We start from the raw sequence: 64,255 nt of genomic DNA, 5'->3' as shown, positions 1-64,255 counted from the left end.
TGGAAAGCAATATGGTGCTTCCTCAGAAGGTTGAAAATAGAAATACCATACAATCCAGCAATTCCTTTACTTGGTATTTACCCACAAGAAGAACGAGCCACAACACGAGAAGATATATGCACACCAATGTTCATAGCAGCACTATTTACAATAGCAACAAGATGGAGACAGCCTAAGTTCCCATCAACTGAAGAATGGATAAACAAGCTGTGTTATATACACACAATGGAATATTATGCTACCTTGAAAAATAACAAGGAGGTTGTGTGCCACTACCTAACATGGATGAACCTTAAGGACATTATGTTGAGTGAAATTAGTCACAAAAGGAAAAATACTGCATAGGACCACTAACGTAAAAGACTAAGAAAAAGAACCCATACTAATCCACTGAAGTGGATTCTTAGCTGGTTGCTGGGATGTTGGGGTAGGGTTAGGGGCGGGAGGGGAAGGTGGATCAATTCAGTTGCCTGATTTCTCCATACGTTGGGACCATCCCCAGCACTGCTGGAGAAACACATGGAGCCATGCGCTGCTGGCCCAAACAACACAACATAACCCTGCCTACAGGATCTTTCCTTGGACTTAACATTTCCAAGCAGAAGTCTTGATATATCCTCCCCTTCCAATTATCATCAACCCCTGTTGTTAACTGCTGTTAAATTGACTTCAACATGGGTGACCCCATGTATCACTAAATGTATTGGTATCTGGTCCTGCCCCATCTTCATGTTTGAAGCCCAGTGTTGCAGCCATGCAGCCATCCATTACATTGAGGGCTTTCTCCAGCATCACTCACCTTCCACCTTACCAAACACGATGGTCTTTTCCCATGACCATTCCCTTCGGATGACCTGTCCAAAGTGAGTTGAAATCTCAGACACAATCCTCTGTGCCTAATTTTCAGAAGTCGATCACCAGCCCTTTCTTCCTAATCTATCTTAGCTTGGATGCTCTACTGACACCTGCCCACCCCAGCTGATCCTGCTGGTATTTGAAATAATGGTGGCATAGTTTCCAGCAGCATAGCAACATAGTTCTACAGTATACAGTGGAGAAGGACATCATGTTTGGTAAGATGGAGGGTCAGAGAAAAAGAGGATGACCCCCAACGAGATGGATGGGCCAGGTGGCAGCATCGATGGACTCAAGTGTGGCAACAGTAATGAGGTTGGCCCAGGATTGGACATTGTTTCGTTCTGCTGTGCATGGGGTCGCTATGAGTCGGTGCCGACTCCATGGCACCTAACAACAACAACAACAGTATACAAACTGACCAACTAGTGGTGACATTAATTGCTAGTCTTCTCTACTAGTTAAGTTTTAACACCATCTGTCATCAATGACTCCTTTTGTTTTTTCTTTCACACATCACATATGATTGTCAGATATACCCTTGGCAAATCTTGTTGGTTCTACCTGCAAAAACATCCTGAGTCTGATTGGCCTAATACATCAAACCAACAAACAGAAAGAGTTGTTTCTCATTCTAAGGTTTCCACACTTGTCCCTTCTAGCCCGTTCTCCACACAGCAGCAAGTGTGATCCTTTAAGAATAGGAATCTAGTCACACCTGGTCTCTAATGACCTCATCATACTAAAGATGAAAAGTGATTTCTAACATCTTAGTGCTCTGACCCCTGGTTCCCACTTCCGACCACTCTCCCTTTCTTAGCCTGAGATACCTGCTTTGTCTGGAATGCTTTCTCCCAAGATTTTTGCAAGGCTCTTTCCCTCTTGCTTTCAGATCTTTGCTCAAATGTCACTTTCCTGAGCATGGAATTCCACAGCACTCGCATCTCCCTGTTTCCTCACTCTGCCTGTTTCTTCACAGCACTTCGATTTCCCTAATATTATTTCCTTCAAGAACAGCAGGACCCAGATTAATAAAGACCACAAAATTAAATAATTTTCAATAAAGTTCCTATAGAAAATTCAGTCACAAGGGTAGGACTCAGTTTTCTTGCCCATGTCATTGAGGATTGTGAGCACCCGTACTCTTAGAGAATTAAACCCACTGTAGCATAGTGGTTATGAATTGGGCTGCGAACCACAAGGTCAGCAGTTCGAAATTACCAGCTATTCCGTGGGAGAAAGATGAGGCTTTCTGCTCCCATAAAGATGTACAACCTCGGAAACCCTGTACAGGGTTGCTATGAGTCGGAACCAACTCCACGGCACATAACAACCACCACCACCACCATCTAGTTGGTTCTAAGTCAACCACCCTATTGGACAGAGTAGAACTGCTTCTTAGGGTTTCTGAGACTATACAGCTGTATGGGAGCAGGCTGCCTCTTTTTTCTTCTGCAGAGCAGCTGCTGAATTTGAATTGTCAGTCTGTGGTTAGCAGCCCATTGCTTACCTCACTCTACCACGAAGGCAGTCATTTTACTAGATGTTGTCAGAACTCAGGAAGAACATCTGTGCACACTGCCAAACCAGTAGTTCTTAATGCACATAGTAACATTTTTTGCTCCCTAGCACCCTCCATGTGCCTGATGATATTTTGCATGTTTGTTTACTGTCTGCCTATCCCAATAGCAATAAAGATTTGAGAATGTGTCAACAAATGAAAGAAGAAGACAGGTTGAATGTTGCCAACCCAGAGATTAACTTCATTACCACTCAGTAATACTCCTGCGAGACTCCCTGGTCACCTCTATCCTGCTGTCCTGTGAAACTTCGGACCTCTACTGTAGCAGGCCACAATAGGGTCTTCTACATCATAACGCAAATAGAAACCACTTGGTAGATGCAATCCTCACCAAATCTACAAGTAAGCCAGCATTGACATGTATTTTTTAGACTTCCTTCAGAACACCATGGGAAGATGACTATCTCTTGCAAGGTGATGCTCCACATGGTCCAAGATGAGTTGAATGTCCATTCAACTCATCTTGGATTTCTCTACTGTATGCTCCCCATTCATATTTAAATGTGCTCTTTGGATAAGCGCTGGACTGCCAACCACAAGGTCAATGGTTTGAGTCCATCAGTCGCTCCAAAGGAGAAAGATGAAGCTCTCTGCTCCCGCAAATATTTATAGCCTCAGAAACCCTATACATAGTCTCTAAGAGTTGAAACCGACTCTGGGCTCATAGCAACAACTTGTTTTCTCTTGACTTCACCTTCCTCTTGCATTCACCCTCCCTTGGCCTTTGCCTCCTCTTCACAGCCAAGTTTCACAGCAGCGTTTTCTATATTTGCTGTTTCTACAAACCCACTATCTCCTCCCTAGCAGCTGCTCCAAGTCTCCGGTTGCCGATGCAAAAAAGGAAGGTCGGGTTGGCTTGCTTCTCAGAATAGTTGAGAGAGGTGCAGAGCAGCCCGCGCCCAACTTTCCCCGAAAGGATCTTTCACTCTTGAAGTATGGGCAATCTCAAGGGCTGAGCCACGTCCTCTGGCGCCATCTCGTGGCTCTCTGTGTACATAGCACCCTTGCTGCGCCGAGAACATTGTCTTGGATTACGATTTTTTTTTAATCACAAGCACTTTTAATTACAAAAATGAATAAATCATTGTTATGAATTATATAGCAACATTGAATTTTTCTTCCTAGCACTAAAAAAAAATTCTTGTAACCCTGAATATCAAATACTGTATTTCTTTTGTTTGTTCATTCTTTTGTTCATCCATACTTTTGGTTTCCTTTTGTGTGCTAAGAAAGTTTAGTTACATAAGTTTACTAAGTAAGTAAGTAGTTCTGGTGGGTTTGTGGGATAAGCACTGGACCACTAACTGCAAATTTCGCAGTTCAAACCCAGCAGCCACCCTGCAGGAGAAAGATGAGGTTGTCTGCTGCCTAGGAGACCCTATAGAGAATCATTATGAGTCAAAAATCATCTTCAGGGCAGTGACTAAGGTACAGGTATAAGTAAGTAGGAAAGTAAATAAAATGTGACCAAATTTTGTTCCCCAAGTGAAGCTGGGCTTATATAGAATGATTATATATGTGGGTGTAAAATATGGATGTGAGGAGTGAATCATAGGTGTGAATATATTTACTACACTCCATTAAACCTGGCTTTCTCGTGGGAAAATCTAAGATGATATTATTTTATGCACTTTTAATAAACTTCCTGGAAAGGAGCTCTGGTGCTGCAGTAGGTTAAGCACTCGGCTGCTAATCGCAAGGCTGGCGATTCAAACCCACCAGCTTCTTCTTGGGAGACAGATGTGGCTATCTGCTCTGTGAAGATTTATATAATCTTGGAAATCCTAAGGAAACAGTTCTACTCTGTCCTATAGAGTCTCTGGGAACTGGAATCCACTGAATGGCAGTAGGAAGATATACGCAATCTGAACATGGAGCTTTACGAATTTTGAACAAACCCACGTGTCTTCGTTGCTTACTGCTACCGTAACAGAAATACCACAAGTGGATAGTTTTCAAAACAGACTTTTAAATTTTTCACAGTTTAGGAGGCTAGAAAGAGTCCTGGTGTGGCACTGCAAGATAAGCACCAGACTGCAAAGTCATTTTAAACTGCAAGGTCAGCAGTTCAAGCCCACCAGCTGCTCTCAGAAACCCTATATAGGGTCACTATGAGTTGGAATCAGCTTGATGGCACTTAACAACAACAATAGGCTAGAAGTTCAGATTCAGAGTAATGGCTCTAGGTGAAAGCTCAGAGAGAAATCCTTCTGTCAGCTTCTCTAGCCCCAGCATTCCTGGTTCCTTGGCAATACATCTCTGTGTGGCCTCTCCCTCTTCTTGCTCTTCCTCCCCTCCCCCCACTCTGCACTTGCAAAATCTTTTTATTGATCTCAAAAGTGATGAGGTTGAAGACATCCCTCAAAGAGCCTCATTTCCATAACAAAGAAAACCCTTATTCCCAAATGGGTTAGGATTCTAGCACATAGTTTTGAGGAATGCAATTAAATCAATAACATCATGTAACAAGTCCTTGTACCCCTTCAAATCATTACCTGCCCTCACCAAGGGTCCCACTATCTTGACTTCTAATGCCTTAGATTAGTTCACGCTTGCTTTTGTATGTTACTCAAACATACAATGTTATATTCGATTTCATTAGCTCATAACTATGTGAGATTGTCCTCTGTTGTTTTGTGTAGTAGTCATTTGTTCGTTCTCATTGCTGGGTATGTCAGGACTTATGTGTCCATTCTCCTGGTGACAGACACTAGCGCTATTTCAAGGTTTGGTCATTAAAGACAATGTTACTATAAACATCCCTGTGCACACTTCTGGTGAGCAAATTCATATACTTCTCTATTTGGTATATACCTAGGTGAGGAACTGATGAGACATTAGTGTGTGAGGAGGGTTAGCTTTAGCAGTTTGCCAAAAGTGGTTGTACCATTTTACATTCTTATCAGCAATGTTAAAAAGGTTTCAGTTGATCCACATGCATAATAAAATGGTTGCTTGCCGTGCTTTGGCTCTCCCTCCCGGAACCTCTCTTCCAACCTACTGGAACTTCTTCTCTCCCTACCTGCACGTTATCCCTGGTCAACCTATCACTTACCTTCACTAATCTCAACCCCGCCCTTCTCTTCGACCAGTATAAAAGTCCCTCCTTCAGCAATACCTTTCTCTCTTTCCTTTCGACCTCCAATAAAGCCTTACACTTGGGTGTTTGTGTTCTGGCTCATTCCATCTCACATTTATGGTGCTGAAACCTGGGAGGGACTTTGCCAGGACCCGCAACGATCCCCAGCTCTCAGGTTGATCCACTTCCTGGCTGTCCCTCCTGAACTTGCTGACCAAACACCCACCTAGGGGCCCTCATCCATTGCCGCTGCTGACTTTTACAGCCACACACTGGTCAACAATCTCAGGATGAGTGTTTGGGCAAGCCTCCCTCTCTCAGGTTCTCTGCGCTGTCAAGCCTAAGTCCTAACATTAGGCCAGATGGACTCTTCTTGGCCTGTGGCCCAGGATTGCTGCTCTTGGGGGGACGTTCTGTTAGCTCAATTCCTCTCTCTTCTCTCAGGGGTCTGGCAAGAGAGACGAGGACGGTCCTCTCTTTGCCCTTCTCCTCAGAGGCTTCCTGATCCTCACCTTCACTCTCCGGCCACAATTATCATGGGAACCTCACAGTCTAAATCACCTCACTCCACATCCTTGGGTTGTCTCCTGAGCAATCTTAAGGCGCTAGGGCTGCAACCTGATTATCAAGCCACAATGCTTACTCTTTCTGTAGTCAAGAAAATGGTTCCTAATGGCTAGAGAATGACACCCTCAATTTTAACATCCTTCATGACCTTGATAACTTATGTCAGCGCAGGGGCAAATGGCCTGAGGTCCCCTATGTACAGGCTTTCTTTTCTCTCTGTTCTCATCCTTCTCTCTATCTGACTTACTCCCCTTCTCAAATCCTTCTAGCCCATGAGTAAGCACTCCCCACCCAAGACCCAAGCTCCTTCCTCCCAGACGCTTCCTCTTTTGACCCATCAGACCATGCCCATCCCTTACTTACACTCTCCTCTCCATACAACCCTTCCCCCCCCTCTGCCCTGCCTACCTCCTCTTCCCACTCTCCTTCTCCCATGGGCTCTGTTTCACCACCATCTGGGGTCAAGCCTCACCCACTCAGCTGAACCCTCTCTTTCCACCACAGACTTGGTCCTGAGACCACTCTCATCAATCCCAAGGCCCGCCACTGCTGCCTGCACGCGCGAGGCAGCTGGGGCATAGAGCACTGTCTGTGTCCATGTTCCCTTTTCCGGATCTGAACTTTCACAAATTGAAAAAAAGCTAGGAAATTTCTCCTCCCATCCAGACACCTACATCAAAAGAATTCAAATACCTCACTCAATCCTATTACCTCACCTCACATGACCTCTACATCACTCTCACTTCTGACCAGGTGCATGCTATGAGCAATGAAAAGCCAGTGGGAGCTCAGGCAGTTCTCCCAAGAAGATCCCTCTTGGGATCTACCAGGCCACATCAACTGTGGACTTATAGATCATATGATTCTTTGCCTTGTGGAAGGCTTAAAGAGAACTGCTCATAAAGCAGTCAATGACAACAAGATTAAAAATATTAGAAATTCAGATGAAAATCGGGCCCAACTTCTATCACGTCTAACGGAGGCTTTACAAAAATACACCAAGCTAGATCCAACATCCCCAGTAGGCATAACAGTTATTAATACTCATTTCATCTCTCATTTGGCCCTAGACATAAAAAGGAAACTAAAAAAAAAATTTTTTTTTGAGGAGGGTCCCCAGGCAAATCAATGGGACCTCTTAAATGCAGCCTTCAAGGTCTATAATGGTAGAGAAGGACAGGAAAAACAGGGTAAGGCCCAAAGACACAAGGCGAAATACCTGTTACTGGCCAATGTTCTACAGGGTTCCAGACCAACAAAGGGGTATAACAGAATACCCTCTGGGGCACTGCTTCAAGTGTAAGCTACAAGAGGGTCATTGGGCAAAATACTGCCCCAACCTTGCAAACAGAAGGGACATTGGAAGGTTGATTGCCCCTTTCTCCAGAGAGGGAAGGGATCAATAGGCCCCCAGTCCCAACAAACGAAGGGGTTTGCTCTACCAGAGCTTCTAGGACTGGCCATAGAGGATTGAAGGTGCCTGGGATCGCCAGCTCCCACGGAAATAACTCACAGCGAACCCAGGGTAATGATCCATGTTTCAGGTAAGCCAGTCTCTTTTCTTTTAGACACCAGGGCCACTTAGCTCTACCAGAATGTTCAGGGCAGACACACCCTATCCCTAGATTAATTGTTGGGGTTGACAGGAGTCCCTCATCACAGAACCCCCAGCGAGTCCCTCATCACAGAACCCCCAGCATGCTCACTTCGTGGCACCCCATTCACACATGCCTTTCTAGTCTTACCCAAGTGTTCTACACCAATCCTAGGACAAGACATTCTAACCAAGTTCAAATCTGCCCTCATATTGTTGTTGTTGTTGTTAAGCGCCGTGGAGTCGGTTCCGACTCATAGTGACCCTGCACAGGGTTTCCGAGGCTTTAAATCTTAACAGGAGCAGAACGCCTCATCTTTCTCCCGCGGAACCGCTGGTAGTTTCGAACTGCTGACCTTGCTGTTCACAGCCCGATTCGTAACCACTACGCTACCAGAGCTCCTTGCCCTCATATTATACCCTATTAAAACTGCCACGCCTACCTCACCAGCTGACTTGTTCTTGCTGTATGCTGCACCAGATTCCAATCACTGGCTAAAGACCTCTCTAACCTCAATCTCTCACCCAGTACCCTCCAATATGTGGATGACTGACTTCTACTAGGTCTCCACAACACCTCCAACATCTACTGACCCACAAAGCAATCTCAAACCTCTCCCCTTTACGCCTTCAATTATTCCATATGACTTTCACTGAAAATCCCAACTTTAAATTAGAATCTTGCCCCTCTCTCAACCCTGCCTCCCTCCTCCCTATAATCACAAGGGAGCTCTCTCACTCATGTACGGAAGCTCTAGATCATCTCCCTCCTCTACCCCACATCTCCTCCACCCTGCTGCCCCACCTGGATCATATATGGTTCATTGATGGCAGTTCCATCACCTCACCTACAGGCCAATGCCAGGACGGCTACACCATTGTATCTTCAGATAGGGTAATTGAAGCCATGTCTCTTCCCTTTAATACAACCTCCCAAAAGGCTCCCCTATAAACAACGGTCCCCTAGTCTTACAACTACTTCAAGCAGCAAAACTCTCAATACAAACATGAGTCCTACACTGTAGGAGTCATCAATCCAACAATGACCCCATCTCACAGGGAAACAATAAGGCCAACCGCGAAGCAAAACCAGAGGCCATGTTCCCACCTCCACCCACACAAATGCTTGCTGCTCCCCCTATAACTTCCTTGAAACACAGGAATGGCTTCAACAGTGAGCCACACTCTCTGAGGACTGGCTTCTTCTTAAGGGACTGTACATTCTCCCCAGGTCACAAGCCACATGCATCCTCATGGATACCTCCCAACCACCTCACCCCCACTTGCTGACTATATTCCAACCCTAACTAAGTATGGTCCATCATTTGCTGCGAACCCATGCAGACCAATTTTTACCCAAACCCCACCCAATGGAACAACAACACTCTGGGTCCAACCTGGTGGTCAGGTGTACTTGAAAACCCTCACTCAACCCAAGCCCTCTGCAACCAAAATGGGAAGGACCCCTTGAGGTCTTGCTCCCCACCCCCACAGCAGCCAAATTAGCTGGCAGAACTTCCTAGTTCCATATGTCACACATAAAACTGGCACACACAGTTTCAATTACTCCCTAATCAGGTATTTACCCAGGTGTACCCTGCTATACTTCCTCTTTCGCAGGACTGACCAAGCTCAAACCCACCCGCATCCCAAAGGAATAAATGCATGACTCCCACCTGGTCAACCGATTTTCCTGCTTCCTCGACCAGGTGGGCCAGGACCTCCAGTGGTTCTTTTCAAAGGCTAACACTCCTGACACTATCCTATTCTGGATCAAAGACCTAGTTCTCCAGGGTGTACACTCTCTCTGACCTCTCACCAGATGAAAGCTCTCTGCTGACAGTCTTTCTCCTCTCCTGGCTAGCCCTACCTCCACATACTCCCTCAGACATACCTCCATGTCCACTTGCCACCCGGCCTTCCTCACCCTCTTCGGAGCACTATCATCCTTGCAGTTGGCCTCTTCGCTGTCTCACCCCGAGTGGCCTCGCCATTCTCAAATACTCTTTGCCTTACTCTTTCTCCTCATAGTGGGACTTATCATCATCCCAGTATGCTTTCTGTACTCTCTATCTCAACCTTGATGATCAGATTGTGTCTGAGCCAAAATGGCAAAACATGCTTGACCCCTCATACAGCCACAGACTGCTCCAGTGTCCTGACCTTTATGCACTCTGTTTGCTTTCTGGGACAAATACCTGTCATCAAGCAATTTTGTGGAATCAGAGTATGGTACCTGTCCAAACTCTCTAACTGCATGGCTTGCCAATACACAGCTTGTAAAAGGTGGTGCAACAAGCCTGTCTGCTGGACATATCAAACCTAAATAGGGATGTCAGATGGAGGTTGCGGGGGTGGCAAATGCAGCGAGGAAAACGATCAGTGTAGAAGCTGGGACTACGAACAAGGTTAGATCCTGACAGCATCCACCAACCCCATCACACGCTAATAAAATAGAAACCATATTCAATAAAACCTCATGCTGAGTTTGTTTGCCCTATAGGGCATTCATAACTACAACATCACTAAACTTTCCTCCCTCTCCCTTCCAAACTCCTGGTGCTCTGACATAACAAAGGTAAGCAACCCAATATGTGGGCCAAAAGGAATATTTTTCTTATGTGGAAGATTTTCAAATGCCTACCCACACAACACTTGTGTGGGATCACATATTTAATCTCTGCGGCCTGAATCTTAACCCCATCTGATATGGATACCATATTCCTCTCTTCTCATCACACTCGCTGAGCAATAGGGGTAGCCATAGGAATAGGAACATCCATACATCTATTACAATAAAATCAGGGACATGGAGAGGGTAGCAGACACCCTCCTTGCTTTACAAAATCAAGTTAAAACAAACCATGGTTGGACCCTAATGTCCTCCTGGTGGCCTTGGCTCCTCCCCTTCCAAGAGCCATTAACTATAATCCTCCTGATACTGTTATTTGGCCCCTGCCTGTTTTGCTGTCTTCAAAACTTTCTTAAGGAATGCATGAGGGCCTTCACAAACCAGATGGTGGGTGAATTCCTCATGGCCAGATACCAACCACTGCCAAACAACAGGACCAGCCAGCCAGAAGAAATGTCAGATACATAGTTCCCTCCTCTTTGCTCCCTTCCAGCAGGAAGCAGCTCCAAAAGAGATGACCTCCGCCCCTGTACCCATAACAACAAAAGGCTGGAATGATAGAATCCATCAGTAACATGCATAATAAAATGGCTGCTTACCGCGCTTTCACTCTCTCTCCCGGAGCCTCTCTTCCAATCTACTGGAACTTCCTCTCTTCTTATGGGCATGGCATCCCTAGTCAACCTATCACTTACCTCCACTAATCTCAACCCCGCCCCCTCTTCGACCAGTATAAAAGTCCCTCCCCCAGCCCTACCTCTCTCTCTTTCCTTCTGACTGCCAATAAAGCCTAACACGTGGGTGTTTGTGTTCCAGCTCATTCCATTTTACAGTAACAAATTAGTTGGTTAGTTTCATATGGACAAATTACTAAATATGTAGTGGATTAAAACAATAACAATTTATCAGAGAGTTATGGAGGTCAAAATCTGAGATGGGTTTCACTGGGCTTTATAAACTCAAGATGGGGGCAGGGCTTCATTTCTTTAGGAGCCTCTAGGGGAGAATTTACTTTCTTGGTTTTTTTTCTAATGTCTAGAGGCTGCCTGCATTTTTTGACTATGGCATAGTCCTCTCACTTCAAGCCAGCCGCATAACATCTTCAGATCTTTGACTTTCACCCTTCTTTCACTAATAAGGAACCTTCTGTTTACATTGGGTTCACTTTGATAATCCAGGATGATCTCTATATCTTAAAGTCCTTAATTGCAGCTGCAAAATCCCTTGTGCCATGTAAGGTAACAAGTTTACAGGTTCTGAGGATTAAGATGTGGACATTTTTGTATGATTATTACTTTGCCTGCCAGTCGCATTTCTTTTAAAAGTTCCAGCTATAAAAGCTATGAGTTCCCACATTCCACATGCCAGAAAGTGTGGCTTTTTGCTTTGGTTCCCCTTCAGGAGTGTTGACACTTGAGTCCTTAACCATTTTGTTATTTTTCCTCTTGTATATACAGACCCAAGAAAATGCAGAGGTGCCTTCTTCTAGTTAACTTCACAGTGGCTGAAGGCTGAGATACCCTCATTTCCACTAAAACATCAATAGGACCACCATGGGTACCAGGGCATTTGGCACCAGACCCCTGGTGACCAAGGCTCAGTGACTTGAAAACCCTGGACATCTCCCAGAGCTGGCTGCCTGGTCCTGTCCACTCCCTACCATGTTCAACTGTCTTCCCATTTCTACTCATTCTCCACTCCCATCCTTATTTATCCTGGTCAAATAGGCGAGTGAATCAAAGCAATGCAGCTGGAATCAAAACATTTCTTTTCAAGTGAACTCTCTGTCTTCTTTTGTATTTCTGTTCTGCACAGGATAATTTGTGCCAACCCTTTTGAAAACTCAGTGAAATGTCTTTGCTTTTTGTCCCCAGACCAACAGCATCAGTCTCTCCTGGGAAATCATTCAAAATGCAGCATGTCAGGTCCTACCTCGGGACCTGACTCAGAATCTGCATTTTAACAAGATCCCCAGGTGATGCTTGTGTGTTTTAGAGCTAACCTGTGCTAACTACCTCTCCAATGGGTTCAGCTGTGCTTCACCGAGAGCAGGGGTGACTCACCTCCTCATACCTTCACTGGAGTCCTAGTGTGGCGCTGTGAGTTAATGTGCTGGACTACAAAGTTGGTTTGAACCTCAAGGTTGACGGTTCAAACTCAACAGTCATTCCTTGGCAACCCAACCCTTGCCATTAACTTCCAGAGTTTGCAGCTCTCTCCTTCCAGAGAGAATTTTCTGTTATCTAAGTTACTGATTCCTGATTGTGCAATGCTGAAGAGCTCAGATGTTTACCTGAAATGTTGGTGGTTGAACTTACCAGCTTTATTACCCAGTCCTGTGTTAGTTTCACAATAGTAGGCATGTTTGAGCCATTGTCAAGTATGATGTCATCTCTCCTGATAATCTAGGAAGCCCGGAGGGGCAGTTCTACTCTGTCATATGAGTCAGACTCTACTTGGTGACACGTGACACGCTATTGTTCATGCAGTTGTTTGAACTTACCAGCAGCCTTGTGTGTATTCCAGGGCTGAGATGACTTTCTAGTCCTTTTGCAGGTCTAGAGGCTTGCTCTTCAAAGTGTGGTCTATAGCCCATAACATCACCCTCACCTGGAAGCTTATTAGAAATGTGGAAGCTGAGGTCTTCTCCCAGAGCTGCTGAATCAGAACCTGTGTTTTAACAAACTCCTAGTTGATGGTGATTTGATTGCACAGAAGAGTCTGAAAAATAGTGTCTCTATCACTGCTTTGTGGCTTACATTAGGATCACCTAGGGGAGATTAAAAGACAGCTCAGCACTCAAATATTACCCTAGCATTGTGATTCCCAATCTTGGCAGCACATTGCAATTACTTGGGAACTTTAAAAGTCTTGGCTGTTGAGCTCATCCCAAAGCTTCTGTTTTAATTAGTCTTGACTCTGTGTTCTTAAATGGTGGGGGCAGCTTGTTTTCCAGCAGGAGCTTCCTCATGGCTTCTTCTATGATGATGGCTTTGACTCAGGGAGTTAGGGAGCCAAGGGAGCACATTTGAGTGTTGCCTAGGGAAATCTGTGTTGCCTCTTCACTTGGGAGTAGGGGAAATGGGCCCAAGGGTCCAGATCTTTTGGGCTATCACCAGACAGACGGGTCAGAGCTTCATTAACTTTTTACCTGCAGAGTCCCCTCTCTGATCAGTTTTTATTTGTCTCTAGAAGTCATTTTTCTTATGGGCCAAACGCATAGTCTCAGGTGCCTCTGCAGAAGGAGTGGTTTACAGAACAAAGCTTGTGGAGTTCCATTGTTAGTTGCCTTCAGGGCGGCTCTGACTTAACTGCAGCCTCATCTACTAGGGAATGAAATGTTGCCTGGTTCTGCAAACATCTTCATGTCTTGAATGGGGTTGCTTGAATCCACCATTGTGGCTACAGTGGACTCTGAGTATCTTCTAATCTGTTGTGTGCTGTTAAGTCAATTCTGATTCATAGTGCCCTATGTAGGATTTCCAAGAGTGGCTGGTGAGTTTGAACTGCCGACTTGGCAGTTAGCAATCAGCAGTCCAGTGTTTATCCTACAATGCCACACCAAGGTTCTCTTCTAACCTAAGGGGCTCATTTTCCAGCATCATATTGGTGCATCATATTGTGTAATGGTCCATAGTGTTTTCATTGGCTAATTTTCAGGAGATGATTACCAGCCTCTCCTTCCTGGTCTGTCTTAGTCTGGAAGATCCGTTGCTTGTCCACCGAGGATGACCCTGCTGGGCTCAAAAATCATGATGGGATCGCTTCCAGCATGATAACAACATGCAAGCAAGCTACCACAGTCCAACGGACTGGCAGGTGGACAGCGGTGTGGCACCCAGTAGTGTGCCCCGTCTCCCTTCCTTCTGAGCATCCTGGGATGCTGAGCTCCCTTGAAAACTGCATTCCAGAGGTTATGCCAGATTTCAGGAGGAACTTTTTAGACAGCTTTCATCATTTCTGTTCCCTTAAACTTGCCATTTTATGTCCTTGGACAGTTGATTTATTACAATAAATTCCCTACAATTGAATTTCCACACTACCACAATTCAATAAACTGTCTTAGCAATGCCTGTGTAGCAAGGGATATCTTTTGAATCACCAGCGAGAGATTTGGCTAGGTTCCCTTGCTGTGTGTCTTTTAAGTCTCCCATAATCTCTAATAGTGCTCCTTCCTTTTTCCTTCAAATTTTTATATCGAAGGATAGCATGCAGGCCAGGGAAAGAGCCCCAGGCAGCACAGTGAGCTTCAGAAGCTCTATGGGGCAGTTCTGCTCTGTACTATTGGGTTGTTATGCGTTAGAACCCACTCCACAGCAATGGGCATAGCTATGTGACTTCCTTTGCCAGTGAACATGAACAGACTTGGCGTGATGAGCAGACTGTTTAAATGCACTTGCATATTTGGATTTGGCTTCTTGTGTATTTGCCATTTGTCATGAGAAGAATATGTCCCAGATAGCTGGTAGCTCAAAGAGAATATGAAGGAGTGGGGAATAGACCTGAGTCTAGAAGAGCCTAGAACCAAACCCAGGGCACGTAAGCAAAAAAAAAGAGATGCTTGCTGTGAAGTTAGGGGTGACTTGTTTTGCTTCGTTGTGGCAATACCTTAAAAGGCAATACCTTTTTCTGGGGGACCCTATCATGGATATTTCTGGGCACTGATAATACAGAGTAATGAGTCTAGAGACTGGGACCCCGTCTAGGTTACTAGGGTAGCTCTGTCCTTGCCAAAGGACTTGCTAAGAGTGGGACAAGGGAATTGGGCCCCTAGAGGATGTATTTCATGTCTTGGTCCTGATCCAGTGAGCTGGGGGGCATGCAGTGGGCATTCTTTTAATTCTGTTCTGCTGGACTAAGGGCAGATCTATCCCCACTGCCCAGTTCTCAGCCAATGAGAAAGAACTTTGTTCAGAGCTGCTTGCCGCTCTTCCTCCATCAATCTAGCATCTGAGCACAACAATGCCTTACTCTACTCTTGGACTCCCTGGGTGGTGCTAATGGTTAAGTGCTCAGCTACTATCTGAAAGGCTAGCTGTTCAAGTTTATCTAGAGGCCTCTAGGAAGAAAGACCTGGTGATCTACTTCTGAAAGATTATAAACATTGCAAACTGTATGGAGTGTAGTTCTATTCTGAAACACACTGGATTGCCATGAGTTGGAATTCACTCCACAGCAATTGTTTTGACTCTGCTCTCAAGTTTGCTTTGGATCCTAGCACTTCCTATCCCTTTCCTCTGATATATTTATTTTGGTTTTCACAATCTTACCTGCTCTATGATTTGTTTCTATTGTTTATTACCTATTACTTTTGTCTCTCAAGGAGTCCTGGTGTGGCACTGGGCTAATGCATCAGACGGCAAAGTCGTTTGAACTACAAGGTCGGTCGTTCAAGCTCACCAGCTGCTCCTTGGAAACCCTATACAGGGTCGCTATGGGTTGGAACCGACTCGACCACAATTAACAACAACAACTTTTGTCTCTCATAGAATGGAGGCAGATTTTTTTTTTTTTCTTTTTTGTGCACTGATATATCTATCTCCACCTAATGGTTGTTGGTGGTAGTGTGCCATGGAATTGGTTCCAACTCAAAAGCGACCCTGTATAGATTAGAATGTATCTTGAGTGGATCTCTTTTGGAATAGAGAAGAGATGAAAGATCCTAGGGACCTCTGTATTACCAAGGAAGAAGAGTCAGGAGCAGAGCATGTCCTTCAGACCCCAAGTCCCTGTGCTGAGAACCCCCTAGACCCACTGGGGAATACTGATGCCAAGACACATGGAGATCTCCAAAGAATACCAGGCACACAATGTTGAAAGGTGACAAGGACCTTCTCCTAGAGCTGGTGCCCTGACTTCACATGCCTATCTTCCTAAACTATGAGTGAAGAGATGTGTTTGTCAAAGCCATCCACTTGTAGTATTTCTGTTAGTACTAGATAAGCAAGACATTTGTTTTCTAGACCTGTAATACTGGGGACCAGTACATCGGCTGGTGGCAAATTAGCCAAGTGAATACTTCCCCCGTAAACCTTTTGGAGGAGCCCTGGTGGCATAACAATCAAGTGCTGAACTGCTAACTGAAAGGTCAGTGATTTGAATCCATCAGCCACTCTGTGGCAGTCTATTCTCATAGATAGTTATAACCTTGGAAACACCATGGGGCAGTTCTACTCCGATACAGTCTATGCATCAGATTCAACTCGATGGCAACCGGTGGGTTTGGAAATCTTTTGGAGTCACAACCAGCCAGTCAGATATTTCCTGGCGCCTCCCTTTCCTTTCTGTAAATCTCTTTCAAAATCCTATACACTTTCCTGGCCAATCTAGGAAGATGTCCTAGAGGCAGAGGGCTTCCAGAACAACCCTTTTATGTTAGGTTACTGGCAAGAGGAGAACTTTTAGTTTAAGATGCTTGCAGCCTAGATCATTGGATACAGGCTTGAAAAGTGTTGAATGATACAATGTAGCAGATATTGAGGGCTGTCTGCCTGTTACTTGTTCTCTGCTACTTCCTGCTGCTGGCTCATTTGATTCTGAATAACACTGTGTCCAATTTGAGGCAATGACCCCCATTGCTCTAAAAGAAATGGTTCTTTCTAAAAAGCAATATAATAAATATTTTGGGAATTGTGAGCCAAGAGATAAAATTGAGGATATTAGATAGTAAATTACATGTGTCATGAAATATTATGGCCAACACAAAAAATACCCAGGGGATGGTCATTGAATAATGCATGCATTTAACACTATTTACTGAGCAACTACTATATGCCCAGTATATGGGGCTATATCAATGAACAAAAGAGAAAAACAACTATGATATTTTCCCCCAAGTACATAAAAGTATAAGGTCTTTTATGTACTTGGGGGGAAATATCACCACCATAGGGTCTCCTGGTGGTGCGGTGGTTAAGTGCTTGGTTGCCAGCTGAAAGGTCAGGGTGAAGGTGTGGCAGCCTGCTTCTATAAAGATTTACAGTCTTGGCAACCCTAAGGGGCAGTTCTACTGTGTTATTTCTATAGGTTTGCAGAGCCAGAATTGATGAGGTGGCACACAATAAAATCAATATAAAAATGTAGCTCATGGCTGTTAGTAAGTCATGTGGTAACTTTAAAACCCGTAAGATTTGAGGATTCCTGTTCTAAACCAATCACACCATCCCGTTTCCTACTCTACCAAAGTCTCCTTTGTAGCTTGTAGTGGTCATGGGACCCAGTTCTGGTAAATACAACCTAAGAAGACAAGTGGTGCCCGAGGAGTGGTTCTGGGTAAGCTTTTGCTATCTTGCTCAGAGGAGACCAGGTGCTATAGCTCAGCTCATTATCCTTCTTTCTGCTTGCATTGTTGTTAAGTGCCATTGAGTCAATCCCGATTTAGCAACCTTGTATAGGGTTTCCAAGGAGTGGCTGGTGAGTTTGAACCCCCTGGCCTTGTGGTTCAAACCGACCTGTAGCCCATAGCACCACACCAGGACTCCTCTGCCTTGAATAAAATGATGAATTGTGGAACCATTGTGTGATGATGAGGCCACAGAGAGGACAAGAGCCAACAGACTAGAGATTATTAAGCAAAGAGAGAAGAGCTTGCGTCTCTGATTGGCAATGCCAGCAACCACCTACCTTGAAACGAATCAAGTGAGACAAATTATGTCCCATGTTTAAGCGGCTTTTGACCAGTTTCCGTGTTGCAGCTTCGTTCTTAACTATGCGCTAGAGTGCGCTGCAGCTGTAAATTATTATCTGCTCTGCTCAACCCCAATCAAAGACTTGCTCCACCCATTGATGATGCTGGTGCCCAGAGAGCTGTGTTTTGTACCACATGACTGTTCCCTCCCACCTGCTTGCCCCATCTGTTAGATCCTAACCTGAAATTAGCCAAACCATAGGCTGAACGGGAGCGGAGGCTCCTTTAGCTGCTGGCAAGACAGAAAGACACGGACGTAAATAGTGTGGTGAAGTTATGTGAATGGTGAATTCCTTGGGGGTCTCACTGAGGTCCCTAGAGTGACTCCACTGTATTCTTCCGTCCGGCACAGCCTGTTGTGGCCTCAGTTCTTGGATTTCTCCTCGATTCCAAGTGCATCTTACAATTTCCGCTGAGTTCCTCCCATAGCAGAGCAATTTTAGAAAGTAGATCACTGTTATGGTCATTCTCTGAGGGTGGGGTAGGGGAGGGGAGTGGTGTGAAACCCCTTCCCAGAAGCCCACGGGAAGCCACCTGCTCCAGCAAGGGGTGGTCCCTGGGTTCCCCAGAGTGCTCTTCTAGCAGAGGCTACCGGACTGGCTGAGCCTTTACAAGCATCTGGTTTGTGCTTCACTGGAGCAACAAGAAGGGAAAAAAAGAAAAGCAAATTCTTTCCAAGTGGACGTTGAACATGTAACCCCCTGGGGGTGTAACAGGATGGGAATAGAAACAGGGTCAGGAGGGCTCTGAGGACCAGGCTCTGACAGGTCACTGAGTGGAGAGTGTAGGGTGTGAGGCAGGACCTGTCAGCACCGGGAGCTGTAAGAGAAATGACAGGACTTGTTTGTGGTGGGGTTCTATTGGGTGGCGGGACTTCGGATGGGAGGGTGGGTGGCCTAGTGGGAGCGTAGGACAGCATTACTATAGGAATCCAGGGGACAATAGTCCTTTCATTGAGGAGGGCACTGTCTCTAGATCCTTGAGGACTGGTGCCACCAGCTGGGGCTGAAGGTCTCAAAGACAGTGGTATCAGACCAGACTCTGGTGGGCTGTGCCCCTGGGGAAGGGTCAGTGGGCCAGCCCCACAGGACCAGTATTTGCTGAGCACTCGTGTCCTACCCTGAACAGCCCTGTGCCAGTGGACCACACAGGATGCCTTGTCTATGGGTTACAAGGACTGGAGGAAACTCAGTGATTTGTTCTGAGCAAGGGGTCTATGAGGAAGGTCTTGGAACAGGGGTAAATTGGTAGATGGAATGTGGAGCATGACCTAGAAATAGGCTCAGGGGTCTCCAGAAGCCTGAAGACTTGGTACCAGTGGCACGGAATCTGAGACAGCTCTGCGGGAGGTCAGTTGGACACTGGGCTTATATTGGGGGTCAATGGGGAGGGTGGACAATATTCCGAGCTAGAGAAGGACCCTTGGGAGTCATTTATGTAAAGTGGTCAGTAAGATGATTTGAAGTGGATAGGACAGTGGAGATTTGAGAGGAGGAGGAATAAAACCCTGGAGAGTCTAAAAGGACAAAGAGAGGAGACTGTGGAGAGGCAGGGAGAGAGTGTAGCCAGCGAATCAGAAGATACCCTAAGGGGCTGGCTACACCAAGGAGAGAAACATTTCAGGAAGCCCAAGATGGCCACCTGCAGGTCGGTTTGTGGCAGAGTTGGAGGGGAAGAAACCAGGGAAATGGAAGGCCACTTGTAAAAGTAACTCTGGGGGATTCTGGGGATAGAGGTGTTTGGCAAGAGCCCAGCTCAGGAGAGAGATTAGACTGGTATTGGGGTCTGATGAGAAGAAATGAAGTTTTCTAAGGATGATGGCCTGGGGGTTTCTCTAGGCAAATGCAATGTCCTTGGAGGTTTGTTCAACTCCTGTCCCCTCTCACAATGTTGGCCCTTTCTGACTCACAGATTCCCTCAGCCTTGCTTATTCCTTTAATTCCAATTTCCATTTTCATGGACACTGAGTTTTCCTGACTCCTCCAATCACCTTGACATTTCAGAAAACTTGCTGGGGACACTGACCACAGTTTTGATGAGACAGTGCACCTCAAGGATGGTCTCTTTCATCAGATGTGTAATTGGGCTGTGGGATTGGGTTTCCAGGTAGGACTGAGGCACCTGAAGACTCAGGGAATAGTGTGATAAATTGGTGTTTTTTGTTTTTTTTTTAAATAAAATGGTGTGGCCCTTCTTCCAGGTCTTCACAGAATCACACCAGGGAAGTTTTGCTGTTCCCTCTTAGGCCATTCTCTGACTCCTGCCATATCTTGAGACCAAGGTCAGCAGCACAGGGCTTTATTGATGGTTAAAATAAGGCCCCTGGATGCCCCTGCTCTGTGCATGGCCTTTCTGGGGACTCTGCAGCTGTCCCCCCACTCCTGAAGGCTCAGTATCTGGTGTGGAGAATGGGTGGGGGGAGCAGTTGTGTGCACAGGGACGGGCTGAGGTTTGAACATTAGACACATTTTACTAGTCATTGTACCTAGAGAAAGTACTAGGCAGTCTGCCAGCCCCTCCTGCCTCCATGCCCACTGGCTGCCTGCCCCCAGTCATCCTGATGAAGGCTCTCTCCCTGCCCTTACCCCTTGTCCCTACTGTTGACTTGCTATGGATTCAACTGCCCTGGCCACCACCCATCTTGCTCAGAGGCCCTCTCAAACCCCAAGCCAGATCTGGCTCACTCCTGCCTGGGAAGTATATGTGTGTGGGATACTCAATCCTTTGACACAAAGTTTGCTCCCTAATGACTTCGGGCTCTTATCTCTGTGAGAGGACAACAAGAACCATGTCCAGTGTCCCCAGCCTTAAGGTACTCCATGTGCTTCAAAGTGGGTCCTTCTTTGAGATATGTAGCATGTTCCCAGCACCCGCTTTAAACTGCACCTTCCTATAACCTGGGGTGGTGGTGACTGGCCTGGAAGTCTAGAACCTGCTATAGATCCAAGGTGTGAGATATCTACTCCCAAGCCCTGATACTGGCTGCCTTTTTAACCTTGTAAAAAGGGCCTGCAATTATAACGTCCTTTCAGACAGACTACTTACTTATCCCCACCCCAGTACAGGATGGGAACTATTGGCTCCAAATACTGCTCTACCTCATACCTCAGTTCTTCAATTTCAGAATACCCACACCAGACATTCCAGGGTATTGTCTTTCTCGCACACTAGTTGGATGTGGTTGATACTATTCAGTTGAAGGCAGAATTGCCTGCAATCCCTCAGGACTTTTTGCATGGTTCCTAGGTTACGGTTCTGTGGCTTGACATTGTTCTGTGACCTGCCTTATTCGGTTGCGTATCTGTTCACATAAAGTTGTGTTTCACCTTTCATTGATGTCCACCTTCCTCATAGAGGCGTTCAGAGCATCACAGATACGTCTGAGGAGACTGACAAAGAAGATATTTGTGCATATGATTACTATTTGCTTCCCAAGACGAATCAGGGGAATTCTGAAAGCCAACAAAATCTCCATGTCCTTGGTAATGCTAAAAGTCCCAAAGAACAACAGCCATCAGTTAAAGAGACTGTTAAGTTGAAACTAAAAAGGCTAAAATAGACCCAATCTATCCCATCACTGGCCTTTAGTACTTGAAGGAGTTTAGGAAAAAAAAATGTAGTTCTTTATGGGTCATAGGCTAAAGAGGGACAGTTTACACAATTTGGACAAAATAGAAGTACTCTTACCAATAAATATGTCTCAAAATGACAAATAAAGCTTTCCTGACTTGGTGGCTCCAGATCCCAGAGAGACGTGACAGGCACAGGCACAATGAGCTATGTACAGAGTGTAAACAGTAAGGCCCTTGAGGGCAGGAAGGAGGACTGGACCAGGTGATGGATGTGTGTGTGTGGAGGTGCCTGGGTAAGCGGAAGTGGGCCTAGGGTTCATTCAATACACCAAGCTTGTATTCAGTACATCATTTTGCCACCAAAGCTTGTGGGTGGTTGTGGCAGTTCACAGAGTTCCTCCTGTTGGCAGTAAGAGGAAGTAAATGTATCCAGTGACGAGGCTGGACCCCACCTGCTCCCTCTCGCTGTTACGTGCTGTTGAGTAGATTCCGCCTTATAGCGACCCTCTATAGGGTTTCCAAGGAGCTGCTGGTGGCTTTGAACTGCCATACTTACAGTTCCAACTGACCTCGGGGTCCAGTTTTATGTGCAGCGCCACACCAAAACACTCCATTCCCTCTCCCTCTCAGCATTTGGGACAGCAAAGCCAGGCTTCTGTGCTCTTCCACAAGAGGAGAGGCAGGCCTGCCTGGGCCATATTTAGGACTGTCCACCCAGGGTTCAGGGCATAGTGGACGGAGCAGTGTTTCTTAAACAGGGACTGGAGTAAATGTCCCATGGAACCCACAGCGTCTCCATGCCCAGTCCCTCTGAGAGTGAGGCTATGTTCAGGAGGGAGGTGGCGGTGGTGCGGCAGGACTCCCCTACAAGGGCCCCAGTTCCACCACAGTTTCTCGGGGACAGCACAGAGCAGCCTCTCTTTCCAGTTTCCGGGTCCCTGCTCCACACGGGCCTCTTGAATCAAGCCATGTCACCCTATCCCCGACTCCCAGCACATTCCACCGCCTTGCTCAGGGGTCTTTAAATATCAGTCTCCCGGAGGTTGCTGAAGTCCGCCAAGTCGTAGACCTGACAGGCGGCTCCCTCAACAACGTCGTGGGGGACGCCCAGGGACACAGCCTCCACCTCTGTGCGCAGGGCGCACGCCGTGTCAGCACGCTGCAAAGCGCCCCCAGTGCGGATCTTGTGCGATAGGCTGGAGACCTTGGCACGCAGCTGGGTGGTCGGCCTCCGGAAGGGCCCGAACAGCCTCCACTCAAGGAAGGCGCAGGGAGGCTTCCGCCCACCCGCTGTCGGAGCCGATGTCTCGGGCATGCCCGGTGAGCTAGGGGAAGGGGGCACGGTGAGGGCTAGTGGGGCCCCGGGGGGCGCGGCGCCAGGGCTGGGGGCCAAGTCGGGGTGCAGGTCGCCTGTGGAGACCCTCCAGTGGTGGCCGTAGACGCGCCAGAGGGGGCGCCGGCGTCGGCGCCGACGGCATTGGCAGCGCAAGAGGCGGAGAAAGGCGCGCTTGAACTCGCGGCTGGAACAGGGGTAGATGAGCGGGTTCACGCAGCTGTTGAAGTAGCCGAGCCAGAAGATAACCTTGAAGACGCCCTCCGATGGCTTCAGCTGTGGGAACAGGGAGCCTGGGGGGCCAGAGAGATACAGGTTAGGTTCTCAGGGACAAAAAGGGCTCTAGAGTCTCGGAGAGGGGCACCCACTGGTACCAGGGGCTCTCAATCGGGTTCCATGGATCTCCCCTCTAGGGTACCTTATACGAGGGGCTTCAGAAAAGTCTGTGGACAAAACGACTTTATCTTTTAATTCCATTTATCCATGAACTTTTTGAAGCCCCCTAACATTAATTCTAAGGCGCTCTGGTAGCTTAGTGGTTACAAATCGGGCTGCGAATCTCAAGGTCAGCAGTTCGAAACTACCAGCTGCTCCGTGGTAGAAAGATGAGGCTTTCTGCTCCTGTAAAGCCCCGGAAACGCTGTTCAGGGTCACTATGGGTCAGAACCAACTCCACAGCACTTAACAACAACAACAACATTAATTCTGAAGGAGCTCTGGCAGCATAGTGGTTACGAATCAGGCTGCTAATCTCACGGTCAGCAGTTCGTAACTACCAGCTGTTCCATGGGAGAAAGATGAGGCTTTCTGTTCCCATAAAGATTTAGAGCCTCAGAAACCTTGTACAGGGTTGCTATGAGTCAGAACCGACCCCACAGCACATAACAACAACAATAACAACATTAATTCTGGAGTCCTGGTGTGGCGCTGTGGGATAATGCGTTAGAATACAAAGTTATTTGAGCCACACAGTCGTTGGTTCAAGCTCACCAGGGTACTTAACAACAACATTAATTCTGGAAGTCCATGAACTTGAATGAGGGGGAAAATCATCTTTTATACTCACCTCCACAGGAAACTCTGGTAGCATAGTGGATTATGAGCTGAGCTGCTAACTACAAGTTCAGCAGTTTGAATCTACCAACCACTCCACGGGAGAAAGATGAGGCCTTCTGCTCCCATAAACATTTACAGCCTTGGAAACCCTATACAGGGTTGCTCTGAGTCGGAACCGATTCCATGACACATCACCACTACCACCACCACAGGAAACTGAGCATTTCCTTTAATGATGAGGCGAGGCAACAGAATCAATTAGGCAAAGTATATGAAATGGCTATTTCTGTAGGTCAAAACAGACACACTATTGGCAGTTTGGCCTAATGTTAGCAGCTCAGCTCCTCATTATTTGTAAGGAGCTCTGGTAGTGTAGTGGTTACGAATCAGGCTGCTATCCTCAGGGTCAGCAGTTTGAAATTACCAGCTGTTCCGTGGGAGAAAGATGAGGCTTTCTGCTGCCATCGAACCAATTCCATGGCACATAACAACAACAACAGCAACTTCACTATGTGTAAATGTGACTGAAGCACATTTTGTTGTTGTTGGTGTTAAATGCCGACCCACAGAGACCCTGTATAGGGTTTCCAAGGAGCAGCTGGTGAGCTTGAACCGCCGACCTTGCAGTTCAAATGGCTTTGCAGTCTGGCGCATTAGCCCACAGCACCATGCCAGGTCTCTGTATTGCAAATTTCATTTCAAGACACTTTGAAATTTCTCTTTGGGATGATGAAGTTTTGGAAATGGATGGTGGGGATGGTCGTACATGATGAATATAATGAATGTCACTGAATTGTACACTTAAAATGATCCAAATGGCAAACTGGCAAAATAAATATTTTGACATCCATTTGCAATCATTTGCATTTTATTTTACATATATGGCTCTGAGAAGGGATCTCTAGGTTTCTCCAGATGCCTAAATAGTCCACAGTACTAAAAGGGGTAAGAACCCCTGAGTGAAATGTAGACCAGGGTTTGCCCTGGGTCAGGCACCCAGCTGGCCTTGTATTAGTTACCAGGAACCCTGGTAGCACAGTGGGTAAGTGCTTGGCTGTGAACCAAAGGGCTGGCAGTTTGATCCCACTAGCTGCTCTGTGGAAGAAAGAAGAGGCAGTCTGCTCCTGTAAAGATTACAGCCTTGGGAACCCTATGGGGCAGTTCTACTCAGTTCTATTGAGCAATTATGAGTTGGAATCAACTAGTCAGCAATGATTTTTTTTTTTTTTTTAAACATGCCTTGCTCCTTAAGAAACAAAGTGAAGAAAGTACCATGGAACTGAGGTGGGAGTGCTGATGTTACTCCCCAAGGACCTGTGGGTAATCCCTATGTACTCAGGCTCAACAAATTTCCCATGGTCTCAAAATATGGTCAGTCAGGCCCTATGGTCCTAACAGACAATGAAGCCAACCCATCAAGGACTTCTATGAATGACTTCCGGATTGAGTGTCTTGAACACAGATAACAGAGAGCCGGATAGGAACTCCATCTAGGGCTAGGCACTCTGCGGTCACATCCCTCCCAAACCTATCTCATGAGCTCCTTGGCTTGAAGGAGCTCCACACAGTTTTATCCTCTACAGGTCCAACAGCTACAATGATTTTTGTGTGTGGATATTTCCCCCCCCTTTTGTTGTTTTATTGTTTTTGTTTATTCTTTCTCCTCTTTCCACTCCCTGTAATTCCATCCTTTATAGCTCTGGCTTTTGTTTTTCCTTCTTTTCTTTGATTTTTATTTTCTCCCCCACCCCCACCCCACATTTTATCTTTCTTTACTACTCTCCTCTTTTCATCTTCCCTTTACCTGGTTTTTATAATATTAAAACATTTTACTTCCTTTTATTTCCTTTCTTATTTTTATTTTGTATAGCTTCATTTTTCTGTGTTTCTTAAGTTGTTCTTAATATGTTTTAAAAAATTTATTCCAGGAGACAGTTGGTAAGAACCTAAGAACACATCAACATATATTCATCATTTAAATACAAATACCACAACACCATAATGCCCCAGAAACAACAGACAATTTTAGCTCACATGAAGAACAAGAGAGAATGGCTTTTGTCAAACAAATGACCAAGATGCAGAGCCAGAAAACATTACTGAAGGAAGAAAAGGTAATGGAATTAACTGAAAAAGAATTCAAAAGAATGATATGTAAGTACCTCAAATGACTGACAGAAAGATGGAGGAAAGCAAGGAGAACAGAGAAAAAGCTTTAGAAGAAATAAAAAAGGACTACAAAAGAACAAACAGACAAAATAAATTCAAAATTTGGAACAATATAAAAGTTGAAATTAGAAACCCAGAAGATTAACACTAGGATTTCAGAAATGGATAACATATTGAAAGGGCAAAGGAGTAGATTTGAAGCAATGGAAGCCTGAATTAATGAGCTTGCACATAAATCTCTCAATATTAGTATACTAGAAGAACAGAAAAAAGAATGAAAAAAAATCTGAAGAAACCCTAAGAGGTATGTGGGACACCATGAAGAGGAACACCTAATGAGTGATTAGAATTCCAAAACTGGAAAAGACAATAAAAATTGCAAAGAAAAATTGTCAAAGAGTTGCTGGAAGAAAATTTCTCTTTAATGTCACAAAAGATGAGAAGACAAGCATACAAGAATCTGAATCAATCTCAAACAGGATAGACCCCAGAAGAAAATCACCAAGACATATCATAAGCATGCTTTCTAAAACCAAAGATAAGAATCCTGAGAGCAGCTTTAGAAAAACAAAAAGTCACCTACAAAGGAGAACCAATAAGAATAAGTTCTGATTTTTCAGTAGAAACCATGCAGACAAGAAAGCAATGGGATGACATATATAAAACTCTGAAAGAAAAAAATTGCCAACCACGAGTCATATACCCAGCAAAGTTGTCCCTCCAATATAATGGAGAAATTAGGACATTTGTTGGTAGGCTGAAATGAATTTTTAATGACCAGACCAACTTTACAAAAAATGCTAACACATGTTCTTTGGACTGAGAACCAACAACAGCAGACACAATTGGAGATTACCATACATGACAATGCCACCCAGAATTCAATCCAGATACAGAAATATCTGAAGTCAAACAAGACTGAAAATAGGGAACTAGAGATGTTAGTATATAGTGAAGTCAACTACAAAGTAAAAAGAGAGAATAGTGTAGATATAGAACTTCCAAATGGCAAGGAAGTCAAGTTGATTTCAAGATAAAACAGACTGTTTTAAGCAGAGAAAACATAATAAATTACAAAGAAACCTTAACAAAAAAATCAATAATAACCTGCACATCAAAATAAAAAAGAGGAAGATCAGAAAGATTTAGTAAACATTAACAGAAATGAAAATGAAAAGAAAACCCACAAACAAAATGAATTCAGCACAGAAAAATTTTGTGGAACAAAGAAAACAGTAGCACCACAGAAAAACACAGCAAAATGACAGCAATCAATTCATACCTATCAATAATTACACTGCATGTAAATGAATTAAACGCAGCAGTCAAAAGACAGAGAAAGCAGAATGGCTAAGAAAATAAGGTCTACAAGAAACACATCAAAAAGATGGCGACAGCCTAAATGTCCATCAACAGAAGAATGACTGAACAAACTTTGGTACATACACACAATGGAAAATTACAAAACAATGACTGAAATGACGAATCTGTGAAACATCTCACAACCTGGATGAACTTGGAGGACATTATGCTGAGTGAAATTAGTAATCACAAAAGGACAAATATTGTGAGAGACCACTGTTGTAAAAAGTTAATAAAAGATTTTCTTGATAAAGGAAACAATCTATGATGGTTGATAAGGGGAGAGGGAGGGAAAATTATTCATGACTAGAAGGTATACACATGTTAACATGGATGACCAGGCAAGCAATATACAAGAGGGAAGTCAGAAGAGGAAAGATGAAGATAGTGGGAGACACAGGGAGGAATGCACAAGTTAAAGTGAACAGAAGTAAATACGGTTAACTGTTGGTACATGGAGGGGCTTGCAATCATTGTAATGAAGCAAAGTAGATGATATGTTGACGTAAGACTGATGATCTGCTCCATAAACATTCATTTAGTGCACAATAAAAAGTTTTTTAAAAGATGGTCAGCCAGAATGGAGAGAAGCAGAGGGCCTTCTAAGTGGAAGAGATGGACAAGAGGACAAGTTTGGGGCCTGGGAGTATCCTGTACGATATAATCCCAGAAAACTTTATTTGGGATAGGTGAAAAAGGGTCTTAAATGCTGGGAAATTCAGTTTTAATTTTGTTAGGAGCCATGGATATTTTTAAGCAGGTGAGAGAGAGTGTCTAGAATTAAGTGCTGTCCAGTTGGTTCTGACTCATAGTGACCTTGTATAGGGTTTCTGAGGAGTGACTGGTGAATTTGAATTGCCGATTTTGTGGTTAGCAGTGCTTATCCCACAGCGCCACACCAAGATTCTAGGGTCTAGAGTAAAAAAAAAAAACCAAAAAATGAAAAGGACCTAAAATTAACTAAGCATCAATAAACACAATGCCCTGGTGTGACGCTGTGGGATAATGTACTAAACTGCAAGATCAGGTTGAATTACAAGGTTGGCGGTTCAAATTCATCAGCTTCTCCTCAGAAACCCTAAACAGGGTCGCTATGAGTCGGAACCAACGAGATGGCACTTAACAACAACAACAACAAACATGATGCCCATGGGTTGTTGGAATTTAGGATAATGGGGTTCTCCTGGTGGAAGTGATTGGAGAAGACCTCTGGGATGGCTCTGAAGGAGCAGAGTACTACTTGACTGTGGTGGGAGGTGCTAGAATCTTAGCTATGTCAAGAAGATCCTCCTGTGCATAAATGTCTCCCCTGGCACCCCCACCATGGACTGGAAGGAGGCCATGTCTCCAAAAGGCATTCAACAAAAGGCAAAGATGTGGCCCTGGAAGCACAGGACACTCTTGGCATCACTTAAAGGAAGCAGCAGCAGCAGGAAGGGTCTACCATTTGAGGTACAGGGGTCTCCAGGCCAAGCAGGCCAAGGGTAAGGCCCTTGGAAAATCCTGGGACCTCTTTTCCTTGCTCCAAAGGAAATCAGGCAGAGTCCCCTGCTGAGAGGCAAAGGCACCATACATACCCCCTTCTTCAATCTGGGGCCCTAACATATCCCTCACTGTAACCCAACCCTATACAGAGAGTTCGATGTAAGAAACACCTCAGAGGATGAGGAGGATCATGCAGCACCACACAGCCCAGACTTTTCAAGTCTTGGTCATGCAAGTTCCTTGACCATCTAAGTCTCCCTTTCCTTTTCTGTGAAACAAGAATAGTGGTATTTCTCTGGCAGGGATTTGGTGAAGATTCAGACATTTTAAAGTCCAGCTCTTGCAGGCTCTTAATACATGTTGGCTTCTCTTCATTCCTCCCTCCCTAATCATGTGGCCTTTTGAGAGCAGAGACGTTGATCTTGGGAAGGGATCCAGTTCTCAGCTCTGGAGAATGACCAGAACCAGAAACTAAAACCTGGTAGGTTTGGGGGAGAGTGGGGTATCAATCAGGGAGTGTTCAGGTGATGATAGCCCTGGGAGAGGGGCTGGGCAGTTGTTCCTGGAATGGGGGCCTACTAGATTGACCTCAGCCTCCAGGAAAATGACCCTCAAGAACAAGAGTCCATCAATGGCTACAAAGTAAGACAGACTGCTGAAAATAACTTTCTGACTCAGGCTACAATTCTTTTATATTTAGCCCAGGATGACAAATCAGTTGACTATGCTTTAAGTGGAGAGGCAAAGCCGGCCAAAGGACATTGGTACTTGTATGATTTGAAGTGGAATTGGTGGGCAATATGGTATGTGTAGCATGGCCTGGGTCTTGCTTGTAAACATGAAGTTTCTGATGCTCTACCAATGTGCTGCATTCAAACTCAGCCCTTCAGTGCAGAGATTTTCCCACTGTATCCTGTTGAGGCTTTGTGTTTCTTAGGGCTCTCCCAGCAGCAAGCCCTGAGACAAGGGTTCAAATGCAAGTTGTTAATTTGGGAGGCAGATGAAACACCAGTAGTGGAGTAAGAAGAAGAGATGGGGAGGAGAAGGAAGCCAATAAGAAGTGTGTTATCAAGGAGCCGTGAGAGCTCGATGGTTAAGCGCTTGGTTGCTAACTGAAAGGTTAGAGGTCTCAACCACCAATTCCTTTACAGGAGAAAGATGTAGCAGTTGGCTTCCGGAAAGAGTGACAGCCTGTGAAACTTGATGGGGCACTTCTACTGTCCTGTAGGGTCACTATGAGTCAGAATTGATGGTAACCGGCTTTTCAATTTTATTTTTAAAAATCTGTAGTTATTATTGTGGGTAGCTAGGGTTTAAACCCACTAGGAAGTTCTGAGTGTGAAGAATGTGTACCTCAGTGTTATCCCGCCAGGGAGGTAAGATATTTATATACCCATCCCATCAGTCAGTGATTGCACTGTTCCTGCAGGTGTTCATTTTTCTGCACTTCCTGCCAGCTGCATGAGTGAGCAATGAGGACTTTGATGGGCAGAGAAACTCCCTGGGCAGAAATGCAGACGGGCCTTCTTTGGGTCGTAGTTGGTCCATGTGCAATGGAGGTCTAAGGGAGATGGGCAGGGTGAAGATATCTTGAATGAAAAAATACACACGTCTGTGCCCTGGTTTCCAGCTCCAAGGGGCAGCAGTTTCCAAGATGCTCTTCTTGACAGATAAGCAAATCTGAGTCTCACACTCATCTCTTCCCCGACGGTTTCAGTCTACCTCGTACACCGCCCTGCGCCCTGCTTCACTCTCCCTCATTGGCCTATAGCTCTCTTGAGCAGATTGTGGTCATTTTCCTCCTCATTTACCCGAGGCCCTTGTGGATGGGCACCTGGCATATGGGCATATGGGCACCTGCTTGCATTGCTGCCTCACTGTGGGGGCATCAGTGGACAAATACCTTTTCAGCTACTCCCAGCATTCTCCTCCCTCAGCTACTGTGAGTTACAGCTGTCGTGTGTGTGTCCAGGGGGAGACTAAACTGTTCCAGAGTTAGGAGTTACAGTTCCTCTGTAGCTGTCTGGCACACATCTTTGTCAACTCCTGTCTCAATGGGGAGACTAGAGCTCAGTGTCAAGAACACTTTCTCTAGTGCCGAAGCAGTCTGCTTCTCTGCCTAGAGCTGGCTCAGTCTCCTATTATCCATGACCTTCCTTACAGTTGTCCTTGAAAACAGAGGCCTTGTAGAATGCCCTTAGCCTTCCTTTCTCTCCAGTCACCCAGCATCACCCCCTTTCTCCTTTCTTGTGACACCAGTTTCTCTCTGCCGTCTTATTTCTGCCTCCACATGCTCTAGCCAAGTGGCCACGCTGACTTCTTCCTGCCATTTAGCCCCAGACGGTTCTCCAGACTTGCCACTGGGATTCTGCCCACTGTTTCTCTGTTTCCTGGAATGTCCTTTCTCCTTTCTCCACCTGGTAGTGCCAGCTCTTGAAGCCTTCCTTCTACTACTCCTCCCGACCTAATGGTTAGTTGCACTCTCTCCTCAGAGCAAACTGCGTTCACTTTTAACTCCCAAGAACATTGGAGGCAACTACTGGTTTCCTCTTTATCTTGTCCTTAAATGCTAAGTTCCCTATCACGTCTAGCACCTAGTAAGTGCTCAATAAAACATTAATCCCTCTCTTTCTACCATACTTTCTGCTTCTTATCCATCATCAATGCCTACTGGCTCCAGGATTCAGCCCTCTTCACCTTCCTGTTATCACCCTGGTCCAAGTTACCATCACTGTCTATCTGTACTATGCTTCTTCAAGTCCTGGTATGGTACTAGATAGCTAACCACAAGGTTGCTGGTTCAAACCTACTAGCCACTTCTTGAAAGCCCTATCCAGGGTTGCTATGAGATGAAATTAACTTGACGACACTTAACAATAACAACAACAATACCCTTCTAACTGGTCTCCCTGTTCCTGCTCTTGTATCCTGTCATTGGGAAAGATGGGGGCAGGGGGGAGTCCTTTTAAACATGTTGTTAAGTGTCATCAAGTTGGTTTAAATCTTTTTTTTTTAATTTTTAACTGGAGGTCTCAGAGAATTCAGCTCTGGTAGCATAGTGGTTATGAATTGGGCTGCTAACCTCAGGGTCAGCAGTTAGAAACTACCAGCTGTTCTATGGGAGAAAGATGAGGCTTTCTGCTCTCATAAAGATTTACAGCCTCCAAAACCTTGAACAGGGTCACTATTTGTCAGAACTGACTCTACGGTACTTAACAACAACAATAACAGAAAATTCAGAGGGAAGGAGATAGTATCGGGATTGAGGGGTGGAGGACGACAGATGATCTCAACAAGCATAGAGACCCTCAGAGATATGCTGAAAGCACAGAACCTGGTGTGAAGATTTGATTAGGGGTGACAATATCAACACAAGCACAGTGGCCCCAGCCACAGCTAACATCTGTTGAATACTTCCTCTCTAACAAGCAGGATAAGCCCCAAATAAAGATTTGACCTTGACAATTTGCACAGCTAATTTGGAAGATGATTTTAGATTCAAAGCAGGAAATACAAACATTATCACCATCAATTTTATTATTATGAACATAAAAAGCATGTGATTTGCCAGTGAATGAAACTCCAAGAAAACTATATGGCATGGATTATTGAAATATGTAAGCCAAGGCAAGGGTCTGACTCCATCTTTTCCATTTTCTAAGTTCAGCCTACTGCCAGCTACCCCCGTCTCACACAGAGGCTTGGAACTAGTAGACATGGAGAATGGAGACCTTAGCTTGCACTGCTCAACGATGTGAAATGAGGTTTGAGGTAGTGGAAAGAACTCCAGGCCATCTTGGTGAGGTGGGCAGAGACCTACCAAGGCAACCAGTGTCCTAGGTTCTAGGCTTAATTCTTCCGATTTAGCTACTACAACTCATTGAGCCTTTCTTTTGACTGCTTCTTGTGCACTGAGTGAAAGTTTACAAAGCAAATCATCAGTTTTACATTCAAGAAACCATACATTTCATTTTGTCTCAATGATTGCAATCCCGGCAATGTATCCCACTTCCTCGCTGGGCTTCTTGCTTCCATTTTGAATGGCTGACCATTCCATGATGTGCATGCCTCATGTCATGAGGGTGAGCTCAGATTTAGACCTGAAGGGTGACCAAGGACTGCAGTCTTGAGTTTCTCCAGTCTCTTTATGACTGGTAAGCCCGGTGTTTTGTTTTTTTTTTTTAAATTATAATTTTGAGTTTTGTTCCACTTTTTAGACCACTTTATCCACGACCTTCTAATGAGATCCCTTTCAGAGCAGTTGGTAGTGGTAGCTGAGCACCATCTAGTCCTTCTTGTCTTAGAGTTGCGGAGACTAATATTAATGAGTTCCATTAGTCCACTGGACTAATTGATTCCAAATGTCTTCAATTTTCACCACTGTTTTTTCCTCCACACAGAGAGAGATGATATAGTTGCACCTTAGATGGCTGCTTGTGAGCTTTTATGATCCCAGTTGCTATTCACAAAACTAGGATGAAAAACATTGTCTCTGTGGACTATCCTATGCCAAGTGACCATGGTGTCTCCTGAGACTATGGTACTAAGCCTGCAGACTCCTTTCCTCAAGGTATTTGGCAATGTTTAAGAAGTTTTCATATATTTTTCCCCCTTGGATAAATCTTGAAATGTTCTTTCTTAATGATGAATGTGATGCCATTCTTCTTCAGTCTGTCATTCTGGGTATAGTAAGCCATATGACTGTTCAATTCAGAATGGCCAATACTAGTCCATTTCGGCTCACTAGTGTCTAGGTTATCAACTTTCATGCATTCCATTTTATTTTTGATGACTTCTAAATTTCCTAGATTCATACTATGTAAATTCCATGTTCTGATTGCTAATGGGTGTTTGCAGCTGTTTATTCTCATTTTGAGGTGAGTGTCATCATCAAACAGAGGTTCTGAAAGCTTCTCTCCATCCATATCATTAAGGTTTACTTACTTTGAGGAGGAAACTCTTTTCCAGTTGTTTTTTGAGCTCCTTCCAACCGAAAGGGCTCTTCTTCAAGCATGTTACCAGACAATGTTGAACCGTTTTTCAATATTTATAAGGTGTTCAATGGAATCCTGGTGTGATGCTGTAGGATAAGCACTGGGCTGCTAACTACAAGGTCAGTGGTTCAAACCCACCAGCTGTTCCTTGGAAACTCTATACAGGGTTGTTATAGAAAGAAGCTTATAGGAGTGTTGATCAGTTGTGAGTGACTGTTAGGAAGGCTAAGTGTGATTGTAAAAAGAGGGAGATCCAATAAGGGGATGGGTCTACTTTGTCATCCTGCTGGGTTTAAAATCAGTCATCACAAGCAGGGCGCGGATCTCACTATCAACAAGAAACAAGGGCCAGGAATGGAACAAATCCTTTGGACTCCTGGCATGGAGCCACCTAGATCCAGGGACAGAAATCTGTGACACCAGAGGAGCTGCCGAGGATTAGGAGCAGTAAAATCAAGAGCCAGAGTACGAGACAGGGTGGTGGACTTCCTTGTCCACAGAGCAAGTAAAGCTAAATTCCTCTAGGCAGGAGCCTTGCTTGTGGAGTAGGGTGCCTCCAGGCACTTAATCTGACAAACTAGGTTTTACAACCCATGAAGTTACAGCCAGTACCTCCGGGCTGAGGCTTATAGCAGAGTGGAGCACCCTTTGGGCATTTATCAGCAGCTCTAAAAGAGGCAAGGCTGTCCTGACTGGAAGAATTGTGCCCTGAGCATTTCTGATCCTGAATTGTAACCTGTTAACTTTCCTAATAAAACCCATACTTGTGAATATTGCTTGTGAGTTCTGTGTGGCTACTGCAATGAATCACTGAACCCAGATGAAAAATAGAGAGTGCTGTAGTAGGGATGGTTGGTGTCGGAACTGGTAAGGAAGGTTGGAGGATGGAGGCATATCAGACTTCAGTGGCATAGGAACTGGTCTTGGGCTGATGTTGAGTCAGATATTACACCCCACTGGAGAAGCAAGAGGAGGTCAAATGCTGACTGAACTCCCAAATCACTTTTACAGAACTCCTACTCACTCACACCTCCACCATTCTCAAGTTTCCACATGCACAGCCTCTGAGTTTAGGTTGCACTCACCCAACCACTGCAACACTCCTGGCCTACACTTGGAGTCTCTGACCTCAACTCTCTGTTCTGTGTTTACAGAGATCTTGTCACCATCCTCAGCTGGCTCTCTCCCCTTTCCTGCACTGGCTCTTTTGAATCTTCCCCCTTCTCTCTGAGCCTTGTAGACAACCCTTCTCCAGAGCAGATCTTACCTCTTATTTCATAGTAAAACAGAGACCAAAGAAGTTGGGCACTTGTTCAATTAGCTCCCCTCCCAGTCAGTGCCAGAGTGAGACAGAAAACCTCCTCTGCTCACTCCTTCTTGCAAGAAGAAGGGAGTCTCTTCTGTTGCCCAATGTTCTTGAGTCTCCATATGCTCCACCCACATGGCCATATTGATTTTCCCTCTAGTTCCAGTGGACTCCACATTCTATGTTTCCTGGAATGCCTTCCCTCTTTCCTCCATCTGATAATGCTCATTGCAGTGTCACCTCCTCTTGGAAGCCTTCCATGATCACACTAGCCCTTCCTGACCACTGGGACTATCTCTGTTACAACTGCTCCTTCTTGGTAGGACTCTGGCTGGGCCTCACATCTCTCCCGCTCTGCAGTACATACTACTGTCTCCTCTTCTCTACTGGCTTGCACTGTTCACTCAACTGCAGTCTAGTCCTGCCCCTAGGTCCTCAGGACCCAGCCAGCGACACTGCTCTTACCCAACCCAGACGCTCATCATCACTTCAACGTTGCCACTCTTGTGGTTTTCCCTACTCCTCAATTTCCTTTGCTACTTCTTCCTCATGTCCTATGGCTAAATTCATCCATTGTATGAATGTACCACATTTAGTTTACCCACCCATCTGCTGACTGATACTTGGATTGCATCTACCTTTTGGTTATTGTGGCTAGTGCTGCAATGAACACTGGTGCACAAGTATCTGTTAGAATCTCTGCTTTCAAGTCTTTAGGGTGCACACCTATGAGGGAAATTGCTGAGTCATGTGGCACTGCAGGATAAGCACTGGACCAAAAGGTCAGTTTCAATCACAAGGTTAATGGTTCAAACTCACCAACTGCTCCTTGGAAACCTGGTACAGGGTTGCTAAGCATTGGAACCAACTCGACAGCATTTAACAACAACAACAGTAAGGGTAAATCTGTTTCACTTTTAGGGGATACCCCCAAACTGTATTTCAGAGTGTCTATGTTATTTGATATTCCCACCATCATTTTAAATACTAACTTTAGGCTGACAATGCCACATTTCTAGCTCCACCTTAGATGGTTCTCCTGAATTCCAGACTCACAACCAGCTGCCTCCCAGACAACTCCACTTGCGTGTCTTCTGACATCTCATATTTACTCTTACCTGTCGTTAGGGAAGACTGTCAATATATAAGATAAAACAAGAACAATGTAAATGGAGTGAATGGTAACGCATGCAGAGGGGAAAAGCAAAGGGAGGGCAGGAAGATAGGAGGTATGTGGGTAGGGGTGTGTGTCTGAGACAGAGAGGTTAGGGAGAGAGAAGAGAAAGAGAGAGAAAGAGACTATGAAAGGGAGGGAGAGATGTGGCTAGGTGGTGGTATACATTTTGGATAAGGAATCTCAGGAGAAGCCTGCTGAGAAAGTGACATCTGATAAAGAGTTGAATGGAGTGAACCAGGCATGTGGACATGCAGAGGAAGAGCATATCAGGCAGAGGCAACAGCAAGTGCAAAGGCCCTGAGGTGGCCCAGGTGTGTCTGAGGAACAATAATGAGATGAGTGTGAAAAGAACAGAGTGACTGAGGGCAGAGGGCAAGGAGATGATGCTAGAACTCAATCACTCCCCACCACCCCTGCCTCTCCTCTCCCCACTCCATTCCACCTGAGTGTCTACATTAATTCAGCCACTCCTCGATGTCTATCCTCAACTTGGCAACCAGAATGTGTCTTTAAAAACATGACATAAAAAACAAAACAAAAAAAACCCCACAAAAAAACAGAGAAGCAGTGACGCCAGAGATGGAGGCAGAGATGATGACATGGAGAGATGGAGCAGCTGGGGACTTTAGACCCAGAGAGGGAGAGGGGGCTGTGTGCTGATGACTGAGGGGCAGGCTTGTGGGGTGTACACTTTGGTTGGTTGGTGATGCATGGAGGGGATTGTAACCATGGCAATGAAATGATATACGATAGGATGAATGTAAAGCTACTGTTCTCCCATGTAAACTATCACATAATTTACAATAAAACATTAAAAACAACAACAACAAAAACATGAGAGGGCTTCAAAAAGTTCGTGGCAAAACTCCATTATCCTAAGGCCCAGCAATGACCAGGCCCAGGAGAAGCTTCTGAGATACTGGTAGGACAGGAAGGGATATAGCTGCTGCTGAGCAAACTGGCCAAGCTTGGCTGGGGACAGACAGCTCTGAAGCCAAAGGACAGACTGTGATTAACAGCACTCTTTTGGCATCACCAGGAGGGAACTTATTCTTGGCCAGCTTTCAGGATTCACAGCCAGCCTTGCTCATAACTTGTAACCAACCATGACATGTCAGGCTGTACCCTAGTCCCTCACTTCTTGCTCCCTCCATCACTAGTGACTTTTCTATGCACTGTAAGCCACTCCCACTGGCCAGAAAGACCTAGAGCGCTTAGAGGTACCAGGTCCTCATTAAGATTCAGGTCTTCTCTGTCAGCAGGGCTAAGAGAGAAGGCATTTCCAGTCCCAGACTGCTCTCCTGTCTCCTAATTCTCCGTCAGCTGCTCACTTAGAAGTTCTGGCCCTGGGATTCGACAGCAACTTTTCCAAGACAGGGTGGGGCCTCTAACCCCTAGTTGACTTTGCTATATTATAAAGGACAGTCAGACAGACCTCGCTAGTAAAGTTTAATTGAATGGCGACCTGAACCCTGTAGAGAAATGAGTCATACATCTATCTGAGGAAAGAGAATTCCAAGCAGAGGGAAAAGCATAGACCCTGAGGCAGTAGCATGCTTTGCAAGTTGGAAGGACAACCAGGAAGTTAGAACGCCTGGAACAGAGAACGAGAGGGAAAGAGAGGCCATTCTTAAGTTGACACAATCATGGAAGGCTACCAGAAAGAGACGAGTTGGTCAGATAGTTCGGGCCTGGGTGGGGCCAGGTCAGATGGATTGTGAAGACATAGAAGGGTGAATTAAGGGCACCATAGAGTATCTGTGCCAAGTCAAGTCTCCTGGATTCCTTGTGCTTCTAGTTTTCTTTCCATGGTGAGAGGTTCATGGTTGAGGTTCTTTGACTTGAGAATGGATTAGGAGTAGGTCAGAAGTCTTTCTGGGCCCTTAGGACTCTTGCAATCCCAGGGGCTGGCAGGTAACTCTGGTCTGGCCCTGAACACTCTCTGTAGCTACAGGGGGTTGAGACTCCTAGAGTCTTGGAGGCTGCTTGGTAGGGTCTGAGGTGGGAGAGGTGAGTAGACATGACTTGGCTGTCTTATCTCTTTTTCCACTTTTCTTCTTCCTTCTCCGTCTTTCTCCTGTTTGTTGCAACTTATTTCCTGACCTGTGGCTTTGCACTGTTCACACCCCAGGCCCTCAGTGACCAAAGCTGCAATCCCTGCCAGATGATCTACTTGTTCAGACAAACTGGCCCCTGGTCCAAGTATGAAGCTCTCAGCCTTGGGCCACACTGACAAATGAATAGCAACAACATAGCACTGATGTTATGGGGAAAGGAGGTCCCAGGCAGGAGCCCCAACCCCAAGCTGCCTGGACACCGGCCAATGGGTCCTACACTGGATCTCAGGTTTAGAAGACCATTCTCTTGAGTTACCACCCACAAAGTGAGGGAAGGAGACCTTTTGCGTGGGCAGATAAATCAGGGTAAGTCAAGACTAGGGGGGGAATTTAGGAACTCTTGAGGTATGCCTGCGTCTGTGGGAGAATTAGGCCAGGTGGGAAGGGGTTATGACCCACAGCAATGCTTAGGATCCCCTCATGGCCTGGATTTGGAGCAGAGGGAGCATGGAGCTGAGCCTGGGGGATGTGTGCCGAGGCTGAAAGGTTCAGCGAAGGACTAAAACATGCTTGATGACTGACCGTTAACCCTAGCCCCAGCTTGACCTCGGATTTAGACAAGAAGTAGTAAGGATTCTGGAGCCATTTATGATCTAGGAACTTAGGATAAACCTTTCTGTGCCTCAGGTTCCTCATTTATAAAACAGGCTTCTAGTAGTATCGACATCACTCCTCTGTCAGATTAATACAGATTAGGAAGACAGATCTGGTGACCTATTCTCGAAAACTTGCCAGTGAAAACCCTATATCCAAGGCATGGCAGTTGGTCTCTATTTGCCTGGAGTAACAGAGGAAAAAGGAGGGTCAGAAACAAGAGCGAATATGGAATGTGTGTTTAATTCCTTCCCTGTCTCCTTTGTCATGAGACCAGAAGAACTAAATGGTGCCTGGTTACACTGTTGAGCATCTTGATAAAAGATTCTACAGAAGAATCCTGATCAAAAGGGGCAAAACATGCACAACAGAATTTCAAATTCTCATGCACTCCAGACTTTCTGGAATCAAGAGGGTTAGCCAAGGCCCTGAAACTACTGCCCTCAGATAATCCTTAAGCTTAAATCAGAAACATTCCCTGAAGTTTTAATAACTATATAAGATTAAATTGACAAGAGTAACTCAAAAGATTAGATGGGAACGTTAGGGGGCAATGAATTCATGTTAACAGAGAGGAGCAACTCAGAAAAGAAAGGTAACAATAGTTGTACAACTGGAAGAATGCACATGTAGATACTGGTTATTTTTTGGTGCATGTCTTACTATGCACAGTCTCAACTACAACAACTGAACAAATGGAAAACCAAACCCTATGGGTCACAATGGTACAATCTGCAACTGAACATGGGGATGGTGCAGGCAGCAGCAGCTGACTGTACCACAGCTAATAACTAGTTGAGGTGGGTACACGGGCCACAGTGTGGCCCTGGGAAGTGGGAGCAAGTTGGAATCACTGTAGTCTCAAGGTCAGGGTGTCGACATAGGTCAACATCAAGACAGTGGAATCATACTGGTTACCAAGGTAAGGATGAGATGCGGGGGAGGGGGAAAGCTTGTGAGCCCAATAGCCAGATCTTTAATGAATGAGGTGGAGTGATCAAGAGATCACTGGATGTTGGGACAAACATATCAGCAAGAGCTAGGCAGAGAATAAGATCCTCAAGGGAGAAGGAGTCCACACTCAAAGACATAGGGCCCTCTCATCAGTGGTGAATTTCTCTTTTATATAAATGTATTTTCTAGCTCTGTCAACTGAATTAGTGATCATGAGTGGCCAGGAGCCCAGACTCTAGTCTCTAAGTTGCCATTTTGCACTAAAAGAGATCAGCGCTTGATGGAGAAACGACTGAGACCAAGGTGAGGGCAAGAACGGTGCAAGCTGAGCCTGGAACATCTCATCAGACTAGGAAGTAATGACACACTCAATTCTTGGGGCCATGCTACGTCTCAGGGGCCAACTTGAAAGGGCATCCACTGGTCCAAGGTGGGCCCACTGAGGTCCCAAACTAAGGATGTCTAAATAGCACACTGTTAATATGGTGCCCAAAGCACCTCACTGGTCACCTTTGGAAGGATTGCTTGGGAGTTGCCACTTATTCTGATAGATTAGGAGAACATCCAACATCTTTCCTGCTTTTCCTGTCACAGCCTCTATTTCCATTAACCAAACAGCTTGTAGCATATTCTTTTTAGAATTCCAATGAATAATGTAGAAGGAATGGTAGAATTAGAATATTACCACTTTAATGTCTGAATGAAATACCGAGTCATGGCCAATGGCTGCTAAAACCAGCAGGTGAAAGACTGACAGGACAGTTTTTACAATGTCAGACTGCCAGTACCTGAACCCCCATTCCATCTTAACGCCACAAAAGGGAAGAGTTTTTGCCCAAAACACTGATCCTGAATCTCTTCAAGCCAGTTTACAGGATGGAGGAACATGTTAATGGTACTATAAGGATTTAAATTCCAGGCTGTGGGACAGGTAATTGGTTGTTGTTGTTTTTCCAATCAAACGAACTGAAAGGAAAACATAGGGGCAGGAAAACTTATCAATTAAACTGAGGAGACAAATCTACCAAGTGCAACATAGACACTGTTTTTCTATTCTGATTCAAACAAATAAAATAAAAAAATTATATGGCAATTGGCAACAGAAACGATGCTATTTAACAACTATTTTTATGTGTTGTTTGGATTATAGCAATTATGCTTAAGAATTCTTGTCTTCTAGAAGTAGATACATGGAAGCATTTGTAGATGAATTGGGATTTGCTTCAAGATCCTCCTCAGAGGTGGGTAAGTGTGTGGGATTCAGATGAACCTAGAATGGCCTTGGGTTGACAATTGTTGAAGCTGGGTCACAGGTTCACTTAATAGCCCGTCTACTTATGTCAGTATTTGAAACATCCCATGATAAAAAGGGAGCCTGGCAGCTCCATAAGATAAGCACTGGACTGTGATTATAAGGTCGGAGGTTCGAGCCAACCAGCCGTTCCCGGGGAGAAAGAGGAGGCTTTCTGATCCTGTAAAGATTCAAGAAGCAAAAGGTCTTGGAAACCCTACACGGGGTCGCTATAAATTGGAACTGACTTGATGCCATTCAGCAACAACATGATCAAAAAGTGAAACAAATAAAGAACAAAAACAAACCAACTAACCTAGCATATTGGTTATTCATAGTAACCACTCCATAAAGGTTAGTCACAGAAAATATTAGGTCACAGAAATGGAGGACCACCCATAACCCATCACTACTAAGGATGGCTGACTAACAGAGGGTTGTGCTGTGCTACCAAGGCCCTGGTAAGGCAGGATGTGCAGAGGCCATGGGTACAGCCACTTTCTCCCTCTGTGCACATTCACTGAGCACCTACGAAATGTCAGGTGCTGTGCCAGCTGCTACAAAGGCACAGCTAGGAGATGTGATGTACTAGTGAACAGCGATACCATTATTAAGGACTTGCCATCACCACACTCTTCCCGACTCTCTTTCTATGTAGGACCCTGCATGTCCTTAAGGAGCCCACGAGATGTGGCCACCACTTGGCCAGTTGTTGAATGGCAAATCCCAGCTCCCATCCTTCATGTTGGGCTGCCCATGTGTGGGTTCCCATCTGGACATCATTCCTGAGCCTAGCTCACAGCCTCTCTTCTGCCTCCTTCCACCTTCTCTCTCTGTACTTGAGGCTTTACATACATTCAACAAAGCTTATAAACTACGACCCAGACCAAGAGAGAGGACAGTTCTGGCCCTTCAGAAGGCTTCCACTCATTCTTTTCTATTGCTAATGCACGTATGAACACAAACACACACCCTAGGTCACCACTACTCTGATTTTTTAATTTTGTTTTGTCTGCTTTTGAACTTCGTATACATAGCACTATATAATATATATACTTGTAGTTATGGATTTTGCTGTGGTTGCTCATAATGTCTATGGAATTCACTCATGTTGTTGTTGTGTGTGTGCACCAGTAATTAGTCATTTTTCCTTGCTGTATAGTAGTCCCAACCGAGACCATACCACTTTCCTGTTGATGGCATTTTGCCTCATCTCTTGACCCTCTTTTCATATACTCTTCTATGCCTCCTATGTCCCCTACCTCATGCTTCATGTTGAGTATGGGACTATTGACCGTGATAGTGCACTGTGATAAAGACATGCATGTTTTGAACACAGGGGGCATCCAACTAAATCTGGGGGTGGTCAGGGAGGCACAGACTGACAGCGGAGATAGAACCTCCGGTCCCTGAAGGTGGGGCTAGGATGCTGGTTGGCCTGCTCTGGGATTTTTGATTTGAGCCTCTGGACAACTCCTATACTTGAAGGCCTATTTGGGAAGTGCCCTGGGCTCTGAACTTCAGAGACCACATTCTGAGGCTGGCTCAGAGGTTGGTGATGCTGTGTCCAGCCCAAGGACACAGACCTGGGAGTGCAAGCTGGGGGTCTTCCTGGAGTGATGAGCTGGAGCTGTCATATGTGTCATGTGTGTGCGGGTCTCAGTGAATATCCCACTTCTGAGCCTAGCTGGGGAGATCCATGAGGTGTTGCTGACATGAACAAACCCAGGAGAGGTATGACCTCTAGAGGTTTCTGGGAGAGAAAGGTCTTCCAAAAACAGGTGCTTGTCTGGGGCAGGTTCTCCCAGCCCTGCTTGTCCTTCTCTGGTCCACTGGGAGAGTGATCTATACTTCTTTATCAAACTATTGACACAGACATCTGGGCTGGGGGAATGGGACCTTTGCAGTAAGTATCTCAGGGACAGAATGCTTTAGTCAGGTGGGCATATTTACAGCTGGCCCAGACCTTCCTCTGATACAGGCCATTCTGCTACAAGTTCTCTTTCTCAGGGGTTCCTCATGAAAGCCTGCAGACAGTGGGCTCTAGCCGCTGCCTTTCCTCATACACACTCTGTAAATTTGGGCTCTTTGGGATATTCAGGCTAAAGGATCCTGAAAGGAGAGACCACATTCACAGTTTCACGTCATTTTCCATGGCACTCAGTGCTACATCAGGGGGTACATATGTGTCAACGGGGAGGTGGCCAAGCATCCTCTCCATAGGTCCCCAAAGGCTTAGCGACCATATCCTGGACCAGAATGGAAATATCCTTGAGAGTGAACCAAACCAAATCAAGCCAGATGCCCTGGAGTTGATTCCAACTCACAGGGTCAGAGTAGAACTGTGCTCCACAGGGTTTGAACATCTGTTTGGAAGTAAGTCGCCAGGCCTTTCTTCCTCTGGTGGACTTGAAAATGTCAACCTTTAGGTTAGGAGCCAAGTATTTTCATTGCTTGCTCCTTGAAGGTGTAAGGGACACACTATTAATAATCACCCAGGCAAAACCCAGGGCTGTGTGAACACACCAGGCTGCAAACCTGTTCTCTATACAGAGAGGCAGGCTCTGTGGTCACCAGACGTACTTGGGGACAGTGGGCTCCCTCTCATAGGGGTGAGGGGAGCTTCCTTTGTCCACAAGCAGCTCTGGCACCAGCTCTCTGGGAGCTGAAGACTGCAGCTGCCTTTGACCTTTCTGCCTGGAATCATGGGGTGGACTATGAAATGCCTAAGACTAGCATGGAATCTACCTCCGCTTGCCCTGGAAGGAAACTGCCCAACAGTTGCTCCTCATGGATGAGGAAGGCAGCCTAAGGTTTGAGGAATGATCTTCAGCCTCTCTCCTGGCTCCTCAGGATTTTAGGAGCTCAGTGTCTCTTCCAGCCAGTGACGGGCTCACAGAGGCCCCCGCATATCAGGACACTCCATGTGTGGCACTGTCTCTGTCTGCTCTCCTCTGGCCTGACCTACAGTGTTTCAGGTGTATATAAGGCAATGACCTCCAGGCACTCTGGGCCCCTGTCCAGGGCTTTCCATGTGCTCTGGGGTACCAGGACTGCTCACCAGCTGTGTCACTGCGGTGGTGGGGGATGCTGCCTTTTGCTTGGCATGAATGTGTGGTGACATGGATGTGTGGTGGCATGGATGTGTGGTGGCATGGATGTGTGGTGGCATGGATGTGTGGTGGCATGGATTGTGGTGGCATGGATGTGTGGTGACATAGATGTGTGGTGGCATGGATGACAGCCACCCTGAAGGGTTGATTCAGACAACCCCAGGTTGTAGATATACCGGGTACCTTCATTCCCATGACCATTGGCTCTTGTTGGCATGCAGTCCCTCCCTGGTAGAGGGAGGAGCTGTCTGGGTAGCTGTTTTGCTCCTGGCTGCCTTCTCCTCTACCACCTTCTAGTTCTTTCAAAGCGGTGCCTTCCACCCCCCTGCAGGGCTCAGCCTCTCTCTTCTCCCTTCATTCTTTTCATGGGACACTGCACCCCATGCTGTTGGTTCCTCACTCAAGTTCCCAGCATCCCTACCATACACCTGGCATCTTCCTACCAAGACCTGCCAGCTCCTTGGATTCCACATCTCATCCACTTAGAGCTGCTGCTCAGAATGCTCCCTGTTGTGGCCTAGGCCCAGTGCTGGAGGTGTCAGGAATATACCCCCACTCCCCTCTGACAGCCTTTGGGTCACCCTGCCCTCCAAGCCACAGCAAGGCAGAATGGATTATGCTGTTTCCTGCTTGGCCTGAGTCCTGCTTGCTCATTGTTGTCAGATTCCACTCAGTTCAGCTCCATTAGCACCCTGGGTTCTGCTCAGGAATCTATGAGGTGTGCTGTGAGGCTTGGCACAGCATAGGACAGCAGGAAGGAGGACACAAGGACACTACATTAGGAGTCCCCATGCCAGGTGTGAGAAGCATCAGAAATGGAGGGACTGAGAAAGCAGTGTGTGCCAGCCAGGGGTCAAAATACAAAAACAAACAAACCTCAAATCCACCCCACTAACATCAAATCAATTCGGACTCATAGTGAGCCTGTGCAGCGCTTCTGAGACTTTAAGGGAACAGAAAGTCTCATCTTTCTCCTGAGGAGTGTTTCGTAGGTTTAAACAGCTGACCTTGTGGTCAGCAGTCCAGTGCTTATCCTACAGCACCACCAGGGCTCCAAACTGGAGGCAACCCAAACACACTACCACAGAGTTGATTCCGACTCATAATGCACGACCCTGTATAGGGTTTCCGAGGCTGTGAATCTTTACAAGAGCAGAAAACCTCTTTTTCCGCCTTCGGAACTGCTGGTGGATTTGAACTACAGACCTTGTTGTTAACAGTTCAGTGCTTATCCCACAGTACCACCAGCGCTCCTTCAGCAAGGGGTAAATCACCATGGAATTTAAGGGTGACTTCCAGGAAAAGGTGGACGTATGATCAGGACCTCAAAAAATGATGGCATTATGCAAGTGCTAAAATGTGTGGCCCTGTGGGTTAATACACCAGACTGCAAGGCCGTTTGAACTGCAAGGTCGGTGGTTCAAACTCACCAGCTGCTCCTTGGAAGCATAGGGTTGCTATGGGTCAGAACCCACTCGATGGCACTTAACGACAATAACAATGTAACAGAAAAACTGGGAAAACCTACACTCGGCGATTGGATCAACACACTGTGGAATATTCTTAAATGAACCATTAAACAGCTGCTAAATGAACCAGTTTGGATCAGTCACAGGCATGGAATGTAGGAGGGGAATGACAAACTAAAGATACCATACAAAGTGTGGTGCCATTTATATACATTCTACAGACACACAAAACACGTCTGGATGTTGCTATGGATACAGACACTTGTGGTAACAACAATAGAAACAAATGCATACCCCCCAATAAACCAAACCCACTGACATCGAATTGATTCCCACTCAGAATGACCCAGTATAGGACTTCTTGTTGTTGTTAAGTGCTGTCCAGTCGGTTCCAACACAGAGTAACCCTGTATAGGACTTCCAAGGAGTGGCTGGTGGGTTTGAACCATCAATCTTATGGTTAGCAGTCCAGCACTTATCCTACAGTGCAATTTGCAAGGTTGCAAATCTTTATGAGCTCCTTCTCCCGAGAAGCAGCTGGTAGGTTTGAACTGCTGACCTTGTGGTTAGCAGTCCAGTGCTTATCCTACAGGGTCACCAGGGCCCAGAACACAATTATAGGAGTAATAAGCACCAGACATACCTCTGGAGAAGAAGGAAGAGAAAGGGACAGAGAAGGGCATCGAGTGTGGCTGTAGTCTACCTCTTTGAAAAGAGAGAGAAAAGGGGATCTGGGGCAAATATTGCAAAATGTAAACACTTTTTCCATGTAGGTGATGACAGGGACATGGTGCTCGGTACATTAGCTTCTCCTTATCTGTGCATTAAGGAGCTTTGGTGGTACAGTGTGTAAGTGCTTGGCTGCTAACCAAAGAGGCCATGGGTTCAAACCCATCAGCTGCTCCCCAGGAGAAAGGTGTGGCAATTTACTTTTGTCAAGGATTTAATGGTGGTGGTGGTTATGCACCATTGAGTCGGTTCTAACTCTGCAACCTTGTATATGGTCTCCGAGGTTGTAAATCTTTACAGGAGTAGAAAGCCTCATCTTTCTCGTACGGAGCAGCTGATGGATTCAAACTGCTGAGTTTGCAGTTAGCAGCCCAATGAGTAACATACTATGCTACTAGAAGATTTAGAAACTCTATGAGGAAGTTCTACTCTGTTCTTCAGGGTTACTTATGTATTGGGATCAACTTGACAGCTACGGTTTGGTTTATCTGTTCATTATTCTGTAACTAGAATGTTAAAGAAATGTTATGAAAAACAAAGAGGAAGGCGCATTCTTTCCATAGGTTGATCATTTCCTATAGGCGACTAGAGTGAACCAAGGGGCAGGGGGCAGAAGGGACCTGACGAGGGTCAGTGGGGATGGAGCATGCAGTGAGCAATGGGGAGGAGAGCCGGTTCTATGAGGGCTGAGAGGAGGTGGCCACCACTCGTCTGGGGTCGCCCTCACCTCAGTTCATGCCTGTAGTCCCAGCACAAAGACTCCTAGTGCTCTATTTTGGCTTGAACAATAAATGTGAAGGTCACCAACTCAGATGCCACGGTAGTTTGGATTTTGTTCCGAGAGCGATGGGAAGGCATTGAGAGGGTTCAGTAATTTATAATGTATAAAGGCCACTCAGGCTGATGTATGGAGAGGGCTGATAGGAAGCAGGAGGAAGACCATTGTCTGCTTCCTGGCATGCCCATGGCACATACAGAGTGGAAGGCACAAGGCCTGTGGGGCAGCAGAGGAGACTCTAACTTCAAGAGGGGTCAGGATGAGGTTGCAGCCACAGGCAAAGTGACTCTGATGCTGGTCTTCCTTCTCACAGAGCTGGTCCAGCCTAAGCCCCTGAGAAAAGCTACTTGGCTCCAGGACTGCAAGGCAGCTTGAGTACGAAATAGGAAAGTTCCCCAGAAGAGCTAACGGATACTGCCAATGTAAGAAATGGGTGAGGAAAAACACTCATTTTCAATTTGATAAATTTCCCTCATTTGTTTCCTTCTCAACCCCACCTACCCCTTATATCCAAGAGACAATTTCCAAGTGAGATCCAAAGGCATTCACAAAAATGCCAGGTGAGGAGGCTTTAGGGATGAGGCCAACTTCCAAGCTAAAGGTGTGCTGAGAGGCAGCAGCACCTGAGGTTGTACATATTGGTTGGTAGGGTTTGGTGAGTGAATACACATGTAGGTCCACTCAATCTGTGCCTCCACTTCCGGGTCTGGCATTGGTATCTGGGCAAAGCAAGGGGTATGGGCCTATATATGTGGACACATACAGACTGACCACATACTATGGGAAGAATTCACAGATTTCCAACAGGTCTTTGATAAGAGGGCTCAGGAAGGTAAAACATGACCAAGGCTTTGAAATGACAACGAACAGAGCAGACCAGGAACGCTGGAAACCCGTCAAACAAAGCTTTCTCTTCTCATCTTTCCCCTACACAGTCGTACCTGCATCTTGCCCCTACACAGCGGTGCTTCTGAAGAGACTAAGGAAGTTATTAGCTCTACCTTCCATACTCAGGTGGAAAGCCAATGGTCTCCCAAGTAGTGTGTCTTTGTGTATATGTGTGTGTGTGTGTGTGTGTGTGTGTGTGTGTGTGACGAAGACATAGCCACAGGCTCAGGAAGGGTGGGTAAGGGGGTCACTCACCAAGCGGCAGGACGAAGAAGAAGGGGAACCAGCAAAGTACGAAGACGCCCACGACAATGGCCAGGGTCTTGGCCGCCTTCTTCTCGCGGGAGAACTTGAGTAGGCGCACTGAGAGAGAGCTGCGGAAGTTGTGGCCCTTGGCGCTGCGTCCCCCGTGCGCCCCGTCGGTACCAGTGCCCGCTCCGCGACAGTGGATGCGCAGCACCACCTCGGAGGCCTTGCCCCGCTCACGCTTCACGCCCGCCTCGAGGCTGCGCGTGGTGCTACGCGCGACCACGTACACTCGGCAGTACATGACCACGATGACGGCCATGGGCAAGTAGAAGGAGCACACCGAGGAGAAGACTGCGTAGCCTGCTTCCTCAGTGATGCCGCAGAAGCGTTCGTCTGGGGGAACCGGCTCCTTCCAACCTAGCAGTGGCCCCACCGACACTACAAGGGCTACTACCCAAAGCAACGCCAGGATGGCGGCCGCCTTGCGCTCCGTCATGATGGCCGGGTACTTCAGCGAGTGGCGCACGCCCACATACCGGTCCACGGAGATGGTGCAGAGGCTGAGGATGGAGGCTGTGCAGCAAAGCACGTCCACGGCGGCCCATACGTCGCAGAAAGCGCGGCCGAAGGCCCAGAAGCCTAGTACCTCCATGGTAGCAGAGAAAGGCAGTACTGTGGCACTCAGCAGTAGGTCGGCCACTGCCAAGTTAACGATGAAATAGTTGGTGACCGTCTGCAGATGGCGGTTGCAGGCCACCGAGAGAATGACAAGAAGGTTGCCCGCCACGGCGGTGAGAATGAAGGCCGCCAAGAAGACGCCCACACCCAAGCCCTGCGCGCTTACCACCAGTCCCCCGACGGCCGCCGTGCAGTTCACCTCGCCGCCCGCGCCCGCGCCCGCCGGCTCCCCGGCCGAGCTGCCGTTGTCCTCGCCGCCGCCCGCACCCACCACGCTGCTGCCTCCGCCCGCGGCCCCGGGCACGCTGCCCACTGCCGGGCTCTCCGAAGTGGCAGCGCTGCCCGCGCCGCCGGAGCCGGCACCCGAGCCGGCGCCCCCAGAGCCGTTGTCAGGGCGATGTCCCTCGAAACTGACGCTCAAGAGGTCGCGGAAAGTCATTTCAACGCGCGGCCGTCGGGGGGCACCGGGCATAGCCGCGGGGCTCCTGGTACAGCCCCGCGCGCCGGTCCCGTCGGGGTTCTGCCCAAGTTCCTGGGACAGGGGGCGCGACTGCCCCGAACGAAGCGGGACCGGCCAGGACGGCGACCGGACTCCTCAAGGCCGGCCGCGGAACCGGACCGAAGAGCCTGGCTAGCGACGCGCGCCGCTTTCGGAGCGTGCCCAGGCGAGCGGGCAGAGCGGCGGCTCCCGGCCGGGCGGTGCAGGCGGCCGTCACTGCGGCTCTCCCAACTCCGCGCGGGGGGCGGGACGGAGGAGGGGCAGCGCCTGGAGGGAGGGAGGAGGGGGCGGCCGGCGCCTAGGGAGGTCGTGCCGGGTTAGCAGTCGTGCCGGGGTCCGGAGGTGCTGGAGGTCCGCTGTGCCGGCTGGAGCTCTAGCTCCGCAGTAACCGCCCCCGCCTCGCTGCGGGTGCCCACCCCCTCCCTCTCCCCTAGCGCCCCCACCCGCGCCTCTCCGTGACCCCTCCCCCTTTCCCCCAGCTGCGTCCCTCTTCCTCCCGCCCTCTCTCTGGCCTCTCGGTCACTTGCTGGTGCCCTTGGGCGCGCAGAGCGAAGGCGTGACTCCCGGATCCCCCAGCCCCTAGGCTCCCGGTTCCGACCGCCAGAGAGCAGCAAGTGTCCGGGATCTGCGGACTGCAGTCTGGACAGTGCAGTGCCGGAGTCTTCCTGGGATTGCCTGGATCTACTTTACTGCACCTAGTGTCCTCAGGCTTCTGGCTAGGGGAAGGTCCCAACCAGCGCTGCTCAGTGCAGTGGTGTGGACAGAGCCTCAGAAGGCTCAGACGTCATATCAGAAGGGTATGACGGACACACGAACCCGAGACTGTATGGCTCTAGCGCTTGAACTCTGCTCGTGACATCAGTCTACAACTGCCACTTCACTCCACATAAGGATGTCAGAATAAAACTTCCTATTTCGGCATCAAAACAAGTAGTCCTCTTGGGGGAAAGGGAAAGGGCTGTTGGTGGGACAGTTCTGAAGGTAGGGACAGTCAGGTGGGTCCAGATCCAGCCTTGACCCCATATTAGCGGTTTGCTGTTTTTATGCTTCAGTTCCTTATCAGAATAATGAAGATAATAGTAGTACCTACCTCCTGGAGTGATTGTGAGGGATAGACGAGCTAATACATGTTATGCCCTCAACTCCCAGAGCAGTGCTTGGAATTGTAAAGCTGGGCTCAGCAGGGCAGGATTTGAACAGGGAGGACAGAGGGCACAGGGGATGTGGAATTGGTATGAACTGGGGATATTGACCCGCAGGATGAGGAAGAGGGGAGGGTGTGAGAAGACTTCTGAACAGAAGAACTAGGTATAGAGAGATGAAAAACAACAACAACAACAACAACAAAAAAAAAAACAAATTTAACTAGCAATGGACTGTCTGCTGGCAGGCATCATACTGGGCACTTGGTGTAAGGGGGGCCGAGGGCCTGCAGGAATGATCATGCCATCATGTGGGCGCAGGATGAGGAAGCCTTGAATTATGCCAGGGAGATGAGGGCCTGTTTGGGGCAGTTTCCGGGATGGGGAGGAGACACCATGACTGGGGAGAAAAAGTAGAAAATGAGAAAAATATGGAAAGATGGGTACCTCCCTCCCCAAGGAAGTCTAGCCTGCTAATTGCTTAGAAAGAACTCTTCTAAAGTCCTCTACTACCTCATTAAATCTATTACTTGGGTCTTTGGGAATTTACCATAGTAAATTGAAATGAAAATAAAGTAGATCTAAAGGGTTAGCTGGCAACTGACCAAAGGCAAAACCTAGGGCTTGGGCTTCCTCCCTGAAGTGGAGGGGCAGGGGCCCTGAAAGCGGAGGCCAGGAGCTCCTCACATAGCATGGTGGCTGGCAGGTTCTGTGCCCACGAGCACCTGCTATCTCATAATGTGGATCAGGGGTAAGTTGACAGGCCCATCCAGTTCTGGGTTTGGTCAGTTTTTAAGGAAGACTGGGAGAAGGATATATTGTTAAGACCAAGACTGAGGCTGAGATGGTAAGGGACTTACCATCAGGTGTCACATAGAGATTTATGCCTGCTCTAGTCTAAAGGACCAGCAGAAGGCTGGCTGGAGGTGTCCTTGTCAACAGGGCGAGGAGGGTTGTGGGATTGGGTGCGTGGAAGACAATGGGACAGCCTCACCCTATCGTTGATCTTGGGGATTCTGAGATCTGCAAGAGGATTCCTGAGGCCTTAGAGCTCTAGGGAAAGAACATGGAGGTCAGTAGAAGGGCAGGAGTTGTAAGATTGTCTTTAAAGGTTTGTCAGATGCTCAAATCAGAAGGGGTTGGGAGTATGTACTGCTGGTATGGACAAAGGGAAATAGCTGTCTTTCTCTGAAGGGAGGTCTCAGCCATGATGGAAGGGCCTGGAGTAAAGAAAACCACTCCAAGCACACCACATACAACTACATCTTTGCACGGATGCCTCATGAGTACTTGAAATTAAACATATTCGGAATTAAACTCACAATCGCTGATACTCAAATCCTCCGAAAAAAATGGAACCACCATCCAATTTCTGAAGCTAGAAAACTGAACTCCAACTTCCACTTTACTTTCCACCCCAAATCTAGCCAGTTTCTACATTTTGTTGATTATTTTTGCATACATCACTTTTGTGAATCTAACCACTTCTCTCCAGTATTGCCTTCTCCCAGTCTACGGCCGTATGAACCTTTCTAAAAATGTGCATCTGATCATTTCACTCATTTAAAAGCATTTGTTTGCTAGCTCACAATGCTTAACATTTATGACACAGTTGATCTTGTGGAGATGGACTTGCATATTTAAATTTTTTTTTTTTGGTGTTGGTGGTGGTGATCCCAGGATATATGATATTGTGGAGTGACTAAGCAACATGAAATCCTGATTTAGTTGGATCACAAATTAATCAATGCAATTCAGAAATGATTGTCACATGAAATTGATGTCTAAGAATTTCCTTCATGAATAGAACCTTGTCCAGAGGGATATCCTCTCCCCAAATGGCTAGAACTTTTCTTCCTATCTTGCTGGGTTCTTGTCCCTGAGGCACTCCCATTGCATTATGGATGTCAGGAGCCTGGTGGGCAAATTGCTAGATCAGTGAGTCCAGGAGACCTGAGACTAAACATGTATGTCTCTCTTCTCTCTCCCTTATGAGATCCATTGAGAATGGTATCAAAGAAAGGCTCATCCCACAGTTTAGAAATTAATTCTTAGGCTGACTTATTATATGAACTCTAGATTCTAGACTTGAAAGGACCCTAGAACAGGCCATCAGGGGATTGAGGAGGTTGGAACCCACTTTTCTCATGTGAAGATGGTGCATGGTGGTTGGTAGAGTCAGAGTCAGAGAGCTGAATGGGAGAAAATGTTGATAGAGAAGGCATTTCTGATAGCCAGTTTGTTTCCAGGGATCAGCTGGTCAATCCCTAGTCCTCCCCCACCCACCAAGCCTAAGAGACCTTCGTTCATTCATTCAACATATGTTAACTAAGCACCAGCTCTATGCCAGGGACTATTTCGTCACTGGGTAAATAATACTGAATAAAGCAAAGTGCTACCATTCTAGGACTCCCATTCAATTGGCAGAAAGTTCTACCAGGAGTTAGGAGAGTCTTCCCATTGCCATGGATAAGAGTTTTCTCTGCATTTGACCTCTGGGAGGCTGAATGTCTTTAAGACCAGATGTCGCTTTTCAGGAAGGCTATTTTCAGTGAAATCTTCAAAGAAAAGATAAATCCAAAGGAACTCTTTTGCAATGCCTCTCCATCCTAGAATAGCAGTGGGGAGCTGAGTGTGGAACCTGAAAGGGTAAAAATCCAGGCATATCATTGGAAGACTTGGCTAAAGCTGCCACTTTGTGGGATCAGTTCCTGTAAAAGAACACAGAAATACATCCTAGTCTTCAACTTCAAACGGATCTCTAGTTCTTGTCACTGCCTTTACCATATCCTGATCACAACCCTGACTACAACCTAAACCATGACCTTGTCTGGCCTACAACCTAAGCCTGCCTGTCTCCTGATTGTTCCATTCTTTCTCAGGTACATATTGTGATTAGCACTAGACGAAGGGAGGAGGACATAGGACAGCCCTTCCTCACTATCAGGACAGCAAAGTTTGATGCTCAAGGCCAGTCATCTCTCAATGGCCAGGGGTTAGGGAATATTTGGGTGAAGGATATTATTTCTATAGGAACGAGCTACTGAGATATGCAGCCCCATCCCTTTGTCAACAGAAGCTGCAGGGGACTTGAGGCCTGTTACAATCTATTTATGATAATATTTGCCTAAAATGAACGGAGTTGGAAATTAGTGGCCATGTTTGCCAGCATAGTAGAAGTGATACAAGCCAAGGAGAGCAGTGGAGTGATGTTCCCATTTGGAGTTTGGCAAACAGCCCACTGCTCTGGGGGCCCTTGGGAGTGGCTGTTTGCTTCATACCCTTGCAGCTGTATTTGTTTCTGGAATCTTTGAGTTTCTACTCCTAAAACAAGAGAAGTTATTCCTTTGTTTCTTTTTGTTTCTCTTTCAGGAGAGAAAATAGCTGAGAAGCAGGATATTGGAAAAAGCTGAAAGACCTACTAGGGTGGAAAGCTCTCAGAATGGTGCAGACTTTTTAATTAGCGTGGACTAAAAACTGTAAAGAACACTGTTAAATTTCAATGATTTAATACAATGAAACTTTATTTTTTATTGATTCAAAGTCCAATGTGAATGGATTTAGTTAGGCAACTTTCCAGGGCAGATCACCTTCATAGGGTCACTCAGGGATCCAGGTTTCTACCCATGTATGACTCCACTGTTTCTTAGAGCTTTGGAAACTTGACTCTTCTGGATTCTCTACATTTAGTTGCTCAAAGCACATAGGGATAATGTAGAGAATTACATGGATATTTAGTTATGTTTAATTAATACAACACTTGTATCCAAGCCCCATAGTCCCATGGCCCCACTTAACTGTAAGGGAGCTGGGAAATATGGTTGAATCAAATGCCCAAGAAGAGGGAATGGGTTTGATGACTACTCAGTTTCTCTCTATTGTAAAACACCAAAAGTCTCAGGAAGATACAATTTCTTTACATATATATATATTTGAGATTGACCAACCAGGTACAATGCTATTTATTGGAGTAATAGTGAAATGGATGCTGACTAGTTGATACAGAAAAACACATGATCTTCTTCACTGAATTCATAACCCAAGTCAATTTAAAGTAAAAGAAGGCAGCATGTCACAGATCAGAGAAGTAATACATGCTAATACGTAATGGAAATATTAACATTAAAGTTATTACGATGAAATGTGAAATTTGGAACTGGACTGGACAACCAGTTTTTCCGTGTCTTGTCAGTTTCCCACCTTTGACAGGGTGCAGTCTTACCACTTTTTCTAAAAAAAATTTGTGTCCTTAAATTATTTGTTTAAACTTCTAATTGCTATTTGGGTGAACATTTACAGAGCAAATTGACTTTCTTTTTCCTTAAAGTTTTTATTGTGAACTGAGTGATAGTTTACATGGGAGAATATTGATTTTACACTCATCATTTCATTGCAATGATTACAATCTCTTCTGTGCATCATCATTCAATAGTATTTATTGTTGTTGTTTTTTGGGGGGATGTATACAAAAATACTCAGGAATATATAATAATTTAAACAACTAAAGGGCACAATCTGCAAGCCTGCCTTCTTTTATTAAAGTTTTTATTGTGAATTGAGTGATAGTTTACATGGGAGAACATTGGTTTTACACTCATCATTTCATTGCAATCATTACAGTCTCCTCTGTGCATCATAATTCAACAGTATTTGCTTCTGTTAACTCTGTTTTTTGGGGGGAGATGTACATAAAAACACTCAGGAATATATAATGATTCAAACAACCAAAGGGCACAATCTGCAAGCCTGCCTTCTGCCAGCCAGCACTCAATCTTTCTCTTTCCAAGTAAATTGACTTTCCATTGAAAAAGTCAGACACATTGTAATTTGTGACATTGATGGCAATCCCTGAAATGTAACAGCATTTGCCTTGACTTCCTCCTTGTGTTTCCTTTTTCTTTTGGAATACCTACTTTAGATATCCAACCTCTCATCTGTCAGTTTGTCGTACTATGGTGGCTGGCATGTTGCTGTGATTCTGGAAGCTATGCCAAGATATTTCAAATACCAGCGGGGTCACCCATGGTGGACAGGTTTCAGATGAGCTTCCAGACAAAGACAGAATAGGAAGAAGGAGAGATGGATTACTTCTAAATCTTTAGTCATTGAAAATCCTATTAATAGCAGCAGAACACTGTCAGCACCAGAATATTGATTACTGAAACATGATGAACAGCAGCAGAATATTCTCAGATACAGTGCCAGAACATGATCCCCTCAGGTTGGAAGGCACTCAAAATATGATTAGGGAAGAGCTACCTCTTCAAAGTAGATTTGACTGTGATGACGCAAATGAAGTAAAGCTTTAGGGACCTTCATTTGCTGATAGGGAATAACTCAAAAAGAAGAGAAACAGCTGTAAACATCACTTAATAAATGAAACATGGAATGTATAAAGTACGAATCTAGGAAAATTAGAAATTTAAAAAAATGAAATGGAATGCATAAACATCGATAATCTAGGCATTTTTTTTAGTGAGCTGAAATAGACTGGTATTGGCCATTTTGAATCTGACAATCACATGGTTTACTATGCCAGGAATTACAAATTGAAGAGGAATGGTGTTGCAATCATCATCAAAAGGAACATATCAAGATTTGTTTTGAAGTACAACACTGTCTATGATAGAATAATATCCATATGCCTATAAGGAAGACCAGTTAATACCACTATTATTCAAATTTACATACCAATCACTAAAGCCAGTGATGATGAAATTGAAGAATTCTACCAACTTCTTCTATCTGAAGTTTATCAAACATGTAATCAAGATGTGTTGATAATTACTGGTGATTGGAATGCAAAGTCGGAAACAAAGAGGAAGGATTAATAGTTGGAAAATAGGGCTTTGGTGATAGAAATGGTGCTAGAGATCAATCACATGATAGACTTTTGTAAGACCAATAATTTATTCATTGCAAATACCATTTGAAAACATCATAAAAAACAATTATACACATGGACCTCACCAGATGGAATACACAGAAATCAAATTGACTACATCTGTGGAAAAGCTCCATATCATCAGGCAAAACAAAGCTACAGGAAGACTGTGGAACAGAACATCAATTGCTTATATGCAAGTTCAGGCTGAAGCTGAGGAAAATAAAAACAAGTCTATGAGAGTCAACATATGACCTTGAACATATCCCACCCTAATTTAGAGATCAGCTCAAGAACAGATTTGGTGCATTAGACATCAAAGACCAAAGACCAGAACAACTGTGGGATGACATCAAGAATATCATACAGGAAGAAAGTAAAAGCTCATTAAGAAGACAAAAAAGAAGGAAAAGACCAAAATGGTCAGAAGAGACTCTTGAATTTGCTTTTCAGCTAAAGCAAATGAAAGAAATGAAGAGATAAAAGAGTTGAACAGAAAATTTCAAAGGTCAACTTGAGAAGACAAAGCCAAATACTATAACAAAATGTGCAAAAACCTGGAGTTAAAAAACCAAAAGGGAAGAACATGCTCGTCATCTCTCAAGCTGAGGGAGCTGAAGAAAAAAATTCAAGCCTTGACTTGCAATATTGAAGGATTCTATGGGCAAAATATTAAATGATGCAGAAAGTGTCAAAAGAAGATGGAAGGAATACACAGAGTTACTGTACCAATGAGAAATGGCCAATGTTATCTATTTCAAGAGGTAGCATATGATGAAGACACAATGATACTGAAAGAAAAAGTACAAGTTGCATTGATTGAAGGCATTGGCAAAAAACAAGGCACCAGGAAATGATTGAGTAGAAATTGAAAAATTTCAACAAACCATTGCAGCACTAGAGGTAACCACTCATCTATGTCAAGAAGTTTGGAAGACAACTACCTGGCCAATTAACTGGAAGAGATCCATATTTGTGCCCATTCCAAAGAAAAATGGCCCAACAGAGTGTGGAAACCATTGGACAATATAATTAATATCGCATACAAGTAAAAAAATTTTAAAGATAATGCAGAACAGCTGCAACCGTACATTGCCAGAGAACTTCCAGAGGTTAAAGTTGGATTTAGAAGAGGACGAGGGATATCACTGCTGACATCAGATGAATCTTGACTGAAAGCAGAGAGTACCAGAAAGATGTTTACCTGCACCTTATTGATTACACAAAGGCTTTTGATTGTGTGGATCATGACAAGCTATGGACAGCATTGCCGAGAATTAGTATTCTGGAACACTTCATTATGCTCACGAGGAACCTGTGTATAGACCAAGAGACATTTGTCCGAACAGAACAAAGGAACACCAAATGGTTTAAAATTAGGAACGTGTACTCCAGGGTTGTGTTCTTTCCCCATACTTATTCAACCTGTATGTTGAGCAAACAATCCGAGAAGCTGGATTATATTAAGAAAAGTGTGGAAGAATTAGAGGAAGACTTATTAACAACCTGAGATAAGCAGATAATACAACCTTGCTTGCTGAAAGTGAAGAGGGCTTAAAATATTTACTGATGAAGACCAAAGACCACAGCCTTCAGTATGGCTTGTACCTCAATGTAAAGAAAACAAATCCTCACCACTGGGCCAATAAACAGCATTCATATAAATGGAGAAAAGACTATCATTGTCAAAGACTTAATTTTGCTCTGATCAACCATCAACATGCATGGAAGCAACAGTTAAGAAATCAAAGGATGTATTGCATTAGGCAAATCTGCTGCACAAGCCCTCTTTAAAGTGTTGAAGAACAAAAATGTCAGTTTGAGGACTAAAGTGGAGCTGACCCAAGCTATGGTATTTTCAGTAACCTCATATACATGTGAAAGTTGGAGTGTGAATTAGAAAGACCATAGAAGAATTGATGTATTTTAGTTATGGTGTTGGAGGAGATTATTAATAGTACTATGAATTGCCAAAAGAACAAACAAATCTATGTTGGAAGAAATACAGCCAGAATGCTCCTTGGAGGCCAGGATAACCAGACTTAGTTTCTCATACACAGGACATATTATCAGGAAGAACCAGTCCCTGGAGAAGCTTATCATGTTTGGTAAAGTGGAGGGTCGGTTTCAAAGAGGAAGACACCCAACAAGAAGGATTGGCACAGTGGCAGCAGCAGTGGGTTCAAACAGCAACGATTGTGAAGTTGCTGTAGGACTTGTCAGTGTTTTGTTCTGTTGTTTGTGAGGTCATTACATTGTGAGTCGGTACCGGCTAACAACAACAACAATTTCTATATCAACCAGGTGCAATGGTTGATGGATGGATTGTCAAAGAGCAGATAGATTGACTGCTCTGAATTTCCAACTGATACTACCCAGGCCTAGTGGACACTTTTGTGACCATTCATTTTGGTTATTCCTTTCAGATCTGACCCAACAAGCACATATCTAGTTTGCTAAGATAGGACTAGGGGTATTTTATTGACATTTGGGAATGTGCTAGGAACTGTGACAATTTGAACTTATTCAGCTTTGAAAATGCAAAGGGAGAATTAGGGTGGGAATTGGGAACTTGGCTACCATTGTTTAAATCTTCATGGAGAGTAAGCATTTCCTTTTTGGTTGTTGTTGTTAAGTGCCGTCGAGTCGATTCTGACCCATAGTGACCCTGTATAGATTTTCCAAGGAGCAGCTGGTGAGCTTGAACCACCGACCTTGCAGTTCAAACGACTTTGCAGTCGGATGCACTAGTCCACAGGGCCACACCAGGACTCCTTCTTCTTTGGTAGCATCCATTTACTACCTTTGGGAATCTCTCACCTTCTTCAAATTTTACCCTTTATGATCTGAGTCTTCTTAACTCTAAAAACTGTAATCTAGGTCTTCTAACACCAAGAACCAGTGTGTTTTTCTTTACATCACAATTTCATCATACCTTCTAACAACTGACATACCAGGTAACTATCTCCTTCAGCCCCTGAGATCTGATGATCCAGTGTGGAAAGGGGACCTGGAAAGGGTGAAAATGATGTTCCATGGGTGGACAATTTGTAGTGATGACAAGAAAGGTGAGAAGGTTCTAGGGATAAACTTTGCCAATTTGACAAATTCTCTGGACCCCAAAATAGACAAATGTTAATGAGGGGGAGTTTCCTAACCTAGAACTAAAATCATCCAGTCCACTCAGAGAACATGACCTATAATCAACTTGAGAGGCCATGCAGGGTTGTGTGACTCCAGTCCCAATTAGAGAGGCTAAAACAGCTCCTGCGGGGGATATTAACCTTCCAGCTCACAACTAAGATGGCCCAAAGCCATTTTCCATTTCCTTTCTCCATGGCCAGGATTTCAGTCTCTGAAGTCAGTGAAGAAAGGAGGACTTCCCTTGCTAATGATTCCCTGGAGGAATGAAGGAATAGAGGAAGCAAAATTCCCAACTGTCTCAGGGAAAAAATTAGGAAATGAAGCTTGCCGGTCCCCACTTTGTGTTCTCTTTGCCTTATCACGTGGGCTTCTTACAATTCTCTTTCCCTCTCCTTTATTTGTGCATTAATCAAAGTCTCTCTGCTACTCTATTTCCCCACTTGTAAAATGATGATGATAATCCTGCCCCATGTGAAACTTTCTACCACTGATCTGTCAGTTTGTGGTACTGTGGTGACTTGAATGTTGCTGTGATGGTAGGAGCTATGCCACTGGTATTTTAAATACTAGTTGGTATTTTATTATCAGTAGGGTATTTTAAATGCCAGTAGGGAGTGCTGGTGGGGCCCTGTGGGTTAATGCACTGGACTGCAAAGTTGGTTTGAACCACAAGGTCGGTGGCTCAAGCTCACCAGCTGCTCCCCAGAAACCCTATACAGGGTCGCTGTGGGTCAGAACTGACTTACTGACATTTTATAACAACAAGAGGGTCATCCATGGTGGACAGGTTAAAGGCAAACTTCCAGACTAAGAAACACTATGAAGAAGAAGAGGCAGACTACTTCTGAATGGCTTGCCACTGAAAACCATAATAATAGCAACAGAACATTGTCAGATATAGTTCTGGAAGATGATCCCCTCAAGTTGGAAGGCACTCAAAATACAACTGGGCAAGAGCTGCCTCCTCAAAGTAGAGTTGACCATAATGACCTATAATGGAGCAAAGCTTTCAGGACCTTCATTTGCTGATGGGGTACAACTCAAAATGTGGAGAAACAGCTATAAGCACTAATTAATGATTAGAACATGGACTGTATGAAGTATGACTCTAGGAAAATTGGAAGTTGTCAAAAATGAAATGGAATGCATAAAGATTTGTATCCTAGGCATTGGTGAGTTGCAATGTATTGGTATTGGCCATTTTGAATTTGACAATCATATGGTTTACTATGCTGAGAATGACAAATACAAGAGGAATTCATTGTCAAAAGAACATTTCAAGATCTATCTTGAAGTACAATATTGTCTGTGATGGAATATCCATATACTTCTAAGGAAGACAGTTAGTACAACCATTATTCAAATTTACACATCAACCACTAGATGAAACTGAAGAATTCTACTTTCAGTAGTCTCATATGCATGCAAAAGTTGGACAGTGAGTAAGGAAGACTGTAGAAATGTTGATGCATTTGAGTTATGGTGTTAGAGAAGAATATTATAAGTACCATAGACTGCCAGAAGAACAAACAAAATTGTGTTGGAAGAAGTACAACCAGAATACTTCTTAGAAGCCAAGACAACCAACTTTGTTTTCATAGTTAGGATGTATAATCAGGAGGGACCAGTCCCTGCAGAAGGACATCATGTTTGGTAAAGTGGAGGGTCAGTGAAAAAGAGGGAGACCCTAGATAAGATGGATTGGCACAGTGCAGTAGCAATTGTGAGGATGGTACAGGACTGGGCAATGTTTTGTTCTGTTGTACATAGGGTCACTATGGGTCAGAACTAATTCGACGGCACTTAATAATGCAGCAACAACCAACTTCCTCAGTCTGAAATTTATGGAACCGACTATCAACATGCAGTCAAGATGCAATGATAATTAGTGGTGACTAGAATGCGAGTATTGGAAACAAAGAAGGATCAGTAGTTGGAAAATATAACTGGAGAGCACATGATAGAATTTTGCAAAACCAGTAACTTATTCAGTGCAAATACCTCTTTTCAGCATCACAAATGGTGACTATATACATGGACCTTACCAGATGGAATCCATAAGAATCAAATATACTGTATCAATGGGAAGAGACAGTGGGAAAGCTCAATATCACCAGCCCAAACAAGACCAGGGTCAGACAGATACTCATATTTAAGTGCAGGATGAAGCTGAAGAAAATTAAAACAAGTGCACAGGAGCCAAAAATATGACCTTGAACGTATCCCACTTAAATTTAGAGACTATCTCAAGAACAGATCTGATACACTAGACACTAATGACTGAAGACCAGAAAAGCTGTGGGATGACATCAAGAACATCATGCAGAAAGAAAGCAAAGGTCATTAAAAAGACAGGGGGAAAAAGGAAAAGACCAAAATGGATATAAGAAGAGTCTAATACTTGCTTCTCAACTTGAGATATTAAAGTAAATGGAAGAAGTGAGGAGGTGCAAGAGTTGAACAGAAAATTTCAAAGGGCAGCTTGAGATAAAAAAGCCAAGTATTACATAGTAAAGTGCAAAGACCTGGAGTTAGAAAATCAAAAGGGAAGAATACACTCAGCATTTCTCAAGCTAGAAGAAGTGATGAAAAAATTCAAACTTCAACTTATAACATTTATAGATTCTATGGGCAAAATGATCCTGGTGTGGCTCTGTAGGATAAGCACTGGACTGCAAAGTTGGTTTGAACTGCAAGGTCAGTGGTTCAGCTGCTTCTTGGAAATGTTATACAAGGTGGAAACTGACTCAAGAGCATCAAACAACAACAACATGGGCAAAATATTGAATAATGCAATAAGCATCAAAAGAAGATGGTGATTGGTTGATGATGCATGGAGGAGATTGTAACCATGGCAATGATACGATATACGATAGAATGAATGTAAAATTAATGCTTTCCCATGTAAACTCTCATATAAATCACAATAAAACACTAAAAAAAAAAAAAAAAAAAAAAGGATAAATAAAAAGACAACTCTGAGAAAAAGAAAAAGAAAAAAAGATGGAAGTTGTACACAGATTTATTGTACCAAAAAGAAATGGTCAGTGTTCAATCATTTCAAGAAGTTGTGTATGACCAATGACTGATGTACCTATGGAAGAAGTTCAAGCTACTCTGAAGACATTGGCAGAAAACAAGGCTTCAGGAATTGACAGAGTACAAATTAAAAAATTTTAACAAACTAATGTAGCACTGGGGGTGCTCACTCATCTATGCCAAGAAATTTGGAAGCACTATCTGGCCGACTGATTGGAAGAGATCCATATTTATGCCCATTTCAAAGAGAGGTGACCCAATGGAATGTGAAAACCACTGAAGAATATCATTAATATCACATGCAAGTAAATTTTTGCTGCAGACAATTCAAAAACAGCTGCAACAGTACATTTGTAGGGAACTGCCAGAAATTGAAGCCAGATTCAGAAGGTGTGACACAAGGGATATCACTGCTGACATCAGATAGATCTTGGCTGAAAACAGAGAATACCAGAAAGATGTCTACTTGTGCTTTATTGACTATACAAAGGCATTCAACTATGTGAATTATAACAATCTATGGATAACATTGAGAAGAATGGGTATCCCATAACACTTAAATGTGCTCATAAGGAACCATAGACCAAGAGGCAGCGGTTAGAACAGAACAAGGGGACACAGAATGGTTTAAAATTAGGAAAGGTGTGCAGAAGGGTTGTATCCTTTCACCATCCTTATTCAATCTGTATGCTGCACAAATAATTTGAGAAGCTAGATTATTTGAAGAATGTGGCATCAGGAGTGGAGGAATACTCATAAACAATATACAATATGTGTACGATACACTCTTGCTTGCTGGCAATGAAGAAGACTTATTACTGATGAAGATCAAAAGTCACAGCCTTCAGTATGGATTGCACCTCAATGAAAGAGAACAAAAATCCTCACAAATGGACTAATAAGTGACATCATGATAGAGAAAAGTTTGAAGTTGTCAAAGTCTTCATTTTGCTAGAATCCAGAATCAACACTCATGGAAGTTATTGCTGCTAGGTACCATTGAGTAAATGGTTAATGTTCAACCATTTCAAGAGATACCATATGAATAAGAGCCAATGATACTCAGAGAGGAAGTCCAAAGTGCATTGAAAGAAGTGGCAAAGAACAAGGCACCAGCAATTGATGGAATAAAAATTGAAATCTTTCAGGAAAGTGAGGCGGCACAGGAGGCACTCACTCATCTCTGCCAAGAAATTTGGAAGACAACTGTCTGGCCGACTGATTGGAAGAAATCAAT

General features: G+C 45.2%; 1 protein-coding gene across 1 annotated transcript; it reads right to left on the bottom strand.

Moving 5' to 3' along the window:
- Window positions 1-22,589: 22,589 nt before the first annotated feature.
- Window positions 22,590-49,749, bottom strand: ADRA1D (adrenoceptor alpha 1D). The gene is made up of 2 exons (XM_006870414.1): window positions 48,639-49,749; window positions 22,590-23,194 (listed from the first exon to the last, which is right to left on the bottom strand). The coding sequence occupies exons 1-2, from the start codon at window positions 49,747-49,749 to the stop codon at window positions 22,590-22,592; spliced, it is 1,716 nt and encodes a 571-aa protein (XP_006870476.1).
- Window positions 49,750-64,255: the final 14,506 nt, after the last annotated feature.

The sequence above is a fragment of the Chrysochloris asiatica genome, unplaced genomic scaffold (assembly GCF_000296735.1).
Source record: "Chrysochloris asiatica unplaced genomic scaffold, ChrAsi1.0 scaffold00141, whole genome shotgun sequence".
In the NCBI taxonomy this organism is placed as follows: domain Eukaryota; kingdom Metazoa; phylum Chordata; class Mammalia; order Afrosoricida; family Chrysochloridae; genus Chrysochloris; species Chrysochloris asiatica.
This window is presented reverse-complemented; position numbering and strand designations above follow the sequence as displayed.

What these genes read in the sequence shown, in the direction of transcription:
- ADRA1D (XM_006870414.1), bottom strand. Translation starts at nt 49,749, where the DNA reads ATGACTTTCCGCGACCTCTTGAGCGTCAGTTTCGAGGGACATCGCCCT. An exon ending in CTTCTTCGTCCTGCCGCTTG is followed by an intron (nt 23,195 to 48,638) that starts GTGAGTGACCCC and finishes CTGGCCCCCCAG; the next exon opens with GCTCCCTGTTCCCACAGCTG.